General features: G+C 30.5%; 7 protein-coding genes across 9 annotated transcripts; 3 read left to right on the forward strand and 4 right to left on the reverse strand.

Moving 5' to 3' along the window:
- The first annotated feature begins 5,660 nt into the window (after positions 1-5,660).
- LOC105773242 (EPIDERMAL PATTERNING FACTOR-like protein 2) lies at positions 5,661-6,457 on the forward strand. The gene is made up of 3 exons (XM_012594968.2): positions 5,661-5,943; positions 6,039-6,070; positions 6,163-6,457. The coding sequence occupies exons 1-3, from the start codon at positions 5,853-5,855 to the stop codon at positions 6,406-6,408; spliced, it is 369 nt and encodes a 122-aa protein (XP_012450422.2). The 5' UTR covers positions 5,661-5,852; the 3' UTR covers positions 6,409-6,457.
- Positions 6,458-11,315: 4,858 nt separating this feature from the next.
- On the forward strand, positions 11,316-13,378 carry LOC105773014 (uncharacterized). 2 transcript variants are annotated; one of them, XM_012594577.2, is made up of 2 exons: positions 11,316-11,728; positions 12,556-13,378. In XM_012594577.2, the coding sequence occupies exon 2, from the start codon at positions 12,587-12,589 to the stop codon at positions 13,043-13,045; it is 459 nt and encodes a 152-aa protein (XP_012450031.1). In that variant the 5' UTR covers positions 11,316-11,728; positions 12,556-12,586; the 3' UTR covers positions 13,046-13,378. The 2 variants fall into 2 exon arrangements, with proteins under 2 accessions (XP_012450031.1, XP_012450029.1); XM_012594575.2 differs by having other exon boundaries at positions 11,316-11,648.
- Positions 13,263-16,835, reverse strand: LOC105773015 (ergosterol biosynthetic protein 28). Its single transcript, XM_012594578.2, has 3 exons — positions 16,606-16,835; positions 14,231-14,437; positions 13,263-13,508 (listed from the first exon to the last, which is right to left on the reverse strand). Exons 1-3 carry the CDS (start codon positions 16,718-16,720, stop codon positions 13,441-13,443), a joined length of 390 nt encoding a protein of 129 aa, XP_012450032.1. The 5' UTR covers positions 16,721-16,835; the 3' UTR covers positions 13,263-13,440.
- A 9,470-nt stretch (positions 16,836-26,305) lies between these two features.
- LOC105773013 (uncharacterized) lies at positions 26,306-28,464 on the reverse strand. Its single transcript, XM_012594574.2, has 2 exons — positions 27,559-28,464; positions 26,306-27,414 (listed from the first exon to the last, which is right to left on the reverse strand). The coding sequence occupies exons 1-2, from the start codon at positions 28,182-28,184 to the stop codon at positions 26,688-26,690; spliced, it is 1,353 nt and encodes a 450-aa protein (XP_012450028.1). The 5' UTR covers positions 28,185-28,464; the 3' UTR covers positions 26,306-26,687.
- Positions 28,465-35,089: 6,625 nt separating this feature from the next.
- Positions 35,090-38,436, reverse strand: LOC105774216 (inositol-tetrakisphosphate 1-kinase 3). The gene is made up of 10 exons (XM_012596616.2): positions 38,183-38,436; positions 37,288-37,369; positions 37,141-37,173; positions 36,514-36,634; positions 36,350-36,442; positions 36,152-36,271; positions 35,906-36,082; positions 35,766-35,821; positions 35,603-35,687; positions 35,090-35,517 (listed from the first exon to the last, which is right to left on the reverse strand). Exons 1-10 carry the CDS (start codon positions 38,344-38,346, stop codon positions 35,429-35,431), a joined length of 1,020 nt encoding a protein of 339 aa, XP_012452070.1. The 5' UTR covers positions 38,347-38,436; the 3' UTR covers positions 35,090-35,428.
- A 7,001-nt stretch (positions 38,437-45,437) lies between these two features.
- Positions 45,438-49,951, forward strand: LOC105772799 (KH domain-containing protein HEN4). 2 transcript variants are annotated; one of them, XM_012594254.2, is made up of 9 exons: positions 45,438-45,606; positions 46,562-47,268; positions 47,473-47,904; positions 47,993-48,247; positions 48,703-49,023; positions 49,107-49,168; positions 49,259-49,370; positions 49,452-49,607; positions 49,703-49,951. In XM_012594254.2, exons 2-8 carry the CDS (start codon positions 46,585-46,587, stop codon positions 49,593-49,595), a joined length of 2,010 nt encoding a protein of 669 aa, XP_012449708.1. In that variant the 5' UTR covers positions 45,438-45,606; positions 46,562-46,584; the 3' UTR covers positions 49,596-49,607; positions 49,703-49,951. The 2 variants fall into 2 exon arrangements, with proteins under 2 accessions (XP_012449708.1, XP_052488714.1); XM_052632754.1 differs by having other exon boundaries at positions 49,452-49,951.
- Positions 49,952-50,661: 710 nt separating this feature from the next.
- On the reverse strand, positions 50,662-54,482 carry LOC105772800 (amino acid permease 6). The gene is made up of 6 exons (XM_012594255.2): positions 54,168-54,482; positions 53,858-54,091; positions 53,668-53,761; positions 53,365-53,579; positions 53,122-53,267; positions 50,662-51,493 (listed from the first exon to the last, which is right to left on the reverse strand). The coding sequence occupies exons 1-6, from the start codon at positions 54,277-54,279 to the stop codon at positions 50,834-50,836; spliced, it is 1,461 nt and encodes a 486-aa protein (XP_012449709.1). The 5' UTR covers positions 54,280-54,482; the 3' UTR covers positions 50,662-50,833.
- Between the last annotated feature and the right edge of the window lie 17,607 nt (positions 54,483-72,089).

Below are 72,089 nucleotides of genomic sequence, written 5' to 3' on the forward strand. Positions count from 1 at the left end.
TATAAATTTAATTTTTATGTGCTATAAATTACTAATATATAAAAATAACACACTATGATATATTAGAAAATGGGCTGAGCTCGAGACTTGAATCTTCAAACCCAATCCTATCCTATATTTAATTTTTTTTCTCAAGCCTAGTATTTTTGTCTAAACCCTTCCAAAATTTGATCAAGCTTTCGAGCTTGGACGATTAGCTCGGTCCTTGAACATGTCCATTTTGATCTAATGTGTTAAAAAACGGCATAAAGATAAATTTAGCCCCTAACATTTACTCGTTTCTTTATTATTTTGGCCTTTATTTTTTGGGGGGTCAATTTGACCCTTAACCTCTAAATGTTAGTCAAATTGCTTGCTTTTGGACGGAAAAACTAACTGAACTGTTAAAATTTTAACGGCATTGATGTACCATTAGTGTGGTAGTGCATGTAATTCATAAAAAATTAAAATAAATAAATAAAAATTTAAAAATCAACAAATTCCAAAAAAGTTGATAAAAACTTTTAGAAAATTTATCCATGTTAATGGTGAAGTACATGTAAAATGTCACATGAGTTGTCACGTCAATACCATTGTAATTTTAACTGTTCAATCAAATTTTCCATCAAAAACCAAGCAAATTGACTAAATTTTAAAAATTGGAGGCCAAAATGATAAAATGAATAAACATTAGGGACTAAAGTTATCTTTATGCCTTAAAAATGATCAAGGACTATTCTTTTATTTTAACATGTTAATCCAAGTCATTTATGTGGTAAATACACATTTGGTATTTAGCTTACATATCTTCAATATGCTCCACGCTAAATTTATAAACGTTCAAACATTAGCACAATTGATGGAATGGATACAAATATTTTATTTTAAAGACTAATTTAAAATCTGGGTCAGAAGATTTTGAAGTTCAAAATGCATTCATAATTCATAAGAATGATTAGATGATTGAATGAAATTAGGGCATAGCGTGTGGCAAAGAACAAAGAAGCATCCCCATGAATGATGGTCTAATTGACCTTCGCAATCGCTTGGTAACCAAATTCGGATAAACCCTCAAAAGAAAACGTATCGGCATTACTAAATTACGGCACCAGCTTCCTTTTAACGAGTTAAGTTTTTTATAATCAGACAGGATTCGCTTTTTCATTTCCGACCAATTTCGTAGACTCAAAAAGATATTAGTTCTGTCAATTGAGTTTTAGTTCGATTAATATCGGTATTATTGTTGTGCAAGAAGACGTGGGTTTAAATGCACTGAAACGCATTATCCTTCTATTTAAGGGTTGGGGAGGGGTTATGGGTAGTTCTAAACATTGAATTAAAAAAGAAGATATGATTTGTTCCTGTGTCAAGTTGTTAATGCCAACAACACATTTTGTTTTGTTGATGGAAAAATTTATTATACAAGACCAGACAAAATTGGCTGCATAATCTTCTCTTTGTTTCGGTTTTAAATTGATACCAAATAATTTAAATTCCGTTTCAATTAAAATTTCAGTATGTTTTATTATGATATGATTTGTTTCGACTAATATTAACTTGTATATCTATTGTTTTGATCTTAAATTGAAACCAAATTTCAGTAACTTCAATGGTTTTCAGCCAAAACTAAGTTGTATTAATCTTGTAATGTATACAAAGGATCGTTGTGCTAGTTATAAATAAGGCCATACTCCAATACTAACAAGTCAAGTAAGGGTGAAGTCAGAAATTTTTTTAGAGGGTCGAGATTAAATTATATATTATTATAAGAGTTAAAATGTAATTTAATCCTTTTATTGACTTATATTTTTATAGTTTTCAAAAGGACTAAATAGAAATTCTAACATTTTGAGAAGATCAAACTATAATTTTACCATATATATAAGTTTAAGATTTTATAAATTTTGAGATTTAAAGCTTCAATTTTTCATTTTAGAGGACCAAAGCCCTTACTTCCCCTTGCTTAACCACTGAAGGCAAGGCCCAAGAAAAGCCTATTAAGCAAATCTAGCAAACTAGCACACCAAGGCTAGACGCTAGACAGAAGCCAATGGCCGTGCGTCGAGCAAATCTTGATTTATGGGTTTTTATTAATTTTGGGTAATAAGTATTAGGTCAAAATACATTGTTAGTGAGTAGTAATTATATTTTGATAAAATTTAAGATTTAACTCCTGTATTTTAAAAATTAAAAAAAATCAATTTTCTTACATTTTCAAAATAAAAATTTTAGTCTAATCATTATTATCGTTAAGAGTTTCAGTTAAAATTTGTCAAATTAATATGTTTATTTCTCGTCAATTATATGCATTGTCATATGAGAGTAGTCTAATCAACATGTTAAATTGACAAATTAAATCAAGAAAGTAGGAAGAAATAATTTTAACTTTTTAAGTATAAAGATTAAATCTCAAAATTTATCAAAGTATAAGCACTAACAACATATTTTAACCTAAGTATTACCATGGAGTTTTTACCAATTTTCCCCTAAAATAGAAAATTCATTAACAAATTAAAGCGATGAAGAGCTAAAACTTCAACATAAGAGAAATGTGAATGTATATCATGCTAGTACATACAGTTATTTGTAATTTGGTTCACGTCAGCCATCATTAAGTCATATTATTCTATTTGTTTTCAAGACCAATAAACTTTTTAATTTAATTTAATGTCATGTTATTCAAAAGGCTCCTAGCCAGTCGCCATTAACACATAGCAGAAGGTAGAATCTCATATATGTATATATATATGTGTGTGTGTTTATATAGACACATAAGCATGGATAGAATTATGGTAGGATACCTACTAGTGTTGTAAACGATAGTTATGTGGGGGCTGGACTTTGGCCCAATGTCTCGCTGCCATTGTTACTGCTGTCTCAGTGCTGTATAATGCACGTAAACCATAATGCTGGTGATCAATAATGGAGATAGATGCTGATGTTACTGTATGCAATAATGGAGAAATAATCAAAAAGGGTTTCAGTATCAGAATTCAGAGTTAAAAAAAAAAAGAGCTACAAAAATGTCATTTTTGAGGTTAAAATATTGAACGTACAATACATTTAATTTATGGAAAGTTTGCATGAAAATTTGTTCTCAAAACTTTTTTATGGCAAAAATTTCCAACCCGAATTATAAGCTTTAATTTGTCTTGTTATTATTTGAGTTATGAGTTTGTTAGCTCGAGTTGGATTAAATAAAATATTTTTATGGTGTGATCACGATAGTAAATTTATTCGAAGATTTTTGTATTAAAAGTCGGATTATATTTATCTTTTTGATTAAAAAATTAGATAAATTAGTCTTTGTACATAGATCAAAGAGCAAACTGGTTTTTCTGTTAAAAATGTTATCTATTTCTACTATAGTCAAAACTTATCTCTGTATGTTGGCACAAGGTACACATGGCATGTAACGTGTAATTGTCTAGTTATTCTGTCAGCTACGCCGGTTTTGTAACAGTAAAAATGGACGAATTTTATAACATAAAGGAACAATTTCTTCTTTGATCTATCGTACAAAAATTAATTTATTCATTATTTAGTAAATGGGTAAAATGTAATTTGATTTTTAATATAAAGGTCTCCATAATACTTTTACCATCACAATCAATAGTTTCTATACATCATTACAAGAACTAGAGTTGGATAGTACAATGTACATTCATGAATTAGGTTGATAAGAATAATTTTACCTTTAAGTATCAAAAGTAGAATCAAGGGCGAAGATAAGAGTAAGTCTCTCCATTTATATTATTACAAGTTGGCATGACTAAAAGAATAACTAGATAGTGATATGTGACGTGATTCAGTATATCTCATATTAATGTATAATGATTATATTTAATAGTGAAAATTGATGAAAATTTTAATTTATTCTTTGATCTAAGGTACGAGAGTTTATTTATCTATTTAAGTAAAATGCAATTTGATTTCAAATGCAAAACTTCCATGATATTTTTACCTCCTAAATCAGAACCAGTACTTAAAATTTCTGAATATGGAGCTGAATCTCATTGTGTAACAACATTGAAAAAACACTAAAACATAAAAGGATATTAGTTTTTATGTTTTTGGATGAAGAAATGGTATCATAAAACAGTGGTGTAATTGGTAGGCATAAGCAGTTAGGATTATTGCAGAACACATACAGATGCAGTGTTTTTTTTTTTTTTTTGTGTTAAAGACAGGGAGCTTCAGTCCCAAGAACCATGGGCGACCTTACTGCTGCTTATAGGAATGTCTGTAAAGGCAAACACAAATAACTCTATTTTTTCAATAACTAATCTTCTATATTCGGTCGGCTTATTAAGAGATAGATCTGATCACGAATTTTAAAGCTGGTTCCGTAACGATAAATGGTTAAAGTAAGAGTGATAAATAGAGAAGAGGGGATTTTGCCTTTGGGCATGTTGGAGTGGAACTGGTGAAGACTCACGAGTCACCGACTCTGTCAACTGAGTCAGAATCCAAAAAACCCAAAGTGCTTTCTGGAATGTAAACGTGGCAGATTGAAAAGAACAGGGAAAACATTGACATTACATAAACCCCATTTGGTTAAATCTCCTTTCTATTTACTGTCATTTGGTTTGTAAAAGGACCTTTCTTGTTACTGTTTTTGTTTTGGGATAAAATACCATTTAGTCCTTAATTTTGATATATATTTTTTAATTTGGTCCCTAAACTTCTTTTGAACCACATGATGACTTTTCTCGTACTAGTCCTAAAAATTGATAACTTTTCCCAATTTTAGTTCATGTGATAACGTAGCACTGTAATATAGGCTTAATTTATCATTTAGTATTCAAGTTTAATATTTTTTAATGTGGTACCTACGTTATTTTTGGTCAAATCGATATTTGTATTTGATAAAAGCTATATATTTTAGTACCCAAAAGTAATGGTGTTAACCTTTTGGTATTTAATTTGGGTTTTAAGATTGATTTGATGAAAGTTAATCGCTAATGTTATTGAGTTTGAAGTTTTCATGAATTTGTTTATAGAATAAATTAGTGTTACTTGTGAATTTGTTAAACTCAAATACCATATTAGAAAAAAATGTCAAACTCAGATACTAAATTATGTATTCAATCTAAAAATATAATTTTTTTTTCTAAACTTTGACCTGGCACAATTTTAAAGCACCACATCTTTACAAGAACTAGAGTTGGATAGTAATGGTGCCTAAAGACCAAAATTTTTGGAAACTTTCTTTACTCCCTTGAATTTTTTTGAAAATTTTAATTTGGCCCTCCAAATTTTTGAAAAATCTCATTATTCCTTTTTTGAAAAATTTAATTAAAATCTCCTATTTTTTTGGAAATTCTTATCAATCTCATAAATTTTTTAAACGCTAATTTAAAATTTTTTTTTTAAATTCTCATTAAACTTTTAAAATTTTTGAAAATTTTAATCAACCTTCGGAACTTAATCCCAAGATCCACCAATAAGAGTGACCAAAATTGAGAAAATTTACCGAATTTAAAGACTAATGTGAACCAAAAAAATTCAGAGACCAAATTAAAAGAAGTTATCAAATCCAGAGACTAAATATTGAATTATCCCTTTTGTTTTCACTTACACCATTTTCATTTGTCTCGCCATTTTCATTTTTTTCACCTTAGTTTTGTTTATTTGGTGGCTCATGAAACGAGGTTGAAGTCCTCTCCCACCCCCCCAGATTGCTTTTAGCCCTCATTACAGTCCTCCTTTTTGCCCTTCCACGTTCCATCCTTCGGACATATATATATAGCATTACACAGATTCATCTTTTGTTTTGTTTGTTTCCATTGCCAATGCCACCTATATTAGATTTCCTTGCTTTGAGGTCTTCATTAATATCCCATATCTCTCCTCTTTAAAAATCTCTCTTAATGACCAAAATGAACAGTTCTTCAAGCAATAAACACAGACACTTCATTATTTCCTTGCTGTTCCTCATGGCTACATTCATGGCTGCTCAAGGTAAAATCTTTGTTCCTTTTATTCTCAAAAAAGGAAAAAAAGAAACCCAATTTATATTCATGTCTTAAAATTTTTATATTTCACTCCATTTCCAGGAAGATCACTTTCCATCAAAGTTGCTAATGAGGTATATATTCATGAACTCAATTCTTTTTCTTTCCTTTCTTTTTTTTATTTTCTCGGCATCCAAACAGAAATGACAGAGATTTTCTAAAACAGATAGGGAATGAACAAGACAAGGCATTAATGATGAGGAATCTAATAGGATCAAGACCACCAAAGTGTCAAAAAAGATGCAGTTCATGTCCACAATGTGAAGCAATTCAAGTTCCAATCACAACACGATCAGTACAAAACACAGCTACTGTAATATTTCCAATTGCTTATTCTAAAGGCAATGATATGTCAAACTATAAACCAATGTGTTGGAAATGTAAATGTGGGAACATGATTTTCAATCCTTGAATTAATTTCTTCATATTCAAGTAATTAAAACCCAGTTTTTGTTTTGTTTTTTTGTGGATAAAAATTAATACTCTTTGTCGTTTTTTTTAACTTGGATTTTCTCTTGCATGGTAGCCATATGTGTTTTTCTACAATGCACAGTATTTTCTTTAGTTACAGTTAAAATTTTCTTTCATTAATAATGGCAAATGACGACATGGGTGATTTCGTGTGTTACAAGAATTTTTTTTTTCTGTCTGTAATAACATCAGTAGAGAAAGCTGAGAACCTGTTTTTGCTGCAGATTTTTTTTTCAGACAGGGTTGCCTCGAAGGGATAAATCCTTAACGACCCTTCATCATTTATTTTTGGTTATATTATTCTATTAGTCCTTGTACTTTACGAATATTGTGGATTTAATTTGATATTTTTTTAGTCTTGTGCTTTTCAATTTTTTGAAATTTCAATTCTCACCTTGATTTAAGTTCTTTTTGTTCTAAGAGGTGGAATAGAATAATCGGGTTGAAATGTAATGATCATACGCTTGTCTTTAAATTCATTAAGTTATGTTATTTCTTGATCGTCAAACATATTATTTTATATATAGTACTATTTCAGTTTGTTATTTCCACAAATTACCGAAATACTATTGCATCAAGATTGAAATTTCAAATTTTGAAAAGTTTAGAGGACTTAGAATGATGTGATTGGAGAATATGGACTAAATCTACAACTATATGCATAGTACAAGACTAGTAATTTAGTTTAATCAAATGGATTTAAGCATTACTATTTTGGGTTAGGACTAAAATTTCAAATTTTGAAAAGTAGAGGAACTAAAATTGAGTTTAATCAAACGGATTTAACTACTACTATTTTGGGTTAGGACTAAAATTTAAAATTTGAAAAGTACAATAACTAAAATTGACTATTTCGAAAAGCGTAGGAACTAAAATTGATCAAATTAAAGTACATGGGTTAAGTTCACAACATTTGTAAAGTATAAGGACAAATAGCATAATTTAACCTTTATTTTTCACTTAACTTGAAAAATGTTTATTATTTTTTTGTTTTTGATTTACTTCCTTTCGTATAAGTGTAGCATTACGGTTCTTAGTCTTTGTTTTAATAAGAGGATAATGTGCTCCAGCGCACTCAAACCCACGTTCTCTTACACTGGCGATTAGTGTAAAAACAGTGGTGGTGGTGAGATTAGATATTGTAGCGATACTGTAACGTGAAATAAAAAGTAAGCTACATAATTATCTATCCAAATTCACCCTAAGACTCAATCGACTAGAAAATGTTTATTAAAGAATGATAAATTTGTATTAAAGAATCTGGGTAAAAACACTCTCTAATCTCTCTCAAATTCTATACGAAACAAATTGGTCCTTATTAAAAAAATAAAAACAATTTAATTTTCATTAATTTCAAAAGTGAGCAACTAAAGATAATTAATTATGCAAAACAAATCTATTTCGTCATTTTAAGTTTGATTAATATAATAACAAATTAAGCTTGTAAGGTTCACATATTCATCAATTTGATCCTAATTTTAAAAAATTATTTGAAAAAATATATAAAAATTTAAAAAATCTAAAAGTTCAAAAACAATATCTAAAAAGCTTTAACTTCAAATATATATAATAGGCAAATTGTGTAAATTTTGAAGGCTAAATTTGTTATTATAACAATCAAAATTAAGTAAAATCAATGAAAAATATTGTGATTAATTGTTCTTAGATGTCCACTTTCAAAATTGAGGACTAAAAGAGTCTTTTTACTAAAAATTTATTAGGAAATAATTACATCCCATAAGAATGTGACACTTGACAAGTTCTTATTGAACATCGTATGCTTCTTTTAAATAAAATAAATAATAATAATAATTTAAACACTTGACAAAAGGAAATTAAGGGTGGGTTTGGATATGCGGTGCGTTTAGCTACGGTTAGTGTAAAAACAGCGGTGGCGGTGAGATTAGATACTGTAGCGTTAGACAAAAAGTAAGCTAAATGCACCGCACCCAATCGCAATATAGGTTAGAGTTCAATTTCTTAATAAAACCTTGAATAAATGGTAGTGATCATAGCAAGGTAGTCAATACCATATTAGTGGGCGCATTGTTTTTCAACTGGAACTAGTATGTTCTAGTATTGGTCTGTTTCGGTGTATCGTTTCGGATTTATCAATTTTTTTTAAAAAAAGTAATATATTATCTAAATATATTTACAAATATCATACTAAATCATTTTCAAATATAAAATGTTTTTCAGCTTTTTTTTTAATATCTTTGTTCCAATTAAATATTTAGCATAATAGTAAACAATTAATTTTTTATGTTTTCTAATATTATTCATGCACCAATCGACACACCATATTTTAATCAGAGTAACAAAAATTGATTGGAACAAACTGATGCAACCAATACAGACCAAAATTTTCATTAATGCAGAAAAGAATATTACTTGTTCCAATTTAACATTAAAACGGTACACACCAACTATTACACTGGGAATTAGTGCGAAACCGACCACCATGAATCATGCTTTTAATAAAATGCAAAAAAAAAAAAAAAAAGTTTATCCTTCTTGTAAAATGTTAATGCAAAAATTGCCAAAAAGAAAATGCAGCATTTTAACATGGTCCTTAAAAAAGATCTGTCTAGAGACTAGTGAAGGACTTATCATGTTCATTCTTTTGTTCTTTTTTTTGTAAAAAAGGACTCATCATTTTCATTCATTACTCATTTAGTCCATGGACGAGAATTGGTAAATATTGGATGGGAACTTTGCATTGGCTCATTCATATCCATTTTTTACACACTTTTCCTGCTCTCTTTTTTTCTTTTTCATATCAGAGATGACTGGTGACAATACCTAAACTGTAACTTGATGTTGTGATGAGAAATTTGTCTTTCATAAAAATAAAAAACACATGTTTCCACATTTTTGATTGCTACCTTTTTTTCGAATTTCAAATTAATTAAGTTGTTCAAATTATACGAAAGGACAATTATAAAGTAGCACCGAGACTATTGAGAGAGAATTGGCCATATATCCGTAATTGATCACTCATCATTGTTGGAAAGTTATCCGGTCTTTAAGAATCAACTCAATTTTTTTAGTTCAAATTGAGTTAAATTTTATGGTTCGAAAAATACGATAAACTCGAATAACAATTTTATATAAATACCCTTTGAGTCTTTGGCAGTTTTGAAAATATACAAATTGATCCCTTTTAAAAAAATATTTTTAAAAATTCAAAACATTTATAAAATATTTTTGCCAAAATTTTATAAAATGTATTCAAAAATAAAGAAATACTAAATATATATAAATGCTAAATTATATTTTTTAAAATTCAAAATGATAAATTTGAGGCCTTAAACAAATAAATTATCAAATCAAGTTTATCATACAAATTATCTCTTCTTCTTCTTCTTTTTTTGTCTTACCTTGTTTTAAAAGAGTTTTAAATATACATGATATTTATATTCTTTAACTTGGAATTTAATCATATTGTCAACAAGATTTCATTATGGTCGGTCTATTTTTTAATTTAATTCGAACAAATTTATTCAACTTGGCTTGAATCTATTTCACTCGACTCCATTAGAGAAAAATTCAAGTCGAGTTAAGATGATAAAATAGGATCCATCAACTCGAGTTTTTTTTCACTCGATTCGACCGGATACTCAACTTTAGCTAACACTTCCCTATCAAACAATCAAATTTCCCACCAATATTCGATATATCTTTAAACTCATCATGATATGTTATGTCATTGGTAAAGGTACCATGAAGGCAACTGTATTAAGAGTTAGATTTTATTTTGTCCCCTTTACTAAAAAATGAGCAAATGAATCCTTGTACATTAGACCAAAAAGTAGCCTAATCCTATTAAAAAATTCATCCATTTCTACTGTTAAAAATTGGTCCATATATGTCAACATGGAGTACAAGTTTATTCTGCGAGTTACACCAGCTTTTAATAATAGAAATGACTGATACGCTCTTTAATCTAACTCTTAATACAAAAATCTCCCTGGTATATGATAGAGGGTAGTTGAGAGAATGAATTTAACTTAGGTTATTTGAAACTTTAAATTTGTATTTATGCACAATCACCACTTGATTTACACCTTGAGAGGCAAAAGCTCGAACTTTAGTTAAAAGGTTCCCTTTTTTTTTTTTTTTTCCTGGTGCATGGCAGTAGAGCCCCACCATTGACATAAGGAAAAGGAGATTTCACTGAGGTTCTCAGTTGAAAAAAAAGGCACCACCACTCTGTTCATTTCACGCCCTTTCGCCTGCAACCATATTACTTCTAAGATTTTGATAAGAGTTGCATTAATTTTGACCCCATGGCAGTAAATTTTGGATTACTGGGAATATATATATTGGACTCTTCAATGAATGCTAGCATTATTGATCTACAGTGATGTTTCCTATGTGGATTAGGGAATTTTGGAATGTGTCACCGACACTCGTAATGTTATATAATATATATGGTAAAAGTATTAGAGAATCTGTATTAGGAGTCTTGAATTTTGTTCTCTTTATTTAATAAATGAATAAATTAGTTCTTATACATTAAATCAAAAAATAAATTAGCCCTTCCTATTAAAATTTTATCCATTTGCATTATTAAAAGATAAATGATTTACGGAATAATTAGACAATACTACGTGATGTGTCATGTGTACCTCATATTGATCTACAAGACCAGTTTTTAACAGTTAAAACAAATAGATTTTTTTATAAAAAAATTAGTTTGCTCTTTGATCTAACATACATGGACTAATTTATCTATTCTTTGAGTAAAATGAGTAAAATATAATACAACTCCTAAACATAGTGCCTCCAAGATACTTTTACCAAGATAATATATACTTGTCGATAGTCATGAATATGATGAAACCCCACACCACCAAACCATACCCACACATGAAGGTGAGGCTAATGAATGAAACAATTGACATCCATGTGATAGCTTCTCTCTGTTTCAGTGTGTGTTGCTTTTTCAGCCTTCACTTCTCAACCCTTTTGTCTCTCTTTGATAACCTAAGCTTTAAAACCTAAACCCCAAAAGTGGTTGTTTCAATGGCTAATCCATTGTGCCCTCCACACTCTTCTTATCTTACCATTTCCTTGGACAAAGATTTGTTTTAGAAAATATGACTGTTGCTGCTGCTGCTGTCTTTCGAAACTGAAAGTACACACTTTTCTTGGATATAAGTGAACCCAAGATTCCAGGTTACATAAAAAAGATATCGTTTTTTACTCCTTTACAAGTTTATATATATATATATAAAAGGATCTGCCGTTTCTAAAGGGTATCCTTTCTTTTTCTCACCTTTTTTCTCTGACCTATAGTATGTTTTATGAGTTTTCTGCCTCAAATTTGAATGGTTTTTGTCTGATTTTAAGTTGAATTCTGAGGAGGATTTGTCTGAGAACAAAAAGGGTTTACCATGGTTTTTTCACTGTTGTCTTCATTATGGTCCCCATAGAGAAAAAGGGGTTACACTTCCCTAGTTAGGTTTTAGTTCAAAGATGTTTCTTTGAATATTAATATTACTAAAAATAAAATGAGCTAGCCAATGAACTACCAGTGTAATTGGCTTCATTGTTGTTGTAATAATTTCTAAGTAGTTGTTTCAAGAGCACATTTGTGTATCTTCCAATTTGAAAACAGAAGTTTTCAAATAGATCCTTTGAATGTAGAGCATGAAACTTATCATTACAATATTAGGGGACGAAAAAGGAAATGACAAAGTTTGAAATCGTGTCATTTGCTATAGAGAAGCTTTAACCATTATTCCAAACAAGTCTTGACAATGAGTAATTTAGTTCACAAATACCAATTAGCCACATTTCATGTGGAGAGAAGGTCTCATTAATGAAATGAGATCTTTCTTTTTAGAGTGAGGCAACAATCTACCCTTTTGAAATAAATCTTTTTTGTCAAAACCATGACATCCCCTAGCCCTATTCATGCTTCCCTTGTGAACCTTTTACCCTATCATAGTTGTTAAACCCTATAGAAAAAGGAACATACATTTTGTGTATCAAAAGTTAAATTTCTTTTTATGAACAATAGGGGATTAAACATATAGAGTTTTGCAGTATCTTTATCTAATTGTTCATCCTTCTTTGACAGATATTAAGGTTTGTAATTCAAGGGGTTCACCATGCTAAAGCAAGCACCTAGTAGAAACCAGAGGTATAAAGGGTTCAAAGTAAAGCATGTGCTTCAAATATGTGCCTTGCTTGCATTTTGCATTTGGCTGTTCAACCAAGCTAGGAACAGTTACGATAACAAGGGAAGTGGGATTTTCCAATCGGTGACAACCGAGCACAGCCATGCAATCGTAAAACTTGGGAGGAAAGACCTTGATCCTCAAGGGGAAGGGTCATCATCTGCGGATATTAATGAAGAAATGGAAGAAGAGGTGGAGGAAGGTAAAGTCGAGGAAAGTGAAGAAGATGGAAGAGGGGGTGGGGATGATGAGATCGACGGACATGATCAAGAGAAAACAGAAGGGGAAGAAAGTGAGGAAGTTGAGGATTTCATTGATGAAGAAGATAAAGATAAGGAAAACCAACTTGAAGATTTGAGTTTATTGGAAGATCAATCCATGAGAAGTTGATGAGCAGCACAAGATTGAAGAAGATGATGAGTTATTGAGAAACTTGGTGGCTTACCATCTTAGCTCTCTCACTAACACCAAGTGAGAAACTAGGTGTTAGTAAGAATTGGGTCTTTAGATTCTTCATAGGAACTGTACAAAGTGTTTTAGCATTAACCCATCACTGTTAAAGAAATATGTCAAAGATTGGCAATGACTAGGAAGAAAACAAACCATATTTGGAGTTGTATCAAAAAGATTATATAACTTGTAACAGTATCAGTTCAATGCATGCATCCTTATAAGAATCAATGCATGTATCAATCTAGTTTTTAAACAGCTCTTTATCAGTAAGTATTGATCGAGTACATAAAATCAATGTCGATAAGTAACTAAAAGTGAATATAAATTCAGTTTCAGGGATGCTTAACATGCCTCTGTTGATGTGCATTCCACTGTAAAAGCATCCATATAATCGATGTCCCTGATTTCCAGAATAGAAAAAAGAAAACATAATTAGTTATAAGGCAAAAATGGCAACTGCCGCTTAGTTGTATAGAAGTCAGAGTCCCGTGGCAAATGATTACCCAAAATATTTTAAACCAAATCATCGTGTTTGATGAACCAAATAATTCTAAAATGAAGAAAAAATATCATTAAGGCAAATTGAGATTTCTGCTAAAGATGTTCATGCCAATAAGTATAAAAAATATGAGATCTTTGGCAAACATATATTTTATCATTTCAAGTCTGTTTTAAAAAGGAAAATTTTCAGCAACTTAAATAGAAAAACTTTGGTAGAAGTACCATGGAGGCCCATTCAGTTTACATTTTGCCCCCTCTACTCATAAAATGGGCAAACTAGTCAATGTATGTTAGATCAAAGAGCGAACTGGTCCTTCTATTAAAATTCTTATCCATTTCTACTGCTAAAAACCCGTCCCTGTATATTATCATAAGGTACACGTCACGTATCATTGTTTGGTTATTTCGTCAGCTACGCCAGTTTTTAACAACATAAATAGATGAGGACCAGTTTGCTTGTTTATTTAATGTACAGAAACTAATTTGCCTATTTTTTTAGTAGAGGGGACAAAATGAAATCTGACTCCTAGTACTGGGGCCTCCATGGTACTTTTATCAAAAACTTTATGTAAAAGCAGTGCCTTGGCATGTTTACTCTCATAAGTCTCATGAACAATATACCTGCAAATATGCCAACAGTTGTCAAATTTGAGAGGGCCATTGTGTGATAGAAAAGGTATTCAGTCAAAAAGTGACCAAAGGCATAGATGAATGACAAAAATGTCACCAAGTATAGTGGCTTGTTTTCTAAGTTGAATGCGCATACGAAGCAGAGAGTACAAGTCAAAAGTGTCCAAACTCCAAATGTCCTCCCATGAACTTCAGTCACTGCATATATCATTAGAAACAAAATGGAAAACCAATTATCAAGATCTCAAACAACTTATTATTCCTCAGCAAGAAACTAATTGAACCCTGAGACAGAAAAGCAGAACAGCTTATTGTCACATTATTTGCAAAGGCTGTTCTATTAGCCAAAAAAGAAATGGAACTGCTTTTGCTTGTACATACTGCAAGAGAGTTAGCAATTTTATTAATAGGAACGGAATGTATAAGGAAACATATCGCTGCAATGATGCCATAGCTGACTAATTTTGATATCTCACGGTTAGATAATCATATGTTCTGTTCACTCCCTCCGGATATGAGGTTGAAGAAATTTAAAAGAATTTAGAGCTTTTTAACAGCAAAAGTAAAGCTACCTATTTAGAGGATTTCAATTCCAAACTCCTTTATTTTGTTTGAAATATATACTTGATATCATCAACAAGAATTATTTGGTAAAAGTACCATGGAGGCCCTTGTATTAGGAGTTGGATTGCATTTAGCCGTTCTCTACTAAAAAAGTAGGCAAATTAGTTCTTAAATGTTAGATCAAAAAGTAAATTGGTCATTCTGTTAAAAATTTTATCCATTTCTATCGTTAAAAACTGGTATTTGTATGTCAGCATGAAACACACATGGCACACCACAAATTACTATTTGATTATTCTGTCAGTCATACCAATTTTTAATAGTAGAAATGAATGAATTTTCTAATAGAAAGAACCAATTTGCTCTTTGATCTAATGTACAGGGACTAATTTGCCCATTTTTTTAGTAGAGGGAGCAAAATGCAAATTGACACCTAGTACAAGGGCCCCCAAGGTATTTTTACCGAATTAACTTGGGAAGATAAAATATATCATTAAAACATAGCTTTAGGGTTTTTTTCATGAAAAACCTTTTTTCCCCTGAAATAGTTTCCCCATTGCATTGCATGCACAAAAGATCCTGCAGAAGTGCTTTGTATTAACTTAAATTTTAGGTAACCCCCCATCTTTTTCCCTTTAGCTATAACATATCATACGATTGAAAGTGAAAACCGTACATGCATGCCCCTAAAGACCATCAAAGGATCAAGAACATTTTCACATTATACTCCAAGTATTAACTTTTCTGACGTTAGTCAAAATCCAAATTTCCACATCTTTCTTGAGCTCAGAAACCTTCTGAGCCAAACCGATTCTTTCTAAAGATCCATGATTTAATAGTTCCAACATGTGTTCAAACTTGAATCGAACTTTGCATCCTCATCACTAAATTTCCTTCTTTGAAACCACCAGTGACCCCTTTGCTGCCAACATAGTCTTCTCTTCAACTAAGGGCTTATACATGCACTTAAAAGAACCATACTTGAAGCTACAATAAAATTCTCAGATACCCCAAATCACTTTTATGTTTGTTTACTCCATTTCATACATCCAAAATCTTTCTTGGACAATGGCGCCACCAAAATCCATTGCATGCTTACCAAATTCATCCACCATTCTCTTATAAGTCTAGATTTGTCCACATTTTACGAACTAATACATTTCAAATCCATATCATTCTTGGTTTTGCTACTTTGACTAAGGTACAAATATGAATCTTGCACTCTCCTCAACCCTCATTCCTTCTCATCAACCAAGACAAATTTCAAGTAAGATCCATAATCAGCATCGGACTATCAAGCAAGAATCTCAAATTCAATGCAAACAAAACGATAAATCGAATCAAAAACCAACAAATCCAATACACCTCTAGAAGAAAGAACTAAAAAATCTTAGATAATAGATTCAATGAAGCAAACATATTCCATTAATTTAAGCTAAATACCAAATTGGCACACTAACTAATTCTTTTTCCCATTTTTCCCTATAAAAATCATCAAAATCTCTAAACATTGGGATCCCAAAATTACACTTTTTTCCCATATTTTTAAATCTGGGTATTTGAAGCTACCTTTATCTAACTTAAACAGACAATCAAACACTTGGCACGCACACAAGAACAGCACATTGTCTCTCCATGGCTTATAAAAACAAAGTTTCTTCCTTTTGTTTAAAAATTAAAAAGATTTGTTATTGTCGGAGTTAGTGATCTTTTCGTGAAATGTATCATCAAATTCACAGAAAACCAAGCATCAAAAAGTAAATATTTAAGAAAATGAAGAAAACAGAGAAAGAAAGTTTTACTGGAAGTGCTGGAGAAAACAGCGAGACGAAGAGCCCAAATATCGAAGAAGCCGAACCAAACGGAGGCTAATCGAAGTGAACCCACTAGCATTAACCACCACCCCAATGCTTTCATCTTCTTTGGCTTACCTACTGTTTAACACTTCAACTGGATTTTGTAGATCCAGTTCAAAGTTTCACACTTTTTGGATGGTGACTGAGCTAATTGGCTATTGTTTTTGACTAATAGCAATTCAACACGAGAAAATCAGTATATTTATAATGGAGTAATTGTATTAGAGGTCTCTAAACTACTGATTAGATTTTAAATTAGTCTAAACTTCAAATTTTTTTAATTTAATCCTTAAAATATTAATATTTTATCAATCAGATCATTGAATCATTGAAACATGACCATTTTACCATTCAATCGGGTTATAACAAAAAAAAAGAAAAAAAAGAATGGGGCACAATTTGGAGCCTAAAAGTGCTCCCCAACGAAAATCTTGTAGGGAGACATCGAAGTTTCTCAGCCTCCTACCCAAGACGTAGGCAGGGCGTAGTCATAAATTTTATTTAGGCTCAAGATAAAATTATAAAAAAGATTTAGGGACCAATGTTAAAAAAATTCATTAAAATGCTTAAATCACATTATCTATATTTTAAGGGGACTAGAAATGAAAATTTTCCGTTTATTCAAAAGCTAAAAACTTAATTTAAATTGGGAAAACTCCAAAATAGTCACTTTTGTTTAACTCAAGTTACATTTTAGTCACTTATGTTTGAAATGTTACCACGTTGTAATATTTTAGTCACTAAGTCATTATTTGTCGTTAACAGTGGAACAGTAAGCTGACATGGCACGTTAAATAATCATTTCAAACAAAAATTTTAGGTTAATTTATACAATTAGTTCTCATATTTTTTTCATTTTGAGCAAATTAATTTTTTTTTATGTTCTTTTAATTTTTTTATTTTTTCATTCTCTTCTACTTTTTCCTTTGTTTTCCTCCGTTCTCAATTTCTTTTAACGTAGCTTTTTTATGTTTTCCATTTGTTAAAACTAGTCCCTATACTTTTATTTTTTGAACAATTTAATTTTTTCAAGTGAGACGAGTTTGTTAACTAGTTTTAACAAATGGAAAACATAGAAAAACTACGTTAAAAGAAATGAAGAAGGGAGGAAAACAGAGGGAGAAGTAGAAAAGAATGAAAAATAAAGGAAAAAAATTAAATTGCTCAAAATAAAAAAATATAGGGGCCAATTGTAGAATTTAACCTAAAATTATCGATTGAAACGTGTCAAGCCAGCTTACAGTTACACCGTTAACAGACATTAACGGCTCAGTGACTAAAATTTTACAACACGATAATGTAGGAACATTTCAAACATAAGTGACTAAAATATAATCTGAGTCAAACAAAAGATACTATTTTGATAGTTTACCCATTTAAATTATTTATATTTTAGGGAGGACAAAAGGGAAAATTTCTCATTTAACCAAGATAGACCTTGCCTGCACCTTGGCTTTGCCACTAAATGCAACGACCATTCAGATTTGTTAGAGCACATTCTCTCCTTTGATCCTCCAACCCGAGCAACTTAGCAAGCTTCACCCTTTCATTATGATCTTAATCCAGTGAGGTTTCCACCTTTAGCCCAATGGTGGGTTTCAATTCATTATCAAAGGAAAACCAAAGGACCAATCCAAGTGTGGAATGAAGCACTCCAAAGTTACTCCTCCTTTCTATCAATAAATCCACCTTTGACTCTGATTCCATCCTCTCGAGACTCAACTTGGATCCTCCTTCCACCAGAAGGTGCAGTACATATTAACTGTGATGTAGCGTTGTCTTTTGCTTCATCCAAAGCTGGAATAGTGGCTCTTGTCCGCAACCATCTAATTAGAAGTGTAATTATTGGAGCCATCACGCTAATATATTCCTTTTTGGTGTTGGTGGCTAAAGCCTATGCATTGATGCTTGGCAAAGTACATATTAACTGTGATGCAACGTTCACTTCTGCTTCATCCAAAGCTAGAATAATGGCTCTTGTTCGCAAGAGGTGTAATTGTTGGAGCCGCACTAATATATTCCTCTTCGGAATTGGCGGCTAAAGCCTATGCATTGATGCTTGGCTCTAAGCTAACCCACGATCATCATGTATTAGTAACCATCCATATTTAGAAAAGTCAAATATATGGGTATCAAAATGTTGGCACTGGAAATAAGAGATTTAAGGCACCGAAAGTGGGATTTAAATTTGGCATGAGATATTTGCAATTTTTGGTCCCTAATTGTATAGTGACTTTGCAAGTTGATCCCTGAATCTCAACTATAAATAGGCCTAACCATTTCTCATTTTCAATCATCCCCCAATTTGTCATTCTCTCCTTAAGACATTGTTCTCTCTCTTTATTTGTAAATTTTTACTTGTATTTTGAAGTGAAATATATTTGTTAGTGCCCGAAGACGTAGGCAAAATTTGCTGAACCTCGTTAAAATTCTTGTGTTCTTTATTGTTTATTTTGCATATTTTGTGAGTGTGATTATAGTGATTTATTGTGCGGTTAAATTACGATAGAGGGATATTTTGGCTAGGAAAGACCTGATACTTAATTGATCCACGTGATCCACCTCTCTTTCCTGAGAATTGAACTTAGTGTAATTTTTTAGTACAATAATTATACTCTTTTCCACGCTTCCGCGCAACATCATAGCACTGAGGTATCTTGGAATTTGACGACAAGCTATGCATCGACTTCCCTTGGGAATCCTCCCGCTGTCATAGCATTCTTTCACTCATTCATAATAGTTGTGATCTTTCTTTTTGATTCACCTCTAATAATTGTAATATGACTTGTGATAGGATTGCTTAACTTTCTTTGTGTAAGATTTGTCCATCGAACTAGGTATCCAACCTTCAAACTTGCTAACACTCTTTTCATAATGAATGCTAGAATGTTAAATACGAGTTGGCAACTTAACTAGTAAGGGTCTTTTCTATCTTAATTAGTGGTCGAGGATTTGATCATTGTCTTGAGTATGGAGCAGCTTTAAAACTCGTGGTCACCATCTACCCTTTTAATTGACTCGTAGAATACGAAAAATTAGTTCCTGAGCTCGTCTCGATAAATATTTTGAAATTTTTTAAAAAAAATCAAAGGAAAAAACCTCGATAGGACAATTTGGGTACATAATGACTAAACGTCATTACTAACGTCATTAGGTGATATTTATTTTGGGGTCTACAAAGCTATAATGGGGAAAATGAAATAAGATTAGGAATATCCGACAACCCAAACATAATATTTTGATTATGATTTTTCACCAAATATTATGAATGAGACATCTAAACATATAATGTCCCAATTTCTTTATTTCTATCCATCTGGTTTCTCTAGAATGTTCTTTTATGAAATGGGTTAATGTATAATTTAATCCCTGAATTTGGTATTTTTTGTATTCATACTAAGTTATTTTTGGTACATGTTAATTTGAAAATTTGGAACTTTTTCAATTTAATCCTTAAATTGAAAATTTTAGGGTATCATGATATGACATTTTGATATTGTGTCACGTCATCACTTGAAATTTTTAAATATATATATTTATATAATTTTTTTAGCTAATTAAGGTCATCAACATTTTAAAAGAATTAAATTTGATCGTTAACATTTTTAAAAGGAATCAATATGATGTTCTTTTAATAGAAATGCGTGTTAAACTTTTTTAACATGGCGACCTACATAGTAATTCACGTAATACGTCATGCTATTTTTTGAATTCTTATGAATATTTTTTATTTTGAATTTTTATTTTTTATTTTTGAATATTTTTATAATTTTTAAATTATTTTTTGGCGTGGCATATAAGACAAATAGTGTCATATTAGTATGAACTGTATGTGAATTACCACACGGGTTGTCATACCAATATCGTTAAAAATTAATATTTTAATCAACATTCTTGTTAAAGAAGAGCAATTTGAATATTTTAAGAGATTAATAACCACATTTAATAAAAATAATAATGACCAAATTGATAAAAAAATTGTAGATATTAAAGTCTAAATTTATCAATATATATTTTTAATAATGGAATTATTCAGTCCATTTCTTAGTATATGTTGTGTTTTAAAATTCATTAAAGATATTTTATTTATAATCATAAACTAAGGATTATTATTAGGTATTATCATTGAAAATTAAAACAAAATTAGAACAATAATAGGTGTTTTATTTATTTATGTTTTAATTTAATTTTTTGAATAATCTTATTATAGGTTCTAATCATATCTATTTTTCTTTACATAATATTTAGAACTATCCATAACCTCTCCCTAACCCATGAATAGGGATAATACGCTCAACGCACTCAAACTCATATTCTCTTATATTAATAATAATATTCATATCAATCGAGCTAAGACTTAATCTCCCATTTTAACGTAATTTTTAGTTTTTAATCACAATATACCAAATAATAGTGTACAAAGAAACAATAAGTAACAACAATTTCATGAAAATGAGAAATAGTGATTAAATAATGTGGATTGAAGCAGCAATGATGGGTGCATGCTCCATTGGTAAAGCCATGATTGCAAAATGAAAAAATAATTGATAATATCATTAATAGATATAAGATATGTATGTGCAAAAAAATGTAAACCATCATTTACACCATAATAAATGAATAAATAATTTCATAAATCCTAAAAGGGTCAAATCCCAATCCTCACTAGTTCTTCCCACTAGCCATATTAAAAACCTTGAGAAAATAAATAAAAAAACACCCAAAAGAGGAGAGTTAACAAATATAAATATTAATCTTTTATAACCATCTCTTAAAATTTTAAATATTACACAGAGGGAGTTGTTACACATTTTTTTTAAATATGAATATGTTATAGAAAATTAATTTAATAAAAATATATTTTGTAGTTTTTAATTGTTGATGTTATAAATAAAAACACGTTATAACGTGGATATTCAATGACCTAGGATCTTAACTTTTACCACCAAGATCAAAGCTTCATTGGTAGTGTGATTAAATTAGAGTTTTTTATTATAAAATTATCATTTCTGAGTCAAGTTTTTTCTTTTAAAAAATTACGTAGTTATGGTTATAAATGTGACATACATACTTATTTATACTATATATTAAATCCTTAAACATTTAATTTAGTTGATATCACGAGTTAATTAAGTACTAACTCAATTATGAGAGTGAGACGGGTGGTGGAGTAGAGGATGCTAACTGTGAAGTAGTGGTGGATTTAATAACATTCGCTTTTGTCTCGTTCCATTGTCATCCCTAAATTTGTCCTCACATTAGGGTTTAAACTTTGTTTTGTTTAAATTAGTTCTCAAACTTAACAATTGTTCTCATATTAAAACTTAAATTTTAAGGTTTTCAAAAAATATCAAGAATTAACTTGAACCCAAAAATATTCAAACTCAAATGTGAGAATAATTATTTAGCTCAAACACTAACTCAGGGATGAAAGCCAAATGTAGAACTATTATTCTGGGTTTTTTACAAAAATAATATAAAAAAATAAAAAATTACCAAAATGTTATACATTTTTTTTATTTACCAAAATATATATAATTTTTTTTATTTACCAAAATATATCAAAAAAAACCTAGACCGACTTGACAGTTCCCTGGGTCAAGGGAACACTGTTGGCGGCACCAAACAAGGGAACCTTGTTGGCGGCACCAAACAAGGATTCCTTGTTGGCGGCACCACCTTAAATATTATGGGTGGTCAGTTGGTGGGGGGAAGAAGGAGAGGGGAAGAAGAAGAAAGAAAGGAAGAAAGAAAAAGAATGAAAAGGAAAGGAGAGGAAAGAAAGAAAAAGAAGGAAAGAAAAGGAAAGGGGAGGAAAGAAAGAAAAATAAGGAAAGAAAAGGAAAGGAGAAGAGAAAAAAAAAAGAAGAAGAAGAGGGAAGGAAGGAAGGAAAAAAAGAAAATAAGGTAATTTTATTATTAATTTAAGATTTTGTAATATTTGTGTGTTAAAAATAATGTTAAGTACATTTTACGTATTTTATTAATTTATTTAGGATATATAATTTTGAGATATATTTAGCATGAAAAATTAATGATATGTACATTATATGTTGATTAGGAATTTTTTTATGAAATTGACTTAGGATGTTGAAATTAGTTTTGTTAGGAAAATAACATTAAAAGTAAAATGATAAAGAAATATATTTAAGAAAACATAAAATACGAAAAGAAAAAACGATAATTATATATTCACCAAAAGTAAGAAAATGCGAAAAAAATTATATCTTTAATAAATTGTAAACATAATGCACTGAAAAAGTATAAAATTATAAAATTTAAAATGACGATATTTTTTAAAATAATAAAATGCGGAGAGAAAAATACGAACAAATGGCCAAAATTATAAATTTTAACATGGTCGAGTGGTATAACAGGGATCGGGTGCTACGGCAGTTTGGTGCAATCCAACCTATCCCGGATCCGCCGTGTGAGGTGGGAGAAGTGCACGGCAAGAATAAGAGAGGAAAATCGGTGATAGATTGGGGAATTAAGCACCGAAAATTTGTGGCGCTGTGGAATGATAGATTTCATCGAAGACCTCAGATGGTTATGGCTACCGACTCGCAACCATCAGAAGAGTATATGCAATGGTACATTAGTTGCGGGAAGCCATATTTATACGGAGGCCAGTCGGTTGTAATCCCCCCGCACATGCAGCGACATGGGGGATAGTCCACAGCGGCCGAGTGTGATGCAGATCCCATGGCATATTATTCTCCGGAACCACTAGAGCTCGAGCAGGAGCCCCAGCTAGATCCGGAACAATCTGGGTTTGTCGGTTCAGATAGCTATCATCCGGAATTGCCAGGCACTGACAATTTGCCGGGCTTCTCAGGGCCAGAATATGCATACGACTTTGAACTATTCGGATCCTACTCGCCCGGCCCATATCCGCAGCATTATGGGACTCCCTCAGGTGCATCAAGTTCGTCGCTGCCGAACGAGGGACCTGTTTTTACTACACCACCACCTGCGCCAAATGATAATGTCGGTCGTCACGGGCACCCAGAACGTGACCGTCGACCTCCGAATAGGTATACCCCTAGGACTACACCATCGAACCATCAATTTTAGGGGTGTATGGCACATGTTTGTACATTAACACGTTTGTACTTTTTTGTATCAATTTAATTATTCTAATTTAATGATTCTACTTTCAGTTATTGTGGTTATTGTTCAATTTCTTTTTACCAATTTAATTATTTTAAAGTTGCATTATATTAATGCTTGTTGTTAAGATGACTCCGTCGAAATAAGCGCATACAAAAAACTTAGCATCCATCTTCAATATTTAATCTGTCAAAAAATAAACAAAATCTCGTAAAACATCTTGCACGGATAATAAATAACTTAAATAAAAAAAAACTAATGTTTCAATATTCAATTTTGTACATGAAAGCCATTTAACCACTAATCCTAATAACTAACACAATAATAATATTAATAATTTTATATACAAAATAATACTAACTAAAATTATTAATAACTAACTACAAAAATAATACTAATTTTTACTAACAATAATACTAACTAACATCTTAATAATAATAATAATAATAATAATACTATAAAATTTTTATTTTTTGTAATATTTTGATAATAAAACCCTAACTAAAACTATTAATTTGAGTTTTATTGATTTTAATCTTAATAACTAAACTAAAACAAAAAAATACAAATTATACAAAACAATAACAATAACATAATCAATTATTTTTTAAAAAATACATGATTTTTCTCTTTTTTTCCGTAGCACCTATTCTTTCTTTTCTTTTTCTTCTGATTTTTCTTGTTTCAGCTGGACAGAGTTCGTGTTTATAACATGAGTGGTGCCGCCAACAGGGAACCCTTGTTTGGTGCCGCCAACAAGGAATCCTTGTTTGGTGCCGCCAACAAGGTTCCCTTGTTTGGTGCCACAATGATGTTCCTTGACCGAGGAATCCAAATCGATCCAGGTTTTTTTTTGTTTTTTAGTTTTTTTATATATTTTGGTAAATAAAAAAATTTATATATATTTTGGTAAATAAAAAAAATGTATAACATTTTGGTAATTTTTTATTTTTTTATATTATTTTTGTAAAAAACCCTAATATTCTAAGTTGAGACTCCGAAAAGAAGAACCAATTCTTTTCCATTGAAATTACTAAAATGAGGTGGAAACTTGGAACATAAACCATTTGTGGACGGGGGAGTGAGGCAAAAGAGCATGGCAAGGAGCTCCAAATCTCATAGGCGAAAACAGCGTGATGGATGTAGGGTAGGGTGAACCACTGGTCCCCAGTTCTCCCCCATGGTACCACACCACGTCATGTGATAGTGATGCTCACCCCCACCACGCTCTCACCAACGTTTTTTTGGGCTTTCACCCCCACCACGCTACCATTGTTTAACTTAACAACCCTTTCACTTTCCAACAAAAGCTGACACTTTTCATTTACTCTATTTATCTTATTTCTCTCTCACCCCCTTCCCCACGCATATATAACTGTACCAGTCTCATATTTTTATTAAATATATAACAAAACCCTTTTTGACCATTTGGTTTTACACACTAGAAAGGACTTTGAACCATTTTATGTGCAGTGCCAGTGTGTCGTGCAGAGCATAGCACCCACATGCTTCTCTGACCTCCTTTGACGTCCCTTCCCCTGTTTCAAGTTTTGAAGGGTAAGGTCATGGTCCTCACTCCTCATATTGGTCCACAAATAAAATAAAATAAAACTCAATCGGACCCATTTGTAAGTAGGCAGGCAGGTGCCACCAAATCCAGGTCCTACCACTTTCCATTTTCAGCTCTTACCTTCATATTACACATATATATACACCTGTCCACCCTTCCTAAGAAACCTCTGCTCTTGAAACACCGACCCTAAAATGAGAATGATTTAAGTCATAACAAAACCATGATTTTAGTGAAACATAGCATGCTTTCTAATTTTCTTTTTGTGACATGATACAAGAGGTAAAACCCATGCCAAATAGGTATATTGATAATCCCTTTAACCATCACTCTATATAAATTAAAACACAATAAACTATTTTTGAATAGTGAATATGAAAAGGTTATAATAATTGTTTACCCTACCCTGCCTCTGCTACATAAAATTATCATTTTACTCTTGTATATATAATTATTATAATAATAAAATTGTAATAATGTACTATAAAAATAATACATTTCATGTTTAAATATATTTTTAAAATGTTTATTTGATTTTAAAATATTAATAACAAAAATTAAATTAGAATGAGACAGAATAGGATGGATGCATCCCACTATCCCATGAATATTATAGTGATTCGGCAACATTCACCCTATCCAATTCCACCACACCCCTACTGGCTAGCCTTAACCCCAAAAATGATAGAATTGCTTTAAAACCCATATAGAAATTGTAAAAACACAAATTAATACACTGTCAAAATCTCATTTGGACCCTCCACAAAGTTGTTCTGTACGTATCCCTGCCCCCTATTGGCAACTCTTAAAACAGGGGCTACCTCTCTTCTCTATGCCTACACACTAATGAAAGCGGATTACAGCACACAGCACCCATTCTTCAATTATAATATAGTAAAACAGCAGTAACGTGCACTCCCACCATTCGCCCTTGTTTTGTAATCAAAGACAAATAAACAATCATTAAAAAAATAAAACCAGGATTAGAGCATAGATTATATATAAAACAAAATCGCCAACTACAAATTGACATTACAGCCCATCATCTATCCTTACATTCTAGTTCAAATACAAGCATAGTTTTTGTTTTTCATAATAATTATAAAAAAAAAAAACAAATCACACAGTTAAAAAAACAAAGCGTGCTTCCCTTGACTTCACTGTACAGTTTTTTTGTTTAAAGTTAGAGGTAAAAAAAGAGGAAATTACTGAAGCTTCTTTGGGAAATAGTAAAAATCTCTTTTAAGGAAAAAGGTAAATTAAGAAAAGTAAAAAACCACTTACTTTCCACCATGGAAACTAAAACCTATCCATTAAGGGAAAAAAAGGGGGGGGGGAATGGGGATTAGACAAGTATGTCGTGGGGATTACTTAGCTCTTTTCTCAACCGTTGAGAGAAAAGCCGGCATGCATCCATACTTAAATCAACGGCAGCTGCTAACGCCACGTAAGCAGCTGCATCTTCCGTACAGTTCACGTGCTGCACGCTAACTTCCACGCAGGGTTTGCTACACTTGCCTTCTCCTTCCACGCGAGCCGACATTACGAATCCTCTGTAAAGGCAAAATGGCCATAGTCCGTACCCGTAATCCCCGCTGCTTCTCGGGCTACAAGCCGGAGACGTCGCGTTCACCGGCGTGTTCCGCCAGTTTGAAGCTCCTCCACCACTGTTGCTGCCGAGGTCGATGACGAACTTCCCGCCTTTCCTCGAACTAAGAGTTGATTCGGCCAAGACGATAGCCGCCGATGCGCTCATGTCGGGAATGAGCTCGAAGCGGTAACCGAGTCCATCGGAAGAACCACGTTCACGCCAAGCTTCGAGACGGCCCCAGGGTTTCCAGGTGCCATCTCCTGGACGGAGAATAAGCCATGAACCGGGATTAGAACGGCTGACTCGGTCCGAACCGGGTGAAGCCACGAAAGGTGTGACCATTGAAGCGGCGGCTACAGGTGAGCCGGATAAGTCGTGGACTGTTATTGACCATCCTTTTCGCTCTTTCCCTGGCCTTTCCCTTTCGCTCCCAAACGAGCTTAACCAACTCCGAGAACTACTTGGCTCTGACTGTAACGGCCTGTACGATTTTTAACTGAAAAAAATTACTCCACAAGCAAAGCACAGACTAACTCAACAGTAAAAAGTTAAAAAGTTGTCATTCTTAAAAACTTTTTAACTTTGCTTTGCCGTACTGTATGGCATTCAAAAATTAGTAACTAACCTAGATCTTTGATTCCGGTCACCGGTATTTCGAAAACTGAACTTGCAAGTGAAAACGGGTTGCCGGATATTTCCACGGATCTGAAACACTTGAGGACTACATTCCGGTTCGCCGTCGAACTGAAAAACGAATCTCCGGTCGGGTTCCGCTTTAACATTCAAGTGAAACTGAGCGGAGGAATTTTTATTACCTTCTTTCCCGACTGAAATCCAGCCATTGTGGAAAACACAAGCCCTAGAATCAGTTCCCGTCAGATCCAAAGGCACCAATACTCTCCCTAACAAACGACCGGAGTTAACCCCGCAAGTAGCGCCGCTCCGACCGGTATAGACAGCGATCTTAAGGGAAAGCTTAGAGGAAAATATCGACTTCGCAGCGAGTTTATCGATATCTGCTTTGCTCAGGTGGAAAGTAGCGGCAATAGACGGTGGTTGGTTATCGGGGAAATGATTCTCCGACGGAATGTACGGAACAACAGCGGTTTGTAAAGGGAAATTGTTAAGCTTAATCTTGCAAAAACACGGCGACCACGATGGATGAACAACGGACCGAGCCGGTTTAGACGCAACCGGCACTTTCAATGCTAGATTCCCCACTGTAAGCCGTACGAAAGGGCAAGGGTCCATTCCTTTTTCTCTTTGCTCTTGCCCTTCTTCTTCAAAACCCGCACTCTTGAATCTATGATTAGTTCTATGTACTTGTCACACAGAGATAAAAATTGAAAAGAGAGGGTTTTAAGCTTGAAGCGAAAATGGAAGACTGTGCATGGAGGTTACATGGGAAAACGAGAAGGGAATAGGGTTTCGAAAAGTGGAAATGGTAACAGTGGTAAGCCTTATAGCCTTCATTGTTGTCTGGTTGTTTTCTTCTAAAATCTCTCTTAATTCTGTTTTTAGGGTTTGTGACAATTTTTTTGAGATTAAAAGATGAGTTTGTAGAAAAACAGGGGGCAGATTGGGGAAGATGGATGATAGCTGGCAACAGGCTGGAGTCAATTGCCAGAATGGATGGAACGGAAGTTGACGGTAAGGTCAAATTTCTTATAAAGTCCTTGTATTATGAATTTATTTTAGATTTAGTCTCTACTATAATTTGATCATTTCTATTTTCGAAAATTTTATTTTCAGTCCCCAAGTTATTTTTCATGAATTCTGTGAAATAATTTAGCATGATTTATTTCTTAAACATGTAATGACATGCTATATATTCTTTGACTTTTTTTTTGTAAGGGTTATATTCGCTTGGTTCAGTTGGATTTTGGATTTTCTGAATCATCCATAATAATTTGGTTCATTAAGTTCTCGATTTTTTATATTAATTTTGAATTTTTAGAATTTATTTTGAAAAATAAATTTTGTTTTAAAACTTTCAAATATTATTTGGCAAAGCTTTAAAGTATTTTCAAGTAAATAAAAATAATTAATAAATTTTATATGGAATTTTTTAAATTGTGTAGAATTTTAAGTTATTTTCACTATTTTAAATATAATATACATTTATAGCATAAAATAAAATAAATTATAAATTAAATAAAAATAGAATTTAATTTGATTTAAATTAATTGCAATTTTTAACTTGTATTTTATAAAACTTCTAAATACCTCAGTTGAGTCAGTTTTTTATTTTTCTTGCTCAGCTTTTGTTTTTTCATAATTGGATTTTTATATTAAAAAAAGAAAATGGTAAATAATTGTACAATTATACATGAAATACCTATATATATATATATATATATATATATATATATATATGACTGTCACAGATGTTTTAAAATAAGGACCTTAGATTATTTGATGGAATTCACAAAAAGAAATTAATCTCTTGACTAAAAATATACATTCCGAATTATAGGACTAAAAATGATGAAATTATAATAATAAATTTAAATTTGTCAAAAATGTATAGTATAGGGACCTTTCTTGAATTTTACCCAAAGGGTAATATCTTATGAGGTGGGGGAGCTCTCTCTCTCTCTCTCTCTCTCCCTTTCACCTGACCAACTAAAATTGTAGGCTCCCTATTTTTTAAGTCGTATGACGAAAATATCCTTCCTCTCTCTTTTCATTTCTCACCACCTACATGGAATCTCACTTCTTCTATGCAAAAACAAAATGGTTGAGTGGGATTAATAAATTTAATCAGAATTTTAATTTGATTGATATAAATATTATTGTTAATATAAGATTATATAAATTTGAGTGCGTTAAAACACATTATACTCTTATTTAAGAGTTGGAAAGAGGTTATAAGTAATTTTAAGACTTACATAAAAGAAATAGATATGAGTAGAATTTATAATATATTATTTAAAAATTATTATTAACCATTTTTTGTTAACCAATATTATGAAAATATAAGTATAGAATATTAATCATTAAAATTACTAATTTAATTGTTGATAAACTTATTTATAAGTCGATTGTTATAAAAATTCACAAAAAAATTAATTATTTAAGTACCAAATACATATAAATTGTTAAGTTTAGATACTTCACTATATATTATATTTAAGTATTTAATTGAACCAGTGTTATGAATCAATAGAATACTGATTTAATTAAGAAATAATTAAAACTAATTTTTATAAAATAGCAATATGTTTTATGTTTTTTTCATATTTTTAGGTAAAATCTATAAAAATAAATTTAAATCCAAAATAAATCTAAAAAAATACCCATATATAATTAGGCTTAAACTTAAACCCCATTAATTTCAACCAATAACTCGTTTGTTTTTACCTCTTTGGTATAAAAAGAGTGAGTTTCCTGTGAATTTTTTATTAATCTCGGTAATATATTTTAATACACTTAAATTCACGTTTTTTAATATTAATAAAAATACTCAAAATAATAGTTTGATTATGATTCATGAGGTGGGACCCGAGTTTTTGATAGAGGGATTTGGGTTCGTCTGATCTGGAATTGGGTGGGGTTTGATTTTATGTACTGGTTATTGGATGAGATTATTAATTGCTGATTTTACAGGGAGTATTTCATGGTGCGGACACGTGGCGTTGGGAATTGTTTTCTCTATCTGTCATTGCCCATGTCATCTTCCCAATTTTAGTATTTACTAATCTTTTTCCTTTAATAGTATTCAATAAAATTACACATCTCATGCTTAATCATCAAATCTCATCTCATCTTATTTTTATTATCTTCATTTTTTTAGGAAAATTTTTAAATTCTAGTAAATATTTATACATTATTTAATTTTTATCTTTTAATTATTATATATAAAAATAAAATGATAATTTCATATTACGAAGTAAGGCGGGATCGGATAAACAATTATCAAAATGTAATCCATACACACACTATAAAAAGCAAAAAAGAGATCACCCCACCCTTCATCTACTTTTCAAAAGAAAGAATTCTACTCTATTTAGAATAAATCGATCGGAATTCATCAGATGATTTTGATTCTGTCATTTCTAATTATATCATAACAAATATATAATGTAAATAGAAAAAACTTTTTAAAAATATATCAAATGTCATTCAATTTTATCTTCTTCTTTTTTTTCAATTTTTAGACCATCCTAGTTCATTCCCTTTGTAAAAGAAAATTTTCATTTTTTTTCAAGTACGTCCTAGGAGTTATGAACTCTCCTACTCCTAGGTTAAATCATAAATTTGACAGTGGGCAAAACAATTCATTTTTTCTATTATTTTTGGAAAGGGAGGGACCTATAAGGGCTACCATAAATTTTGTGATTACAGTTAGATATAAATTTTATTAATTTTAAGAAAAATCAATATATATATATATATATATTACTCCATATTCATTTTATGATTTATATTTAAAATCCATAACTAAATATCATCTCCAATATTTGAACTTGAGTCTACCCTTATGAGTACAATGTGCCTCATCATTACAACTAAACATTTGTTAGTATCAATATGTAAATTTTTTATTTATTAAATTAACCAAAATGGGACCAATACCTTTATCTACCCTATGAATACACTCTAGAGATGTTTATGGATTAAAACGGGTCAGAATTCATTTGTAAAAAAAAAGTTCAAGCCTGATTTATCTAAAAACTCGTTTTCTATTTAAATAATAATAAAAATATATTTTAGTTTGATTGTAAGTATAAAAATAATATTATATATATTTATTTTATTATTAATAAATAGTAAAGCAAACCAAATCAGACCAACACAAAGTTAAAAATAAAACTCAAATTAAATTACTCGATTGATGAACATCTCTAATATGTAGTATTTCTTCTCCCATGCTCGTGAGATAGTAAACGAATAGGTTAAATGATAATTAGTATCTTATATATTATATTCTAGTTTTGTACTCTCTGCAACACATAAGAAAATTTTATTTCTTTAAATGTGTTTCAACATAGAATGATAATATTTTATATTAAATTACATTTTAAAATAATTAAATTAAAGTATTGAAATTATATTCATAAATTTTTAATAATATATGTAAATATAAATTTTCATTAATTACATATTTACTGGCTAATTTGCTTTGGCCTCTTAAAAATAAAAATAAAAATAAAAATCAATTGAGTTCTCTTATAAATTAAGAAATTATAAATTAATATATAGTAAAATTACACTTTAATCCCCTAAAAATAAAAAAATTTATTTAATCCCTTCAAAAATTATAAGATTATAAATTAATACATATAAACTTATATTTTGATATATGAAAAAAGCTATAATTAAATTCCGACCCTACTAAAAAATTACTATTTACTTTTGCACATATCTAGAACAACTAATAATACTTTATTTATTAACATATTTATTTCAACCCATAAATAGGAAGATAATGCGTTTTAGTGCACTCGAACTCACGTCTTCCTGTATTGACAACAATACTTATGCCAATTGAGTTAAGGCTCAATCAACAATTTAAATAAAGTTTCTAAAGTCATTAAATTATGTTTTATACTTTTACAAGTAATTAAATAAATGTTATGAAAATATGTAACTTTTGTTTCATAATTACACATAGATTATACTTAAATACTTGTGACATATAGATAAAAATAGCCATAACCAATGCATGTTTAATATTTATCAAAGTTTTATTATTTTATAGAGGCGAATATAGGGGACTAAAAGGGCCTCGTCCTCCTCTAAAATGGAAAATTGTTATTTAGGTTCTTTAATTTTTTTAATTTTAAATTAGTAAATATAAAATTGTACTTTGACCCCTTAAAATTATAAAAATATAGTTTAATCTTTTGAAAATTATAAAGATAAAAATATAAAAGTTAAAATTTTTAAAAATTATTCTGACTTTGTCCTGTTATGTTACATTGTTGTCCCTAATTGAAAGAAACATAAAAGGGTGTGAATTAATTAAGGGATGGGACATAAGGTAAGGTATGAATATGATTGGGAACCCACAATGATGAATTTAAATCAAATAATAATTTCATTAAATACAGTGGATCTATATAAGTCACCATTAATCCAACTAGCTTTATAGTTGTACATAATACATTACATTTAAAAGTTGTTGCTTCAACATTTGGCATCTTTCAATAGTAATAATAATAAGCCGATTGAGTCTTAACTCGATTAGTATGGGTATTGTTGTTAATGCAAGAAGACGTGGGTTTGAGTACATTGAAGCGCATTATCCTCTTATTTATGAGTTGAGTAGAGGGTATGAGAAGTTTTAGGTATTGTGTTAAATAGAACAGATATAATCAAAACTTATAATAAGATTATTTAAAAAATACAATAATAATAGATTAAACTCTCAATTTATATATATATATATATATATATATATATATCAAATTGACCCTTATTTTTTTGAGCTAATTTGACCCCAATCTTAAAAAAATAAAGAAATTATTTTTAAAAGAAAATGTTAATTAAAATATTAATTTTTAACGGTGTTGGAATGGTAACTTGTGCGACAGTCTATGCATGCTTCATGTTGATATGACATTGTTTGTTTTATATATCACGTTAACAAAAATAACATAAAAATTGTAAAATAAAAATTACAAAAAGCTTTAAAAAAGAAGAAGCTAGGAGTACATGTAAATTGTCATGCAAGTTGTCATATTTAAAATTGGCTTCTTAGTCAGTATTCTGTTGACAAAACAATAATTCAACTTTTTTGAAAAATTAATGATCAAATTAAAATGTTTATGGTCAAATTCAAAAAAATTTTAAAGACTGAGTGTTAAATTTAACTTAAAAAATATAAGTCAAATTAACAAAAGATGTAAACAATGAGGACTGAAATTAACATTATGCCCTGCTATGCAAACATACATCCATACTCTAAACATGTGGTTTATTCTATATCTTGTGTTTGTATCATACGTTTATTTATTCTGTATTTGTATAAATTATTATTGTAATTCAATTTATATAAAGAAACTATTATATGTAAGTGTCATATCTCGGTTCGTTTTACACATTTTTGTATAATAATTTAATTAAGAAGAAATCAACCTGTAAAAATGGATCTTAGATGTATTAATTTTTTTAAAATTCTGTCACGCACACTTTCCATATTTTTCAACAAAAGATGCTTGATATGAACATTATTGTCATATCGATCTATCCAAAGCATTCAAAGCTTTGACATATCGGTTCATCTCCCCCATAGTTGAATGTGGTGGAGGGTTGATTTGACAAGTCTTTCCAACTATGTGTTTTTCATATGATTTCCATGTAATTCGTTATTGTCCTTATTCTTAAATGAAACAATACCCAATAATTGATAGCACTTGTAGCTTACGTCGATGTTACTAGCTTTGATTACCACATGCCCATTGATCAAAAGGACAATTAATAAAGCGGCATATTCTATTGTTATAATTGTTTCTCCATGTGAAAAAAGAAACTTACGTTTTTCTAACCTCTATCTTTCCAACAAGACGACAAACAACTCCAACATTACACTTCATTATCATAGATACCACATATAGACCATCAAGGCTTTCAAGCGGTCTTTGATACGTGCATTCCCCTATTTAGTAGTCCCATTGTTCAAAATTAACAATATTTCGAAAAACTCCCTCAAACATCAAAACTTAAATACCCAATACAGATTAGTGAGACCCCCAACAAAAAGAAATTGAAAATGATAACTTAGAGACCCAAAATACTTTAATATAGTTAAACAATACAAAAATTAAGGCCCAGTACAAAGGTAAAACCAAAAGTGAAAATGCAAAATCTGGCCCAAAAAATGATGATTATAAACTTAAACTTGAGTTAACCTAAATCAAACCTGAAATTTTGATCATATCAATATAAATTCAAAACCCAATCTAATTCCATTTCTAATTCGATTTAAGTAGGAAAATTAATGATTTAATTTTGATCAAATGATTTAAATGAGGTAAATTTTCACTCAAATTTATTTTGATTATTTAGTTAATTTTGATTTTTCGATTTTATGATATATCGATTCGAAGATTAACTCAAAACTTGATTCAATTTTTTAAAATTTTGAGTTTAATTCACAATAAAAAGTAAATTAGTTGAAGTAAACCGTGAAGTATTAAAATGCTCGAATCTCGAAGAAAAAAAACATTAATCAACTGCTGTAACTGACTCTACAAGACAAATATGTTACAATGAACAAAACAATGTGTATTAACAAAATACATCAAATGCCTATCAACAAATACACCTGTTGTCTTTTTTACATCATAAAACCTGGAACCGGAGAAGCCGACCGGCTCCGATGATTTACATGTTGGGATCTTTTACACTTTCCAAAATGGCATCCTCTTCCAGTTTCTAGCAGGAATCATCATTCAATGCTTCCATACATGATCAACGATTCTGAAACACCATTTGGTGCCATCCCTTTTCAACATTTCGATTCTTTAAGGTTTCCAAGAGTTTACTTATTATATCGATCTTTTCTTGTATCGGCTTTGCGCGAGGCTTAACAGGAAGTCCGTAAATATATGTTCGTACCCAGGCATTTTCCCGTACCCTGTAATATTTCCGCAGAAAATTGCAGTTCGAGTCAGAAACAAAATGAGAGCATGATGCTTATATAATATAGAAGTTTCACTTGCCAGGAAAGTAGTTGATGTCGATGACATAAAAATGATCCCTCCTTCCATGTTCCCGGATAATATCTAGGTTAAATAACCGAAGACCCTGTATATAACCAAAGAAAAGATTATATAGAGAGGTATCAAAAGTAATCCATAGGATCGGATTATGTTAGAAAACTACCAGTCGTCGACGAAGTTCTTTGGCTAGTCTTTCGAGTAAAGGGCGAGGAGGAAGCTCTGCAAATAGAAGGAATGGCGTATGTTAAGAAATACCAACGTAAAAGTAGCAAAGATGAAAGGGTATTCAGTGAGACAAAATACCAGCCACACTCGGGTCCAAATCGGCATCATCTGCAGATGCTGCGGCGCATGAAACACGTGGAAAACGGAAAACACCGGCATTTTTCGAGAGCTCTCTCTTAGTTACGTCAGGTAAAGAGAACCGCCTCACTACTTTTATGGCTTCTCCAACGATATAAACCTTGAAAAGTACACCTCCTACGCGGACATTAAAGTTAGAAAACAATACTGCAGTTATAAATCCATATAAAAATTGCCATTGCTTACCGTGGTTAACAAACTCTTGAAGAACGAGCGGTGGTTCAAGTTTTTGAAGAGAGTATTCATCGTAAGCAAGTGATAGTTCATGCGACTTTGCACTTCCATCGGCAACCAATGGTTTCGCAACTGAAACAGATAAATATGTAAGTTTTGATAATGAATAATTGCCTCGAAAAATAGGAGCAAAGCTGAAAAGGTACATACCAAGGGGTAGTATCAACCCAGCTTTGGTTACAGCATCGGGAATGGATGACGAATCTCTTTTAATGACCAACTGTCGAGGAACACCAACTTTTCCTGCATGGTAAAACATCAATATCAATTTACATCAGCATGTGAATGTCGACAAAAAGTTTAGCACAAATTACCGTAAGTGTCAGATAAATTCATATCTGCAACACATTGTAACATCGATTGACGATTGTGTAAATGTTGTATAGCATCCGGAGGATCAAGAACCGTGACTTCGGGATGTGTTCGTCTATATTCCTGTAGTTAAGAGGGAAAAGAATGTCAGCTGAATTGTTCCGACACGAATGTGTAACTAGCAAATAAAGAGCCCTTGAGACAGCAGCCATATAAGGAAACACCGACAGGGGTGTAGACAAGGGGTAGGTAGTGGCCTCCCGCCCCCCCCCCCCAACACAATGGTAAATATGCCTTTTAGTCCCTTTGAAGTTTATGAAATTGTAAGTTAGTATAATGATAAAATTACACTTTGGCCCCCAAGAATTTATGATTCATCTTTGGCCTGCTTCGGCCATAAACACCGATACAGGCTCACCATACAAAAAGTTCACAACGACTAAATGTCAACACTCGCAAAACACTGCTACAAAAAAACATAAGGTGCTTAAGGTCTTGACCTAATATTTATTTAGTTAGCCATTAATGAGTTTTAAACACAAACAAAATCATCTTCATACATGATCATTCCAGGACATCTATCATTCTAATGAGAAACAAAAATTATATGATCTAGAATTCAGACCAACCTCGAGAATTTGGCGCCATTCTTTTCCGGTCAACTGCATTAAAAAAATGGATGACATTAAGTGCAAGACCTTGAATGCATAAGGGGTGCTTGTTTAAGATGATTCAAAGATATATATATATATATATATATATATATATATACTAACCTTGTGCAATACTATATCAAAAGGACCTTGATCTGAAAGAGGTCTGTTTTGATCGATTGCAACAAACAATATCCCTTTATTCCTGTACCATTTTCAACATGTATACAAAGTTATACAAAAAGATAGAAACAGCAAAAAAGGGCTTCATATCAACCATAAAATTCAAGCTTCTCCCCTTATCAAGCTAATAGAAAAAATGTTAGAATCTAGGAGGTGCTTGTATTATAGGGACTGTATCAAGTAAATCCCCTTTTATTAAATGGACCAATTTAATCCCTATAATATTAAAAACAATCAAATAAGTCCAAATAAGATACTATTAACATATAAATATCTTAAATTAATAATAACAAACAATATCCCTTTATTCCTGTACCATTTTCAACATGTATACAAAGTTATACAAAAAGATAGAAACAGCAAGAAAGGGCTTCATATCAACCGTAAAATTCAAGCTTCTCCCCTTATCAAGCTAATAGAAAAAAGGTCAGAATCTAGGAGGTGCTTGTAGTATAGGGACTGCATCAAGTAAATCCCCTTTTATTAAATGGACCAATTTAATCCCTATAATATTAAAAACAACCAAATAAGTCCAAATATGATACTATTAACATATAAATATATTAAATTAATAATAACCATAAAATTAAAAAAAAAAACCTTTGACTCACTGATTACTACTATGTTTGATGTAATATTATTCAATATATATTTCCTTTTTTTTACCATAAAACGAAAACGACATTAAACTGCTGAGCATATTCCCACACTTAGAATCCACAGATTAGATTCCAAAAATCAATCAACCCAGGAAAAAAATTCAAAACGCAATATGGCTAAAGCCTTCAAAAAGCAAAAAGAGGGGATAAAAACTAAAAACCCAAGCTTTATTCACCTGGCTAAACCTTCGAGTTTTGGCTTTAAAAAGCTCTCAACTTTCTTAGAAGTAAGAGCGTATCCAACAATAACAAAGCTTTTCTCTGGTTGTAAGTGTCCGATGGAGCAGTGCGACATCGTTTTCGGTCCTTCTTCTTCGTCGTTGTCGTCTTTCAGCCTCATGTGGGGGAAAGAGAAATTCAGAGCTTATAATAAAGAGAAAAAAAAATGCAAATGAAGAGGGGAATATCTAATATAGGTGTAAAATGGGAAATAGGAGGGGCGTACTGTATAAATAGGCGTTTTGTTTACGGAGGAGTTTTGTTTGTATGTTTCGCTTGCCTTTTGGCTTACGGTATTGACGCGTGTTTGATTTGGTTATCTGATCATTAGATTTTGATTTTGATATGTAAGGGTGACTTATGACGTGGCAAATCATTTAATTTTAGTTTTCTAAATAATGAAAAATTTTGGACCGACTTTTTTTTCAAATTGGTTAAAATTTGCTATTAATCCTTGTACTTTTACAAAATTTAATATTTAGTCATTGTACTTAAAAAGTTAAAAATTAGATCATCCTTTTTTATATAAAATGTACCAATTTGATATATGATTGATTAAAATAAACATGCTAAATTGACAAATTTCGATAAATTCTAGCGATTTTAATTTTTAAAATATAAAGACCAAATCTAAAATTCTATACAAATATATAAACTAACAACATATTTAAACCTTTCAAATTCTATAAAAAAATACTTGTATGATTATGATTTCCTTTTGGGATTTAGTCTCCTCATCCTAATATTTCAAGAGTTAAAATATGTTTTAAGTCTCTATATTTTTATCTGATTATAATTTAATTATTTTATTTTTAAATTTAAAAATGTAAGTTCGGTTATTAATATCGCTAAAGTCTTTATATTAAATTCATGTTCATTATAACGTTATTTTTTATTACATGATTACGGAATAAATAATTAAAATAATAAAATTATAATAAAAGCTTAAATTCCTAAAAATGAAATAATGTGTATTTTGGGGTTATCCAAAGAGTTGATGGATAAGGTTTAAATATTAAAACACGTGTGCTGTCTATGTTCTTTTAAATTCTTTTGATGAAAAGAAAACCCAGGATTTGATAAGAACAATGATTTGATTGATTAAATTAATATTTTGAAAATTAAAATTTTTTTTAACTAGTGTATTGGCCTATTGATTAAGGTGTTCACTGTTCAAAACTCTATCTGAATTCGAATCGCGCTAATCACATTACTCTTAGGGCTTTACCTTCTCTTGTATTTTCACCATTGGTAATTATATTATGAAATTGATATTAGGGTAACAATTTTATTAGTATTATTAATGGATGATAATAAAAGTAATATTAATTAATATGATAGTATATTAATATAAATTTAATAAAATTAGGTGTGTGATAAATTATTAAAATTTTCATTTTCAAATAAAAGCATTTGATAATCATTTTAATTTTTCACTTAATATAAAAAATTTCGATAAAAATGTTCAATGAAATAAGTAGTTAGGTAGCTACTTATTACTTAATGTAGAAAATATTAAGTCGATTTTATTTTATTAAAATTTGAAATAAGTTATCTTTTTTTTAATGAAATGTTCAAATTACCATATTTATCTTTCATCTAAAACTATCCAAAAACAATAATGTTGAAATTAAAATAAATTCTTTTAAAATAATATTTATTTTTATCAAACAATATAATTATATTCCGTACTTATATTTATTAATTTACCAAACAATTTTCTATTATAAATTCAACACTTAAAAAAACTTAGCAAAAAACTCAAGATTTAATTTTTAGCAATTAAAATTTCAGTTTATCGAGACACAACATTAGTCATATCTTTTAGAAATTCTACTTAAAAAATAAAATAATATATTATTAGTTAATTGCTTAAGGGTCAAAAAGTTTATAGCAAAAAAAAAATCAATTAAGTCCTTAAAAAATATACCCTATTGAGTTATTAATAACTAAAAAATAATTAATTAGGCTATTCATTAATTAAAATTAGTATTACCATGTTTGTCATGTCAACACCTTTAACGGTCAAATTGTTAACCTAGTACCAATTCGGTTTGAAAATTACTACTATACCTTTTTATTAGTTTTTTTTCGTCTTTTCTTACTTTTATATAGTTTTTAAATAAAATAACTATAAATTAGCATACTTAAGGATTGAACCAATATTTAATGGAGTTATAAACAAGTTCTTTATTGTTAGACCAACGATAAATCTTAAATAAAATTTAAAAAGTCAACTTTTAAGTTAAAATATTTTTCTCACCAAATTTATATATTTGTACCATTAATAAAACCCCCGACTGAATTGGTGTCATTGATTGCGTTGGTGTCGCAAGTCAACTCAATATTTAAATTTTTTTAAAATATTTTTAATATTAAATTTTAACTTGATCTCTTTTTGATGTCCTATAGAAAAATAGTAATACAATGATAAACAATTTGAGTGCATTTAATATTTTAAAAATGATTTATTTATCTATTTCAATTTTCTTTTACTCACAAGTTAGACTGCTTTTTATTTTAATTTCATACATATTGCATATGCGTTATTATTATTAATTCAAACCTTACATTTAATTATTTATTATATATTATTTTAAACACAAACTTGTATTCTACATCTATAATTTCTACACACATATGCGTATGATAGAACTTCTAGAATACCATAATGTGAAAGCTATATTAAAACTTAAAATCACAAATATATATATATATATATATATATATATATATCATATAAAAGCTAGTTGAAAATTGATAGAACTGGCTTTGATAATAAATGAAAATAATGCATATAAATCAACCTAATGAGGAGTCAGCAAACTTATTTTTATAACATTGATTAGATTTGCCTATGAGTTGAGTAATTTATTTGGCTCAATTTAAATTTAACATCGGATTTAAACAATAATTTGTATATTTTAGATTTATTTAATTTGACCCGTATTTAATGTAAATAATAAATTAAAATTTAATTATAAAATCTACAAATATTAATAAAAATATAATTTGATATGTTATTAATTTTAAATAATAAAATGAGTTTATGAGTTAAGTTAAGTTGACTCGAAAAAATTAAATCGATCCGATTCAATCTATAAATATATTTTAATGTTTGTGGGTTTGAAGGATCAAGATGGTATACACCTATTGCCAATTGGATAAGCATTAGACATGGAAGCCTTTTACAAATATGATAAAAGTAATATTTTTTATAGTATTTATTAACAAAGGTGGATGCAGTTTTGGGGTGGGATCATATGATTGATGATGTGGAATGAATACTTTTTTATTTATATATTTTTGTCAACTTTGTTGGTAGTTTGGGACTCATTTATAATTTATAAAATTTTAAATTAGTAAATTTAAAATATATTTTAATTTCTTTAAAAATATGAAAATTTAGTTTAATATTTTAAAATTATAAAAATAGAATATTAAAATAATGAAATTGTAGTTTTACTATTTTAAAATATATAAATTTACACATATTTAATGTTAAATATTTTATTTAGTTATTAAATAATATATTTATTTTATGTAATTAATATAAAGTAATATTATTTAATGTTGAGTATAATTAAAATATATTAAGTTACTTAATAATAAAAATATTAAATTATAATTATAAAATTGAATAAAATAACAACATTTTTATTTTTAGTTACTAAATGGAATAAAATAATAATTAAATGTTAATACATTTATTTTATAGTAGTAAGTCATAATTTTATATTATTGAAATATGGGTAAAAGCATAATTTTGTTATGATGGTAAAAGTGTTATAGTGAAACTCTAATTTAAAATGGATATAAATGTAATTTTAAATTTAATAATATATTCTGAAAATTTAAAATTTAATAATAAAAGTAAAATATTATTTTAATTTCAAAATAATAATATAATAAATAATATTTTCATTCATTTTTAAACTCGTATTTGAACTCAAGACATTATATTTTAAATAATTTTATTTTACTATTTCAACCCTATCGTGAGTGTGCTATAAACTAATGTAATTAATGATACTTCGCTTTCAATATTATGTAATCTGTCTAATTTTATATATATATATATATATATATATTTAAAATAATCATTTTAGAGAAGAAAAACCATCAATAAGGGTTGAATTGCAATAAAAGAATAGGAGATTTGGACCCAAAATAGCAAATAATATTTGATTGTTTCAATCAATTTCCAAGTAAGATGAGGCAAAACCTTTGAAAATGATGGGATGGTTGTTTTAGCATTATAAAAGGTCACGTTTACTAAAATACATCATCATATAATACAAAAATAAGTGGAAAAATTGGACCACATTAAACTTCTTTTCACCTTACTTTTTTTTAATTATTATTTTTGGAAAATATGAGACACATATTCTAAGTAATTTCACCTTAGTTGTCTTTTCCACATGATTCAATCATTAATAAATATCTTACTCCATATATGTGACTTATTCTATATTTTATGTAGGTGAATTACTGTTTTACTATTTTGTATATTATGTCGTTAATTGAGTTGATGTCACGAGTTAATCGGGTACTAATTTAATTAAAAAGGATTAAAATATCTTTTTACATACAAAGTAAGTTGTGTTATTATAAGGGTATTTTCGTCTATTTACATATTTATGTAAAACCAATAAGAATCAATTATAAATTTTTTATTAAGTCGACAATTGAGTTGATGTCACAAGTAGAGGTATTAATGGGCTAAACTGGGCCTAAGCATAATATTAACATACGTTATGCTTGCCCAAGCCCGGCTCGACCTGAAATTTTAGCCTAAAATTTTACCCAAATTCTTCCATATTTGTAAAAGACAAACCCAAACTCATCTTAGGTCCCCTCATATTATTTAAAAAAAATTAATATATATATTATTTTATACTAATATTTAATGATTTTGTACATTTTTTATTTATTAAAATTTTTATATAGTTATCTTAACATTATTTTAATGTTTACATTACAGTAGTATTTATTATATATTTAATATAGGCTTATTTTTTTAATACGTTGTAATTTTTATAATATATAAAAAAACATAATATAAATATTATAAACTTAAAACGAGCTAGGCTAAGTCGGGCTTGGGTCTTGAATGTTCAAGCTCGAGCTCGACCCATATTTTAAACAAGCCTAATTTTTTTTGCCCAAGTCCATTTTTCGAGCCTAATATTTTTGTCCAAATCCTCTCAAATTTTGAGTAGGTCTTCGGGCCTAGATGGGTGACTCGGCCCATGAACAGATACAGTCATAAGTGAACCAGACACTAATTCAATTGAGAATTACTAAAATACCCTTTTACATACAAAGTAAATTGTATTATTATAAGGGTGTTTTTCACCGGCATCATGAATGTCCCATAATTTAGTATTAATATGGTATATGTATTATTTTCTATGTTTATATTTAAATTTGAGATACAACCAAATTTCAAACCCAAGTTGCCACTAAATGGGAGGGACTTATGGAATCAATTTTGGTCATTTTCTAATATATTAAAATGTTTATTCTCAAACCATGATTTATAAATATATAATAAATACATAAGATTGTTGCCCAATTTTTATGATTAAAATTTAATGTATTATGCACAATTAAATTAGTATATATATAAAAAAAAGAGAGTAGAGAGTTGCATCTAAGCAGTTTCCAAGTAATTTCCTTATTATTTGTTTGTTTGTGAGAACTGAGATGGAAATAATTGATGTAATGTTTCTTATATATATATAAAATAAAAGAGAGAAATAAAGGAAAAAAACACATGTTATTATATGGTTAAAATATAATTCAAGTTATTATATATATATTTACAATTTATAGTTAAATTCAAGTTTATTACAAATATTATATTTTATATGATTATTAAATAAGTAAACAAGTAGAATTTAAATTTAAAATTTTAAAAAGTAAAATAAATTGAATTCTGAAAATAAAATAGAAGGATTACGTTCCAAATATAAAAATACAATGACTTGAAATATATTTTAACCTAAATATATATAATTAAAAAAAGACATAATGATGAATTTGATCCCTATTTTGCTTTCATCATGTTTTTTTTTACCACTTTGGCCCTCGACCTTTAAAATTCATTTCAATTGCCTTTTTGGGAAGTTAAAGCTATCTGAAATAATAAATTTTTAATGATATTGAGATGACAGCCTGTGTAACGGTCTATTTTTACTTCATTATTAACTTAGATATTTTTTAATGATTTTATGAAGTACGCATGAATTGACACGTAAGTTTCCATATATATGCTGTTAAAATTTTAGTGATCTAATCAAATTTTCATTTAAAAAGATAATTTGACTAAAAATTGAAAATTTAGGGCCAAAATGTAAAAAAAAAAGGGTTAAAATGATAAAACAGGTAAAAGTTAGGAGCTAAATTTAACTTTGTCTTTCTAACAATTGTAGTATATCTATCTATAGTTGTGAAATTATAAAAAAAAAAAAATTATTTCAAGGGCAAAAACTTCTATTGAATAAGATGAGGAAATCTTGAAAACCTGTACAACAAGATGTTGCAAGATGACAGAAAAGGAAGACCAAAAGGAACAAGTGTGGTGATGAAGGTTGTAAGTTCTCGAGGTCAGTGAAATCTTGGGTAGCTATTCAGTGTTGGAGCATGAACTTTGGGACATTTTGAATGGTTATTTTAGTTGATCGAGGCTATGACTACATATTTAATTTAGACTGATAGTCTTGAGGCAACTAAGGTTATCCAGAAGAAACTTATGAGAGGATCTAATTTGAGGATTTTTCAATTGCTGTCAATAGAATCTATCGAGTGCCTTTTCAGTTTTTTTTAGTAAACTACAACAATGGTCCCTCAATTATGTCTTTGATCACTCAACTGTTAGTTTTAATTTAATCACTAAAATTTTCGAAATTAAATATTTTAATCACTCCCTTTTTTAGTTGTTGTTAAACGAGTGATGAAAAGCTAATACGGGTTTTTTTATTAACTTAATAATAAATTTAGTCCTCCTAATAATTATACCTTCTATAAAATTGATCCTCAATATAAAAAGAAATCAACAAATTTAATATTTAATTATTTTCCATTAATTTTGGAAGTTGGATTTAAATAAGTAAAATTACATTTAAACTTACAAGAAAATGGGCATATTCATTTTATGGGCTGGGTCTCACCCTTTAATAAAAAAACGAAAAAAGCCCCATAACCCGGAATAAACCGCTCGAACACGGTTCGTGAAACCATACAATAGAAACCTAGTCCCTAAAAATTCAAAAGAAACTGTTTTTTTTTTCAATCTCTTCTATACTCAATCCTACTTGTCCTCGAAGCTGTCAGTAAATCAATTTTGGGTTTTGGGTTTTTGCTTCTTGATTAATCGGTGAGTTCTTTTCGTTCTTCAATCACTTAATGCATCATTTTGTGCTTTTTAATATTTAATGTTATATTGAAGTCATTGTTAAAGATTATTTCTTTGGTTAATTCTTTGAATGAGATATACATGGATTTTAAGTTTTGAATTCAGTGTTAAAGTGTCTCAAAAGCTTGAATTCCCAGTTATTTAAAGGTTCTTCAACTTCACTGGAGTTAACTATTTAGCCCTAGAATAGGAGTGTAATTCATGGATTAGAAAGCGATGAACTTTTTTTTCTGCCATTGATGTAGGTGTTGGAGATTCATACTAATTTACATGTGATTTAAGTGTTTAGAAAAATGGGTAATTGTTAAGGGTCAGAATGGGATTGATCCTAGTTCTCAAGAGTCAAGACTCAAGCTTTGTAACTTTAATTTTCAGCTTAAATTATTTACCCTTATACCAAACTATGTCAGCTAGATTGATTGTTAGCATTAAAAAGAACCGGAAGGAAGCAATGTCGAAGAAAGATAGTTGAGCTATAGGAGAAAGCATAATAAGCACATGATAAGTTGTATTCTCAAATCAGAAGTGATAATTGTTTGTTGATCTTTTACTACATTTTGGGCAACTTAAAGTTTTAATTCTTTTTTCTGCACATTAAATTTGGGCTTTAAGATTATAAATATTTGATTTCGTTTCTTTATGTGGAAAAATTTTGAGATTGCTGGTTCGTTTTCCTTTTTATGCATTTGATTTTCTCTTTTAAGGTAAACTTTGGGATTAGGTGATGTTATTGTTATTTTATTCGAGTAATGGGAAAAGAAAACAGACCCGTGGCATTTTCCCATCACGTTTTTGTTGCCGCTGTGGACCTACAATGAGGAATTGATGATTTTGAGATATTCTAGACATGGGTGTTTTGGTAACTTTGATCATGTTTTTGTTTTGTCGAATTCTTATTGGTATTTGAATGAAATAGGTAGTTGAATTAACCCCTCAACAATGTCTGCTCCATTGACGCCTTCTAAGAGACCACATGATAGGAACCCTTCAGAGCTGAATGGGAAAAGAAAGTTGCAAAAGTCAGACCAATCTAAAATTTTATCCGGTGGTATTGTTTTCCGTGTACTATGTCCTGAAGCTAAATCTGCTAGTGTCATTGGCAAAGATGGCACTTTAATATCACAAATTCTTCAAGAAACTGGTGCAAATGTCAAAATCGAGGAGGCTATCCCTGGTTGTGATGAGATAGTAATTGCCATCATGGGTTCCGGATCTTCTGATAAAGATACTGAAGTTGGTACGGTGCAAGGAAAGGAGGATGGCGGTGACGAGGCTGATGCATCCAATCGGAGTGATGAAGAAAAGGGAAATGATGAAAACAACAATGATAAGGCTTTAAAATCTGTAAACGAAAATTCCCGCGTGCAGGAGGCTTTGTTACTTGTTTTTGAAAGAATGGCTGAAACAGAGCGAAATTCGGATGGAGTTGATAAAGAAACCGAAACTGTTAAGTCTTTCACAACGGTTTTAAGGTTGCTTGTTCTTTCCAGTCAAGTTGGCTGCCTTTTTGGTAAAGGTGGCAGTGTAATTAAGCAAATGTCTGCCGACAGTGGGGCACAAATTCGAATTCTTCCCAGAGACAAACTTCCCGCGTGTGCTTCAGCTTCCTATGAATTAGTTCAGGTACCTTAGGTTCTATTCTATATTTCGCTTATTAATAACAAATACCTAACACAGTCTGTGAGCAATTATTTGAGACTTGAACATTGTTATAGTGCTGTTTCTAATATATTATGTTCTACCATATAATTAAATATGCACATTAGGTATCATGGTAACTTATTACGGACTTTTACTTGGACTTTATACTCTGCGGTTTTGCTACAGATTACTGGGGAGTTTGATGCAGTTCGGAAAGCTCTTCAATCTGTTTCTCAACAGCTAATAGAAAATCCACCTCGGGATCATGACTCATTCCCTCTCAACACAACCGGACAGTCATCCCATTCTTTTGGTCCTAGGCCTGAAGTCCACCCACCACCAAACCATTCTTTAAGTTCTCAGGGAGCACCCTTTGCTGCAGGACCTCGGGATGTTGAGCATCATTCACCTCTTCCCCCTCATATGCCTGGAAGAATGATGTCTTCTCTGGAAATGCTAACATTCCGGTTATTGTGTCATGATGACAAAGTTGGTGCTGTCATTGGAAAGGGCGGAGCAATAATTAAGACTCTTAAGCAAGAAACAGGCTGTGATATCAAAGTTGTGGAAGCTATTCCTGATTGTGAGGACCGCGTAATTATCGTATCTAGTCCGGCGGTATGATTTAGTCTTCAATTGCATGATTATTTTAAGTTATTAGCATTGTGGTTTTCTTATTGGACTGATGATTAATTAATAAATTCAGCACCCAGATGATAGGATATCACCTGCACAAGATGCAGTTCTTCGTGTACTCGGTAGGTTATTTAGGGCTATGCCTGATAGCAAGGACAAGACTATGATGGTTAGGCTTCTTGTATCATCGAATCAAATTGGTTGTCTCCTTGGCAAAGGTGGCGCCATTATAGCTGAAATGAGGAAGTCATCTGGGGCTCATATTCGAATATTGGGAAAGGATCAGGTTCCAAAGTGTGCTTCCGAAGGTGAAGAAGTTGTTCAGGTTAGCTTCCGTGTTTCTCCTAAGGGTAAAAGTATCATAATGGTCCTTATACTAGGAGCCAGATTGCATTTTGTCCCATCTGCTCAAAAATGGGTAAATTAATCCCTATATGTCAGATTAAAGAGCAAATAGATCCTTGTGTTAAAGTTTTCATCAATTTCTACTGTTAAAAACTAATCATTGTAAGTCAGAATGAGGTAAATGTGGCACATCATGTGTTACTACCTGGTCTATAACAGTACAAACCGATGAAATTTTTAACAGAAAGGATCAATTTGCTTTTAGATATAACGTACAGGGACTAATTTGCCTTTTTTTTAGTAAATGGGGCAAAATGCAATCTATCTCCTAGTACAAGGGCCTCTATGGTACTTATACCTTCTCCTAAGATTTATAAATTGGAAATTTTGGAGCTGTTCTTTTACTCTCTTTGATTCTTTATTATGTTATCGTAGATTAATGGTGATCATGAAACTGTTCGAGATGCTATTATGCAAATAACATCTAGGTTGCGACATCATTTCTTTCGTGATATGTTTCCTTCTATTAACCATCCTTCAAATCCCGGTTTCATGGACCAAGGACCCCCATTCCCTTCGTTTATGGGAAGGAGAGAATTTTCACCTCCGGGATTAGGTCCTTTTCATCATTTTGATGCTTTTGGTGGACCACCTCCACATGGTGGTTTTCACCCCCATGATCCTCCTTTTATGCGCAATATTCATCGACCAGGCATGCCTCCTCATATATCCGAAAGAAAACCATGGGGTCCTCAGGTAAAGCTTATAGAAAAATGAAATTATGGGACAATTTTATTTCAGATATTAATTTATTTTACGTTCTCTGTTTTTGTTTGTAGGGATATTTAGGCATGCCAGATTTCTCTGGGCCACCCCACCGAAGAATTTCCGGTTTTGGCGGGTAAACAAATATAACTTTTTCTGTTAGTAATGTATTAGTTTACAACGTGTCCTCTAATGGCAACATCTCTGTTTTGTTATGGATATGTAGAGGAAGCCAACCGGCTGTTATCACAAGCACAACTATTGAAGTTGTTGTTCCTCGTTCCCTTGTTCCTATAATTTACGGAGAAGATGGCGCATGTTTAAAACAGATACGTCAGGTATGTTAATGAATCCGGTACTTCGTTTTTACTTAACATGCAGCCAAAAAAAGAGAGCTTATCTTTAAAACCAATGCACAGATTTCTGATGCGAAAATTACAATTACCGAACCCAAGCCTGCAGCAACTGAAACTGCAATTACAATATCTGGAACACCCGAACAAACGCATGCAGCTCAGTCTTTAATACAGGCATTTGTGATGAGTGAGACCGAATCTACTTGAACTAATAATAAGGTAATCATCTTCAGTTATATTCGATGGTTGATTCTACTTCATCACTTACTACAAGTTGTGATTACTGATTTGATATCCGGTCCTTGTTCTAAAAGCTCATTGCATAATCCGTTGATCATGCTGGTTGGACATTGCCGGGATTCCTATTTAACTGTTTTCTGTGAGAATGCCGAATCTTATTTGAAAATTGGCTTAGGGAAATGACATTCCTTTTCAATCTCACATGAAGAATTTTACTAGGTGATCTGTTTGTACTTATGTTCTTTGACAGTTGAGAAAGGAAACCCGATTTTTTATTTAACATACCGTGAATGCATAATATATTTTAGTAACGTTCCGGTGCATCATCGAGCATTATTGCTTGTTTTGTTTGAATTCGTAATAGTTGGCACTTTGATTTTTACCTTGATAACTATTTTTAATCGTTGTGTGTTTGCCAATGATACTGCTCTAACACAAAGCATGGCTAATTTGATCATCGGCCATTGAGTCTGAATCCGTTATTGGAAATTACTGTTTTGTCCTGTGATGTTAAAAAGTACTTAAACTATGAATTTTGTGCATTTTGATCCTTGTATTTATCAAAGTTCCTTTTTAAGGAAATAATCTTGAATGTGTGCTTGTGTTGTTGATTACATCGGAATGATATGTTTGCAACTCTTTGTTTGTAGGATGCCACCATCGTGTGTTTAATTTGTGTTCTTAAATGAACTTTCTTTACTTAGCAAACAAACATGCAAGTCAAAATACAGTTTTGAAGAGTACAAGGACTTATGATATATTTTAACATTTCCTCCATAATTGACTTTGAATGGTGCTTTAAAAGATCAAATGATGGTTTTGGTCCTTTTATTATGTTTAAATTTGGGATTTAGTCTCTGTATTTTAATTTGGTATAATTTAATACATATAATGTTAATAGTTAATTTAAATAGATAACACTGTTAATTACTGTTAATTATTCCGGTCAAAAAGAAAACTTTATTTCAATATGGTGAAAACTCGTGCCAATATTCGGAATAATTAATGATATTATAAAAATAAACGGATCAAATTATATCAAATTAAAATTGGTTACTCTATTCTCTTTCAAAAGGAACCACACTACAACAAGCAGATTTGCGTATGGAATACATAAGTGAAGACAACAATAAATTACATTTCCTGCAAGCTCTGTCTTATTGAACAATGTTAAGTATTTCATAAACCTAAGCTTTAAACAAGGATTACTCCTCATTCCGAGTCTGAAATGGCTTATATGTCTTAAGGCTTTGAATTAGTCCTTCAACAGATCCAGCTGCTGCTATAAGTGATATTATCAAGCAAACCCAGCTTAGTATTTTCAAACATACCCACCTGAATGAATACTTTGGTATTTTCGCTTGCGCAATGTGCATCTCGATCGGGAAGTAAACCGTTAATGGCCAAAACGAACCAGCTCCGATCAAACCCAAGAAATCGTTGAAGAAAGGGAATATCATTGCTAGCACAGCTGTTACTATAACGTACGCTGTCCTCCATACTAATCTGAAGAAGTTGAGATAGTAAACGCCGCAGAACGGAACATCCATAGCGTGTTCGCGGGTTATGAACTTGTTGTCGGGATAATGTCTGGCGCACAGGCTTTCGACGAACCCAAATAACGGTTGGGCAAAAACTTGGTATGCACCAATAAGGTGGACAGCAATACAGACGTTGGCGAAGTCGATTAACCAAAAGGGTTCGTAGAAACCGAACCCTGTAAGGAAATTTCCTGGTGCATCGTTTCCGAATGCTGCGTATCCAACAATGCCACAAAGTACATAGAATAAAGTGGTTGTCGTGACACCGACACCACTCGCTCTCTTCATCGACTTATTTTCTGGTGGACTCGCTTTGATTGTATCCTGAAATTACAAAAAGAAAAAAAAGTAGTTTTAGAGAGGCTGCATATGAAAAAGTAGTTCCTTCATTTTTCGAGATGGGACAGAAGAATTTGAAACACTTCATGTAGCTTGGATGTCACAATCTTTTTCTAATAGTTTGATGATAATTTTTGATGACTCACAAAGAACACAAAAAGAAAGATTACATACAAAAAGCCAATGGAATCAGTGGTCCTAGTTTTTAAGGTCCACCATATATATGGATGGTCCATAGGAATCTTCATATAGCCCTGCAGTAACAAAAAGAAATGATTCTTTTTACATTTTACATTGTTCTTATTCGTAAAAGTATTATAAAGACTTCTGTATTTTGGTTTCTTTTATTCAAAAACAAGATAAATTAATCTCCATATATTAGACCATTATACCATTAAGTGATGGTGTTTTATTGTTTCGTTGCTTGAATTAGTCCCTCCATGTAAAAAATTTCATTCATTTCTTTTACTAAAAATTTATCTATTTTGCTTGAATTAATCATTCCATACCAACATGAGGTACACATGGCATGTCAGGTGTCATTGTTTGGTTACTCCACCAACCACACCAGCATTTAACAGTAAAAATGTATAGAATTTTTAACTGAAAGACCTGTTTGCTTTTAGATGTTACGTATAATGACTAATTTATTTATTTATTAAGTAAGAGATAAAGTACAATCCGGCTCTTAATATATAGGATCTCTATAAACCTACTTATTCCTACCCTTTATTAAATATATAAAAAACTTTTTATACCAAAATAAATATGATAATAATTATCCCTAGGCCTCCATTTCTGAAAATTGAAGCTGAAAAATACAACTTGCAATTTTCTAGTTCCTACTATAAAGTTTAAACGGCCCCACAGAGGACCATCACCGAAAGGAAAGGTTTCAAGTTTTCCTTTTCATTTCAGTTTGTTTTATTATTATATAAAATCTTTTTAGATTCTTACACGTATAATAACTTCACATGATGTTTGTAAGTTTTCAAAACAGACATGAAAAACATTATAAAAATCAATACAAGTACCTAACAAGCAATTATTTTTTTGATAGGGTCTTAATTTATGTATAAGAATCTGGAAAATGAGAGACCCCCCTCCACGAATTATTATTTTTTTCAACCACCGTGATTTCGTGCAGACGTTTGACATTATCAGGCACACATTTCAACGTCCATGCATCATCAACTTAATTATATACATAAATAAACTAAAAATTGAATTGTATTCTAAATTATATATTCAGAAAACGAATTAATTAATCTCTATATGTTAAATTAAATAATAAATTGGTAATTATATTAAAAATTTATCTATTTTTACTCTTAAAAGCTAGTTCTTATACTTCATTATTTAGTTATATTATCAATCATACTAATTTTTAATCGGATAGAACTTTTAAGAAAAATGATCAATTTGTTCTGTGATATAAGCTATAAAGATTAATTAAAATACAATTTAACTTTACGACTTCTTGTTACTTGTACCTAAATAAATAAATATCTACACATACGTGTGTTAAAAGCAATATGCTTGAACATTGCCACCTACATACCAGCACTATGAATGCGTATAACTAGTTGCATAGAGTTATAAGTTATACTTGCCTGAATCTCAATGAGGACGGTGGAGTAAGCATAAGCAAAGGCAATGTCCCCAATAGCTTGGAATGTTCTCCAAACCTTTTCAGAGCCTGACACGTCAACCCCTACTTGTACACCAGTTAAGCTTGTCCTTACATGTTCTCCCCCACCTTGATGTTGATGTCACATGGAAACAACAATCAGATAAACATGAAAATTTTACATAATGAAACTAAATGAATGAAAGGTTTGGTTTTGTTTGTTTACTTGCAGCTTTAGCAATGGAGAGTCCAAGACCAATGGAAGCATAAGTAAAAGACATGACAGCAGCAAGGATTGAAAGCCATGAAAGCTTGTGAAAATTTGGGATTTGGCTAAGAACAATTTGAATACAAGCAAAGATGATCATGAAAGGATTGTTTGATGTTTGGCACTTCACGTGATGACCATGCTTGTGGAAACAATTTGACCTTTTCACAGCCCTGAAATTTACAAAAACAAATATAAAAATCATGGTCACTGTGGAATTTTTTCAAACACTTTCTCAAACTTTCAAATTTTTTTACTTACACCATACTAATTGATGCTGTAATTGTATAACCAATGGTTACACCAAGAAGATTTGCATATTGAGCTAATCCACAAAGCTGAACCTTTCTTCCTCCTTCAAAAACAAACCAAAAAAAAAAACCCAGATTCATTTTGGGATTTAATTGAGCTTAAAAGAGGTAAATATTAATGGTGATGATATAATATGTACCTAAATAAGCTCTAACAACATCCATGTAAGTATAGTTTCTTTTTCCATGAACAGGATCAGGAGCTCTATAACAATCAGCAAGAAGGGTTGAAGTGAAGTAGGTGATGAAGGAGAAAGCTATAAGAACCGCCGGTCCAACCACCCAACCTAACTGAGCAATCGCCCATGCCAGTGATAATACTCCAGACCCAATCACAGCTGTGATAATATGAGCACTTGCAGTAACCCAAGTCCCTTCAAACCCAAAAAAAGTCACATCAAAATAATAAATAAAGAACATAAAAAAAAAGAAAAAGAAAAATTTATATACCAGTTCTTTTTTCTCGACCATCATCATCCAAATTCTTTTGAGGGTCACCATTTTCATAGTCGCCAGTGTTTTGTTCAATGAACATGGTGTTCTTTTGCATCTCTCTGGCCATATATCTCTCTGCCTTAAAGCTGGGGTTTGTTTATAATGACGAGAAGAGTGTGTATATATATTATATATATATATATATATATATGTTGAAGGAAAGGGTTAAATGTACAATGAAAATGGAAAACAAAAACTGGGTTATTTTTCTGAAGGGCTTCTTAAGAAGATGATAAGCATCCATAGGCATGATCTGTGTGCATATATAGGCTTGGTTGGAGACTGGTGACTGGGGGATGGGAATTATTGGCAGTGTTTCTTATCTTGCACAATTGATGGTCATGGTTTTTGGGGTCCCTCATTTTTTAGAAATTCCTTAATCCAGTTAGTTTTTTAAATTTATCTAAATTTTTTTCTCAGTAAATTAGTACCAATTCAATTGAAAATAAAATAAAATAAAATAAAATATTTTTATTTTTCAAAATAAATTATATTTATATATTTATAATTTTTTTATTAAATTAATGTTTTGATTTAATTGGGTATCAATTTAGTTAAAAAATAAAAAAAATATTTTCTCTTTATAAAGTTTTTTGTTTTTTATAAAGACGAAAATACCCTCAATTTTTCAAAATGAGTTGTGTCTATCCTTATTATAAAACCTTTATTGAGTTGGTGTTATATATTAACCGAGTATAAATTTAGTTGAAAAAAGGACGAACACTCTCACTTTTTAAAGTGAACTGTATTTTCTTGAGAGTGTTTTTGTTATTTTATAAAGATGGAAACACCCTCACTTTTCAAAGTAAATTGTTTCTAACTGGGTTGGAGTCACGGATCAATTAAGTATGAACTCAATTGAGAAAAGACGAAAATACCCTCACTTTTCGAAGTAAGTTGTATCATTCGTTCAACCAAAACCTTAATTGTTATTTATATAAACTCCTTTATAATTGTGTTCTTTCTATAAGTTGATTTTTCATCTACATCGTGAATGTATTATAATCAGACGATTCAATATTATTTTTCCAACATTAATGGAACCACACGCTTTAAAGTTTGTGGAAAATCTGTAATACATGGTAACCATCCATTGTGACACACACCAAATTTTATTTTTTATTTTTTTTTGCAAATGTTGGGTTTAGAGTACTGCCAACTTTACCCACAAAGACAATGAATAACGCACGAAATTAGGAAGAAAAAAATAATTTGATTTCGACCCCTCCACATGTGATGGATGATTTGATGAGGGGTATCAGATGCAAGCAAAGTTCAAAACTTTTATGCCTTTAAGTGCTGAAATGAACGGTTCTAATGGATATATGCTTTCATCAAGTTTTTTCCTTTAAGCCTTTTAGCCTACACCTTCCAAGTGATCTATATAAATATAGCAAGTTTTATAATTCATTGTTTTAAACCCATTTTGTGTTTAATCAAAAACATTCCCTTGTGACTAGAAAGTTTCGGAATATCACCACTTCATGGATCATATGATAATAAGTTTAATATCCTTTAAATAAAGTATCGAGTTTAAGTTTTATAGATGAAGAAAATAACATTGAAAAAAATTATTGTTTGTTTAAAAGTCTAACCCTATTTACCAATGAAACTCCCATTAGCATATTGGTAAAAACCGAGGCTTCGGATTAGACAGGCTGGAACAACAAATACTATGTGTGAACCTTCTTTTCAATAATAAAAATAAACAGGCTGAGTCTAACTCAATAATGACAATTTCAATTTGAATCTCATCGTTTGTATATAATATATGGATCTATGGGGCACAATAACATATAAAACTATTATCAATATTGTTGTTGTTGTTACTCTTAGTCCCAATGTTGAAGGGAGTGAAAGATATTGCCTTTTTCTTTTAATTTATTTTCATATTCATTGGATCCAATTACTTTAATTAATGTTAGCCTCTTTTTTCCAATGCATGCTACCGAGCCATGGAATTTGGCAACCTTTTAGCTCCACCGCAAACCATTGTAATAAAGGCTCTATATAAGTATCATATTTAGGGGAAGCTAGGGAGGCTATCATAAAAAGTTTACAGTACTTTAATTTTAGTCCCTTCAAAAATTTATCTTAGGACAAACAGACTGTATTTAGGGGCGATTTTAATGAGGATAAACAATTTTATTGACTTCTGATTATTATTCTCTGAAAACAAAATAAATTTTGTATTTTAATTTTCAAAAAGTTATACCTCTAGTCCTTAATAATATTGATTAAGGTTTGGGGATTTGGTTGAATTTAAGATAATGTGTACTAAATGAGAATTTGAATAATGTAGTAAGTAATAAAGTAGGATGAGGCAAGAGATTTGTCCATGATGGTTGGGAATTTGGACAACCTTTGGTTATATGACATATGGTATTTCCATTTCAATGAAGTGTTGATCAATTTAAAACAAAAGAGTGGAGGAGACTTTAAGAGACATCCCCATCTAATAAACCTATGGTCAAAACACAGTAATTAAAACCATAGGCTATGATTATTGGTGAGATGTTATAATCAATAAAAGGGATAATATAGATTTCTGACCCTTGAATAGTAACTACATTCATTCTAGTCCTTGAATTTGGATTCTGTCAAAATTTGATGGTGTGGTTAGTGTTACTAGAACTTGATAGGATTAGTCGATTGGATCAATTAGACTAAAAATTAACTTGTATGACGGTCCAAATAGATGGATTGAATTGATTGAATCGAAAACTATTTGAAATTGGGACAAAAATCAGCAATTGAATAGGTTGAATCAGTTTAATGATTTTTTTTAATTCTTAATGTTTTTAGAGTTTTATGAATTTTTAATTATTTATGTATTTATTGTTAGAACCAATGGTCAAACTGATGAAAACACCGAATGTGACACTTTGAGATTGTACCATGTCATCACCTGAAAAATTATATAAATTTTTAAAATTTCAAGTGACGAAGTATAATCAAACATTTATAACTTTTCAAGTTTGGAAGATAAAATGGACTTAATTGTCAAATTCAAGTGACAATGTGGACAAAAATAGTATAGGTACCAAAATAAATTTAATTATCAAGTTCAAGGATCAAAATTATATTATCCCTTAATAAAAATCAGATTGATGGTCAAACTTAACACACATATATAATTTAATCAGTTGAATTATTGATTCAATAATAAATAAATAAATAAATAATATAAAAACGAAAAGAAAGCAAATATTCTTCAAGAGGACAATATTTTGAAATAAAATATATGAATTAATAAGAAAAAGGACAGGCTGCTATTATTGACTTGATTCAAACCGACTTCAATTTTACTTACTTCAAGCAAACAAGGTTGAAAAATATTTGTACTAAAATTCAAAAATATTAATATTAAATATTATGAAGTAAGAAATTAGTGGAATTTTGTATTATATGTCGTTTGAAATTAGTAATACTTTCTTCTGACTTATATGTCTTTGTCGATCGAGTCTTAACTTAATTTGTATAAATATTATTGTCAATATAGGAGGACGTGGAATTGAGTGTGCTGAAGCGTATTATCCTCCTATTTATGAGTTGGGGAGGGGCTATAGATAGTTTTAGATATTTTGTAAAAAGAAGACAGATATAATTAAAATATATAATAAAATTATTTAAAAAAATACCAGGGGTCTTTAAATAATTATCCCAAAAAAAAGGGTTACCGGTAGCCGCATATTGGTTAATGTTAACAGTCAATGTAATTAAATTTAAAAGAGTTTTTTTGGGGGCTTACGACAATATTTTTCAAACAGAAGGTCATCATTTTGTTTTTTAATTTCTTTGTGTTCACACGTGTGAGGGACGACCCTGTTTTTATCTTATTTTATTTTAGGGTTTAATATATGAAAAGTCGCTATAAAATAATTTGATAATCAACTGAGTCCTTAATTGAAAATAAGCAATCAATTATGTTTTGGGCATACATTGTTAAAAAAAATATAGAAATTTAATAAAAATACTTGTTGATATTGAATCTAGACAAACCATTCATATGTTCAAATTCATTCAGAATGTAAAATAAAAAAATAAAAGAAAATTGAGTCAACGATTTCCAACTTAGCTCTCATGTTAGCTACCGCATCATCGGTCTAATCAGCTCAAAATAAATGACGACAAGGGCTTCAACAGAAACATAATTTCAAGAGCTTAGTTGATTGTTTATTTTCGATTAAAAGTTCAATTCAACGTTGTTTTCAATTAATATCTCAATTGATTATCAACTTATTTTATAGGTTTTTTTCGTTATATTAAACTTTATTTTATTGTATCTTATTTTTTTGGTTTATTTATGATTTTAATTCTTTTATTATGTTAAATTTTAAAATTTCTACTTTTCTAATATATATTTTTTAACTCTTAAAACATTCAACTGATATATAAAATTTTTATCGGATGAACATAACTTCAATTTTGATGGGTTATGACAGAATGATGGTAAAAGAAAAATCCACATCACTGGGGACTAAATTCATAATTAAACATTTTTGCTCACGGAATCACTTAAGTTCAATTATTTAGAGCAGAGTAGTATTTGAAACGAAATTAAAAGTGAATGATTGTTTAAGTTTTGAATTTGACTTTCAATAATCAAATCTGTTAGGTGGAATAATAAGGTGTTTAATATTTTTTAAATAAAATCTTAGATTTAAGTTTATCAGTTCAATTTGATTCTAAATTTAATAAGAGTTAAATGGTGTTGATTGAGTCTCAGTTTAGTTGGTATCGGTATTATTATCCGTGTAATAAAATGTAGGTTCGAGTGCACTGAAGTACACAAATGGGCAACTCGATCATTGTATATTATATAAAAGAGTAAAATGGTCATTCGATTAAAAATTTCATCCATTTCTATTCTTTAAAATTAGTCCCTGTTCATCAGTAACATGTTACGAATAACTACTCAATAATTTCGTCAACCATGTCAATTTTATCAATACAATTGGATGAAATTTAAAAAAAATCAAATTACTATTTCATTATTTAATAAAAAATAAAAGATAATATTATTTTTAATAGCTTTATCAAATTCGGGTTTAATGCAATTACGGTGCATCGAAAGTCGACACGATAATGATGATGAAAAGGGTTGACTAACCGACGACTTCACTAATTGTTGAAAATTTGAGTCTCACTTTGACTACTAAATTGTACATTTAATTAAAATTTGCTACAAACTTTGGTTCACGGAATGTAATAATGGACCGTCATATTTCTCGCGTCACATACATATATGCATATAATGTTGGCAAAATTCAACAGTTATCGAAAGAAACATGATAAATCACCAAGACAGCTTCTCAGTTCTTCTCACCATTTGCAATAATTGGACAAATTTGTCTTTTCGAAGGTCCCTTCAACAAATGGCAAGTCACAGGCACAAGGACGAATACTGGATGACAAAGACCAATAAATGTGGGTGAAAGGACACCATTGTTTGTGTAGGAATAATAATAATGTGTGGATCTAATTAAATAGCAAACAAATTTATGGGGGGTGTTTTATGTAAATGAAAACGATGGGTCCTCTTTTTTAGTGAGAGACGTATCATTTTTGGATTGCGACAGCAATGAGCTAGTTAGCTAGCTAGCCCACCTTTGTATCTAACCCTAATGGTTATCACCAAAGCTGGTAAAAACCCAATTGAAAATTGAATTTTTACAGAGCAACTGATCAACCTTCAATAATGATTGGTATTGTTCCTAAGCTAATTTGTCGTGAGCATCTTGATTCATAAAGAGGGAATATCTTGAAGAATCGGGTTGTACGTGGGTATACGATCACCTACCAAGTAGATATGAGTATTTTATCTTTGGTTGAGTTTGAACCCTAAACCTATCACATATAAATTGGTACTTAGAAGACATGATACCACTTGAGCTAGCAGAAGTAGTCAGTCTCCCTCAACAAGATTAAACTAGTTGAATCATACGGTTTGATCATATTTAGGGTTAATTTCACCAAATTCTCTAAACTATGGCTTCATTTTTTTAATTGGTATTCAAACATTTAAACTTTCTAATAGTCTCAAAGGTTTGTAACCATATTTAAAAAGTTAAATTATGCTATTAGTCCTTGTACCGTGTATAAGTTGTGGATTTAGTATTTGTACTTTAATTTGATCATTTTTAATCTTTGTGCTTTTCAAATTTTGAAATTTCAATAATAACAAACAATAGTTGTTAAAATTTACTATTTCTAAAATCTTATACGGCAAACATATTAGTACACGTGTCATATATACCATATGACTTTCTATTTCCACGTATTACAAAAAAAAGAAGAAGATAATGAATGGATTTAATTGTTGTTGTTTGAGTTAAGACCAAGATTTCAAAATTCAAAAGAATATGGACTAAAAGTAATCAGATTGCAGAACTAATAACAAATTTTAATCAAATGGATTTAACCGGTATTATTTTAGTTAAGGATAAAATTTAAAAATTTAAAAAGTATAGTGGCTAAAATTGATCAATTCGGAAGTCGAATCGATTAAATTTTTTTGTTTAATGGATTAAGAAAATTGAATCAAATGGTTCAATCGTACCCATGGCTAATTCTATTGGATTCTTTCAACTATGGTTGAAATTTTAAAGGCATAATGTCAAATTTAGCTCTCAACGTTTACATCTTTCGTAAATTTGGCCCTTATTTTTTTAGCTAAATTTGACTAAAACATTAATTTTTTTAGGAAATATTGACTAAAACATTAAATTTTTAAATGTGACAAATCGATAGCAATCGGCATGTACTTCATGCTATATTTTTTAAAAAAATTAGGTTTTTTTTACATATTCTTTTGGAATTTGGAATTTTTTTTAATATTTTAGAATTTTAGAATTATTTGTTGAGGTGGCATATAAGACATATAATGCCATGTCAATATGAAATACACGTGGATTGCCACGTAAGTTGCCTCGAACTAAAAAAATTAATGTTTTATTCATCATTTCTGTTTAAAAAAAGTTATTTTGCTCTTTTTGAAAGGTTAATGACCAAATTTGACATTATGCCAATTTTAAATTGTTCTTTAAGTTTTCTAACATTCTAATTGAGTCCTCTAAGTATATCGTATCAATCAGATGCTTCCATTGACCAAGTTGTCAACGAGGACATTAAAAGCTAGCTCGAGTATGACAGGAACATATTTGAAACACAAAAATAAAATTTGAACACGTTTGTATCTATTATTTGGACAACTTAGATTTTACATGTAACTACGTTTATTACAAAAGGTCTAAATTATTCATGCAGTAGGTAAAGATGTCTTCAAAATTTTATTAGTATATTTTAAAATATGTTCCACATCAGATCTTTACTAATATTTAATGCCTAACCTGATGGCTACGCTAACAAAAAAAACCTAATTGATACGATGAGGACCCAGTTTAAACATTTTAAAATTTATATAGATTAATTTAAAATATCAACAATAGTTTAAGGACATCAGGCAAATTAACCCTTTTATATATAAAACAATTATGTAAATAAACCAAAACATAACTTTAAAAGATCCAGCTTTTTAAAATAATTTCAAAATACTTCAGTTTTATGGATTTTTAATCAGCTTTTTTCTTTAGTTTCAATCGATTAACCCAATGGATCGAATCTTATTAATATTATTTTTTTACTTTGGCCATTTCCGACAGATCATCATTTTTGTCCTAACCATGAAAAATATCCTGTGGGTACCTATATAGTAATATAATAATTAACAATTTAAAGCTCCATTTCAGATGGATGGGGCAATGTATCCATAGGACCCAAAATGATAATAATTTAATAAATTCTAGTTGGTGATGTAATGTTGATGATGCCAATCAACTCTTGGTTGAGTTAGTAAAGGCAGAGGTGTTGGGTTTTAAATATATAGTTTTGAGATATATTAAATGAAATTAAAATGAATGGATTTTCGAGTTCTATTATGAGCAATTATTATGTGCAGGTTTTAGTTCAGATAGTTAGTTCGTAGTTTGGATTGATCTAGTTTTTAGTTTGTTCTGTAACAGTTTGATTTTTTATTTATGTTCTCAGTCAATTTGTGTTATAGCAGTTTGATTCTACACCAAGTGATTACTCAAACATGTATTTGTACTTGTAAACTTTTGTGTGATTGATAAAAGTACCATGGAGGCCCTTATACTAGGAGTCACATTGAATTTTGCCCCATTTACTAAAAAACAGGTAGCTAACAAAATAACCAGATAGTTACACATGACTTGTCACGAGTACCTCATGCCGACTTACATGAACCAATTTTCAATAGTAGAAATGGATGGAATTTTTAACATAAGGACCCATTTGCTCTTTGATCTAACGTACAAGGACTAATTTGTTCTTTTTTTTAATAAAAAATAAAATGTAATCTGACTCCTAATACAAATACATTCATAATACTTTTACCGTTGATGATTCTATCCATAAACACTCACTACTTAAAAAAAAATAAAATTAAAAACATATATAAGTTAATTATATTCATATAAAACATCTATTTCAAATTTCTATCATATAAATTTTCATTGCATTTTCAAGTATAAAGATGTGAAAGAACAAAAAGAGGAAACTCAAATTTCCAAACATTATGACTTCTATTTTATTATGTGAATAATTGTAACAAAGGGACCTGATTTTTGCAATGACAGGATCTCACTCAAAGTTTTTTTGTCATCAAACATTTTTGCTTTTCTGTTTTCTTTCAATTTTAGTTCACCTCTACTTTATGTCAATCTAGTTGTACAAAGTTGATCTACATTGTCTAAGTCAATAGGGTGTGTCCAAGATATCAATGTATTAAGATAGGAGATTTTATCTTAGATGTCTATGGGGCTGGTTATCGGTTTTTTTCTTATCTCGTCTTGTTTTAATTTGATATGATTTGATCTCTCTTTATATATCTTTAAATACTTAGTTCTCGACACTGACTTGTCTTAATCTATTACGAAATTTTACATAATGTTTTATATTATATTTATTTTTACAAAACTTAAATTAAGTTTGTAGGTAATGCCTTATAAAGTTAAGAAAATGGGATAAAAATATAAAAAGTGTGTATAAATTTAAGAAAAAATATAAAAGGAATTATTTTAGGAAGGATTTCTAGGTTTGAACTTGGGATTAATGTAAACTAAGACTTAAACAACGTAAGTCATTTGCTACTATACTAAGGCTTGTTGACAAAATATTAACAATAGTTATAAAATTGTTTTTTTGGAAGATTTTGAGTAGTAAATTGAAGAGATCGAACCAAGTAGAAATAGTTTTTAAGAGTCTTAGTTAATCATTTGAGCCTTAGCTCAGTTGGAATTATTGTTATTGTAGCAACAAGGAGAACATGTGTGATAAACTTACCTTATTTAAAAAGATATTGATTTTGAAGAAGTTAAATCGAATAAAGACTTTTCTAAAGACTTTTTATGTGATAAAGTTTTCTTAAGAGGAGAGATATGATCAAACTTAGTACAAGATTGAGAGCACTTATTTTGTTCACGGTGAGGAACTTATTTTAGTGTAAATTGCTGTAAGCGAGTTGTTAAAAAAGCAAAGGGTCTTTTAAAGACCTTCAACGTGATAAAATTTCTTTTAAGAGAAAGAAAGATATGATCATACTTAGTGTTAGGAATCGAACCGATTAAGCAACGAATAAGCAAAAATAGTAGAAGAAATTGAGAAATTGAACATACAAATTTAACGTGGAAAAATCCCTCCAAAGAGGATAAAAAAAAACCACGGGCAAAGATAATTTTACTATAATGGCAAAAGAACGAAGAGTACAAAAGATGGAGATAAGAACTAAACTCCAAAGACAAAGAACCCTCATAAACACAAAATTCTTCAAAAGTGTTACGAGTTCTAATCTCTAATGGGTGTATTTTCTAAGGTTGTAAAAGAACTACATCAGTAAGTCAAATAAACTATGCTAATAAATGCTAAATATATTATGCTAATAAATACAAAATTTTCTAGAAAGAAAATATATTTTGTTTAACTTGACTTGCAAGCAATCTCTTAGAATTTGAGTCACACAACTTTAACAATTAGTACAAGATTGAGAGCACTTATTCTATTCATTATATCATCGTGAGGAACTTATTTTAATGCAAATTGTTAGTGAATAAAGACTCTTTTGAAGACCTTTAACATACAGAGAAAAGAGATATGGTCACTCTTAGTACAAGATTGTTTTAAAATTATAGTTAATTAAAAAAATTACTTGACAAACATAAATAACATTATAATAAAATTTATTTTCTTCTAAATGTTTTCTTTAATTTTCTTTTGATTAACTCGTGATATTATCTCAATTAATAACTTCATAAAAGACATTAATATGTCAAAGCAAAATGAGATGGATTTACCTAAATCCTTCCTGTCTCACCTAAAGCTTGATTTTTTTAATAAAAAAGTACCCTTATAAGATCAGACCAAATCAAAATTAAAGCCAATTTTGAAGAAGAAATTCCGAGAATGTTTTGCCATCCCTAGTTTGCGTGGATAATCAAAACATTACTTTTAAATAGACATTGATATTGTGGAGCAATGAAGGAGATGGCAAAAGCCCTATTATTCTTTTTGATAACATAAATATAATGAATTTGGATATTGATAAAACTGAATTTGAAAAAGAACAGATTCTGATGTGGAGGACCCTTTAGACTGAACCACTAACTATTCAATAAGAATCTTTTGCTCATAATCATTCATTTTAATTTGAATACTGGTTCTACATGATATTGTATTTAATTTCTTTTAATGTGCGAATATAATATAAAATGGAGAAAAATTCAGATTCCTTTTTGCTTTAATTTGGTGCTTCATGGTCTAATTATGGTTCTAGTCCCTTTATTCTTTGAACTTTTGAAATTCAATCCCTATGCTTCTGGGAAGGTAATTCTTGTTTGATTTAAGAATGTTCATGTTCGAACTGCCCCTCCTAACAATGTTGTCTCCAAGGTTTGAACCTATGTTCTCCTTTTGAGAGTGCTTTCTGCCTTACCATTACTTTCAACCTCCTGTTTTGTTAAATGACTTTTGTTAAATTTGAATATGTGTTATCAATTCGATTTTTTTTTAAAAAAAGTTTGGAACTTTGAATGTTAAATGTCGGTTAAAATATGTCATAAATCTTCGTATGATTTGTAAATTTGAAATTTAGTCTCTCTATTTTTCAGATTCCAAAATTAATGTCTAACTGTTAACATTGTTAACATTATTTTGTTAGATCTAAGTTCATTACAACGTCATATTTTAACCTAAAATGCCACAAATTCAAATTTAATGAATACCCATTAATAACATTACCAGTTAAACATTAATTACCAAATCAATCCTGAAAATGAAAAGCAAAGGAATTAAATTTCAAAAATTTAAAAGAGTTCAGGGACTGAGAGAAGAATTAAACCATGTTTGTTTTATGATTTTATCACATTTGGGGCTTGGAACTGCATCTTTTTGGCATATCTTTTCTCGCAGTGATAGGAACCAATTAGCTTTAGACCTAATTCCAAACTAATCTGGGAAGTTTTGTTATCGAACACTTGTGCGATTTCATATCGTTTTTCATTTGGATGATCGGTGAGATTTCATTTTATCACGGAATTTAATGATAGAATGACGCAAATATCGATTTTTTAAAACAAAATATAATTTTATCAACTGATGGGCAACATATGTGAAGGTGTACTTTTAAACAACATGAATTTCAGATTTGTACTTAAAAACATGAATCTCTGACAAGTTTTTCTTTATTTTTGCACATGAGAAAAGCTGAAATTATGATTTTGGCACATGAAAAAGATTTTGCTTTTGATTTGATTTTTTTTAATGTTATCACAATACATTTTAAGAATTTCAAGTTTTTAAAAATGGGTTCAATTACTTGGTGAGTTATTGTATTATAAGGCTAAAAGAGAATTAGTCATTCTATTATAAAAGTGAACAAATTAGTCCTTATGCATTTAATTTTGACGTAAATAGATAAAATAATGTTAAAATATGTCACAAGTTCCTATACTTTTGGAATTTTGAAGTTTAATCTTTATATTTTTATTTCCAAGAATTTAATTATTATACTTTTCAAATTTTAAAATTCATGTTCAACTGTTAAATTCTATTAATTTCTTTTTGTTAAATCGGTCGGTGTAAATTTTTGAAATATAAAAATACTCACTTGGTAGTTATGTAATTAATTAAATGACATTGTAATTAACTTTAATTTAACAAAAGAATTAGCAACTTAAGCAGTTAGGCTTGAATTTTGAAATTTGAAAAGTATAAAGACAAAATTTTAAATCTTGAAGAATACAAAAGTTATGACATATTTTAACCTAGATAAAATTACAAACAACATTAAAGTTTAATATTAAAATTAAAATAAAATAAAAACTGTTTCTACATGAATTTAATCTTTGTATATTTTAATTAGCATTTTCAAGTTGTCTAAATTTTTCCTCAAAACTTCAAAATTAAATATACAAAGGCTGGCTAAATTACTCACATTTATTATTAAAAAAATTTTGTTTTTAACCTAAGAATCCACTAAATAATTTAATCAAAAAGTAGTGAATGTATATTTTAAAATTTAATCACTAAAGAAAAAAAAGGTAAACAATAAAATGTGTGGTAAAAGTATCATGGAGTCGTTGTATTATGAGTCAAATTACATTTTGTCCATTTTATTAAAAAATAAATAAATTAGTCATTGTACGTTAGATTAAATAGCAACCTGTTCATTTTGTTAAAAATTTCATCTACTTCTACTATTAAAAAACTAGTCCTTTTAAGTTAGAATAAGATACATGTAAAACATCATATTTTTTAACTAGGAAATGAAACAAATAATAGTATTATTAAAAAAATATGTTTATTACATAATTAATACATGATAGAGAATTTATATTTTGAATTAATTGATTCGAAATCCTTAATTAATTTTTTATTTAATTAATAAGTAAATGTAACTTTTTTTTATACTAACAAATGGAAAATTCTTAAATATGTCACTTGTACAAGCCCAATAATGCCAGGGCCCAGGCCCAAATAACTATACAAAACCCAACAACCCGTATGGCCCAATAAAAATTAACCCTAGCCTAATAGCCAAATCAGCCCAAAACTAAAAAACAAGAAACAGAAACCCTAATCTTCACCTTAGTTAGCAGACAGATGAGCTTTTGCTGACCCCCTCCGCAACAGAGAGTCGCCATTCATGAAGTTGCGCCTTCACGCGTCGCGCGCACTCAACAGCCCCCACACCTACGAAAAAGAAGCATATGGCGCAGCAATAGCAGAGTAGTAGCAAAAATCGCAACTAATATTGAAGGGAGATATGATTTTGTTGCTTACTTTATTGTTATTTTCGGGCTATATAAAGCCGTTTGATTTTGTAAAAGTAGGGGGAAAATGACAGTTTAGAGATAGGAAAAACAGAGAGAAAGTAGAGATTTACTTATTGATTTCCGAATACAAAAGGTGGTTTGTTGGACTTCTTGATTCCTAGTTTCGTTTTTTATTTTAACTCTATTTTCATTTTATTTTTTTTTATTTTTCGCTTAATAAAAAGGAAAAAAGAGAAAGAATTTTACCTGGTGCCGTCGCGGTGTCCTCTCTCCGTCACAATCGGAGGCTGGGGGTGTCGTCGGAGGCCAAGAGGTTCCCCAGTGGCGGCGGCGCACAAATAGGTTCAAAAAAAACCCTAGCAGAGGGTTTCTCTGCCTTTTTTGTTGAAACAAAGAGAAAAGTGAAAGTTTTTAGGAAAATTTAGATTTTATAACAGTTGTAAGACGGCGCCGTTTTGGGGGGGGATCCACGTGTCGACCCGACCCTGTTCCAGGATCCGCGCATTTCACTATTAATGGTCTAATTTCACATTTGGCCCCTCTCTTTTGCAGTGCACTCCAATTAAACCCGTTTTGCTTCTTTTAAAATTGGACCGCATATTCTATTTCTGTTTCAATTTGGTCCCGTGCTACGCAGTGTTTTGGAAGGAGGGGATATTTCTCCTTTTGGTCCTCCACTGTTACGCACGCGTTCAAGTTGGTCTTTTTTTTAATTTCTTTTAAATTCCCCCCATTTTTTCATTTTAAATTCAATTTAACCCATTTTTTTAGTTTTTATCACAATTATGCCATACTATTATTTTGTTTTATTTTATTTACTACTATAATACTATATATTATGATTATTATGCATATGCATATGCATGTTAATATGTATATACTTTAATATTTTAAATATATATATATACGCACATTGAATTATTACTTTGTTTTCATGGTTTTTATACATATAAATATACATACATACATTTTTAAAAAGATTTTCTTTTTACATACACTTTTTAATTATTATAAATATTTTTTTGTTAATTCATGTATCCCATTATTTTATATACATATTGTACATATATGTATGTATTTGAATATATACGTATACTGAATTTTCACGATTGGCCTATGTATATATACTTATACATTTCATTTTTCTTGCCTTTGTAAATATGTACACATTTGCATATTTTCATACTTTTATTTTATTTTTACAATTTTCATTACATATATACATGCATATTTTTAGAAATTATTATAAGTTTGTTGTATATATTTCTTCACTTACCCTTTTATATGTACACTTATATTTGTGTGCTAAGTATGTGCCCACTCGTATTTTCGAATTTGCTTGTATATTGTACTTGTATATATATTTTGTAAATACACACTCATATATGTTTTACATTAAAGTTTTTGTTTCATATTGTACATTAACTTTAACATTCCCTTTTAGAAAATACATTTTGGTTTTAACCATCCATCAAAGTTATTTTCTTGATTTAAAGGTTTTTTTTTTGAATAAAAGCATTATTGGAAGTTTGGGATTCTCGAGGGAAATTGAGCCCTAACGTATTGGGTTCTGATTTTCTTTGTCAATCCTAAATGACCGAGAATATTTTTTATTCAAAATGCATAAAAATCATTTTCGGGAACTTAACTTGTTGTGCCCTAACGTATTGGGTGTGGCATGTTACTTTCTCGAAATGAAGATTTTTCGTATAAAATAAAAGTGATATTCAAGTTTGGGGATTATGAGGAATTGTACCCTAACGTATTGTGACTCAATTTCTTTACATGACTTGAACAATTGATTATCCTTTTGCAAATTTCATCATTCAAGCTTATTTTAAAATCTTTTTTAACTTTCGACACTAAGACATTAAATAGTCAATTTGGTACCAATTTTTGGGCGTTACGAGGGTGCTAACCCTTCCTCGTATGTGAATCGACTCTGAACTGCTTTTCAAAATTGAGACCAAAATAATTTTTAAGGTGGGCCGGTCACACCTTAATAAAGGATCGGTGGCGACTCCAGTTTTATTTTTAAAAAGTCGACAACTAAATTTTTGTTTTCAAAAAATAGTTTCGACAGTTTTGGCGACTCCACTGGGGACATTAGAGAGTCGAGCCACAAAATTGATTATGTTTGTCTTTGTGTCAAAAATCAAAAGTTTTTAAATAATTCATGAGTTTCGTTCGCACTCATTGATTTTTCATCATGGTGTTGGCAACTTTGCATTTGCATTTTGCATTTTACCCTTTAAGTGGGAGCGAGAAACTAGTCCTTCGTGAGGTTTTCACCTCCGTGCAGGGTAGTGGACCGCTTCTGGGATACATCCGTACCTATGTCTTCGTGAGATTTTCATCTCCGTGCAGCCATAGGGAAATGTATCCCCCTGAACTGAACTCGATCCACATGAGCCTATAATGGGTGAGGATCGAGGAATCTGCTGGTTTGGGTACCCTTACTCTAGAAACTAAACCTCATATAGTGAGCTTTAGGAACTTACCCTAGGTAGAAACACTCTAAACCTTAGTAGATACCTGACTAGGAGTTTTTATTATTTCTTGATTATATTGGATTTAATGTTTATACCTGATACTAACTTGGGTTTATTTTGTTTTGATTGCATGACATCATGATTACATTGCATTTGCATTATAGAAAAGAGGTGTTGATTCACATTCGATTACTAACTTAGAAAGCTTGTCATGGAATACAGATTTCTTGATAAAGTGGAAAATAATACGGCTGCCTGAATATATTCCAAGAAACACAAGAAGGGCGACAGAAAAGTTCATGACTTTACTTCATGGCCCGAGGATTCAAGCTGATTATTCAAGAGTTTTCGACAATCTAACTTCCTAAAAGAAGCCGATGAGCATTACAAAGATGGGCAGATGATAGATCTCAACTAGGATCAAGCAAAAGGAGATAGAAGAGACGTCCCTTTTGAAGAATTCGCAAGGTATATCCTAGCATCCGGATGGAGAAGGAGAGGATGCCTTCGACTGGAATATGAGGGCAAAGCCGTATATATATATCTGCTTTGTGTAAAGAAATTTGTCTTCTAGTAAAGTTTTTTAAATGTAATTGAATCAAAGTTAACATCTCTTTAGGCCTTCATTTCATGCATTTGCATTTCATTACATCATATGCATTAAACACCGTTAAATGATCCTAATTAGTTAAAATCATTGCTCAGTTAACCTGGAAACCAACCAACCAACCCAACACCGATACAGCACTCGGGCAAAGATTAAAGATATGGATCAGAGATTGAAAAAGCTCGAACAGCATCAGAAGGAGATGCAGGACCGACTTCAGCTACAGGTGCAGGAGCGGTTAGAAAAGATGAAACAAGAGATGTCTGAGAAGATACGAGAATCCCAAAAAGATATAGTGGCAAAGTTAACCCAACTGACAACTAAGAGAAGCGATAAAAGAAAGGGCCCTATGGCAAATACCGATGAGGGAAATGATGATGAACCTCTCTATCCTCCAGGTTTTACCCCTCCACATGTGCGAACTTAAGTTGAATACCCACGCAAATCTACTGTCACCATCATGCAGCAGTAGTTTCAGGTTGGTGTTTCGAGTTTCCAGGCTGGGCCGGGATCTAATCTCGAAAATAACCCTGTTAACTCTGTCATTCCTAACTTCGATGAAGTGGTTGAGAAGGAAAGAATGAATGAGGAGCTACTGAAACAGATAGAGGAAAGGTGTAGGTGGCTCGAGGAGAAGTTCAAGGCGATAGAGGTCACTGAAAGTTATCGAGGCATTGACGCAAAAGAGCTGAGTTTAGTGCCAGATTTAGTACTCCCTCATAAGTTTAAGATGCCTGAATTCGAAAAGTACAATGGGACAAGCTGCCCAGAAGCTCACATTACCATGTTCTGTAGACGAATGGCGGGATATGTTAACAACGACCAACTCTTGATACATTGTTTCCAAGATAGCCTAGTAGGGGCAGCATCTAAGTGGTACAATCAGTTGAGCCGTACCACGATTGGTTCATGGAGGGACTTGGCACAAGCATTCATGAAACAGTATAGTCATGTGACAGACATGGCTCCTGATAGAATCACCCTTCAGAATATGAAGAAGAAGCCGAGCGAAAGCTTTAGGCAGTATGCACAGAGATGGAGGGAGGTCGCAGTCCAAGTTCAGCCACCACTCCTGGAAAAGGAAATGACCATGCTATTCATTAACACCCTGAAAACACCTTTCATCACACATATGTTAGGAAGTGCCACAAAAAGCTTTCCTGACATAGTCATGAATAGTGAAATGATTGAGAACGCTATAAGGAGAAAGAAAATTGATACAGATGAGAGTAACAAGAGGTTAGTCCCAAGGAGAAAAGAAAATGAGGTGAACAACACGGGTTACTCTAAATCAGTTACTGTGAGTCATCTAGGAAAGGGGGTTGCTAGTCAACAAAGTTTATTGAGACAGGAATCTGGAGTGAAACCAGGTATTGAGAAGCTCCAGTTCATGCCAATTCCGATGTCGTATAAGGAACTGTACCAA

This window comes from Gossypium raimondii, chromosome 6 (assembly GCF_025698545.1).
Source record: "Gossypium raimondii isolate GPD5lz chromosome 6, ASM2569854v1, whole genome shotgun sequence".
Lineage (NCBI taxonomy): Eukaryota > Viridiplantae > Streptophyta > Magnoliopsida > Malvales > Malvaceae > Gossypium > Gossypium raimondii.

Excerpts from the sequence above, each read along its gene's own strand:
- LOC105773242 (XM_012594968.2), top strand. The coding sequence starts at position 5,853 with ATGACCAAAATGAACAGTTCTTCAAGCAATAAACACAGACACTTCATT. Across the intron at positions 5,944-6,038 it reads TACATTCATGGCTGCTCAAG|GAAGATCACTTTCCATCAAA; the intron begins GTAAAATCTTTG and ends CTCCATTTCCAG. Across the intron at positions 6,071-6,162 it reads CCATCAAAGTTGCTAATGAG|ATAGGGAATGAACAAGACAA; the intron begins GTATATATTCAT and ends TTTCTAAAACAG.
- LOC105773014 (XM_012594577.2), top strand. The coding sequence starts at position 12,587 with ATGCTAAAGCAAGCACCTAGTAGAAACCAGAGGTATAAAGGGTTCAAA.
- LOC105773015 (XM_012594578.2), bottom strand. The coding sequence starts at position 16,720 with ATGAAAGCATTGGGGTGGTGGTTAATGCTAGTGGGTTCACTTCGATTA. Across the intron at positions 14,438-16,605 it reads TGTTTTCTCCAGCACTTCCA|TGACTGAAGTTCATGGGAGG; the intron begins GTAAAACTTTCT and ends TGATATATGCAG. Across the intron at positions 13,509-14,230 it reads AACTGTTGGCATATTTGCAG|GGACATCGATTATATGGATG; the intron begins GTATATTGTTCA and ends TCTGGAAATCAG.
- LOC105773013 (XM_012594574.2), bottom strand. The coding sequence starts at position 28,184 with ATGGACCCTTGCCCTTTCGTACGGCTTACAGTGGGGAATCTAGCATTG. Across the intron at positions 27,415-27,558 it reads GACCGGAATCAAAGATCTAG|GCCGTTACAGTCAGAGCCAA; the intron begins GTTAGTTACTAA and ends AAAATCGTACAG.
- LOC105774216 (XM_012596616.2), bottom strand. The coding sequence starts at position 38,346 with ATGAGGCTGAAAGACGACAACGACGAAGAAGAAGGACCGAAAACGATG. Across the intron at positions 36,443-36,513 it reads GAATTTATCTGACACTTACG|GAAAAGTTGGTGTTCCTCGA; the intron begins GTAATTTGTGCT and ends TTTACCATGCAG. Across the intron at positions 36,083-36,151 it reads TCAAGAGTTTGTTAACCACG|GAGGTGTACTTTTCAAGGTT; the intron begins GTAAGCAATGGC and ends ATGTCCGCGTAG.
- LOC105772799 (XM_052632754.1), top strand. The coding sequence starts at position 46,585 with ATGTCTGCTCCATTGACGCCTTCTAAGAGACCACATGATAGGAACCCT. Across the intron at positions 47,905-47,992 it reads TTATCGTATCTAGTCCGGCG|CACCCAGATGATAGGATATC; the intron begins GTATGATTTAGT and ends TAATAAATTCAG. Across the intron at positions 48,248-48,702 it reads AAGGTGAAGAAGTTGTTCAG|ATTAATGGTGATCATGAAAC; the intron begins GTTAGCTTCCGT and ends ATGTTATCGTAG.
- LOC105772800 (XM_012594255.2), bottom strand. The coding sequence starts at position 54,279 with ATGGCCAGAGAGATGCAAAAGAACACCATGTTCATTGAACAAAACACT. Across the intron at positions 54,092-54,167 it reads TGGTCGAGAAAAAAGAACTG|GGACTTGGGTTACTGCAAGT; the intron begins GTATATAAATTT and ends TTGGGTTTGAAG. Across the intron at positions 53,580-53,667 it reads ACAGCATCAATTAGTATGGT|GGCTGTGAAAAGGTCAAATT; the intron begins GTAAGTAAAAAA and ends TGTAAATTTCAG.